Below are 60,948 nucleotides of genomic sequence, written 5' to 3'. Positions count from 1 at the left end.
GCTGTCTGTGCCTCGACGGACGGTCTCGCTCTCCGTAGGGCATAAGTGCTCCACTTGTGGCTTTTTGCTGATTGTTACAGAGTCCATAGAACTTGCCCAGGCTGGAGGTCTCAGCCTCCTGAGGATACCCGGCTTCCGAAAAGCTTTTTCATGAAACTCAGCCAGAGCAAATGCCTGAGATAGTAAGACTTGAACCACTCCACGGCCCCAGTAGCCCCAGATCTCTATAATCACCGCCCGGCCTACAGCAGGCAGAAGGTGCGCAGGCGCAAAAGCGGGCCCTTCTCGCTTCTCGTAGTTTGCTTTCCGTCTTGGCCCCACCCACCCCGGCACTTCACTTCCGGTTCAGTACGGGAACCGTCCAGGCGCTCTTCGGGTCCCCTGACCAGCCTTCCTCTCGTTAAATCGGTCACCCGGGAAAGAAGGCAGTTGTCCCTACAACGTGCTGCTCGCTAGGCCGTTCGCACCGAGCAGGGGGTCGCGCTCAGTCCCTTTGTGTGTGCCCCACAGCCCCGTTCCGCTACAGGCGACGAGACTCGGGGCGCCATGGCCCGGGGCCGCCGCGGCCTGGCGGGGGTGAGGCCGCCGTTCGCAGCCCGCGCACTCCGGTGGCCTCTGCGCCCGCCGGCGCCGCTCGCGGTCTGAACCCACCCTCCCCGCGCCCGCGGGCCGCCTCGTGCGGTCTTCATGGCCTCCGAGGACCCGTCCCCGCCGCCGCCGCCCTCGCCGTCGCCGCCCGCCTCCCCCGAGCCCGAACTGGCCCAGTTGCGGCGGAAGGTGGAGAAATTGGAACGCGAGCTACGGAGCTGCAAGCGGCAGGTGCGGGAGATCGAGAGGCTGCTGCACCACACGGAGCGGCTGTACCAGAGCGCCGAGAGCAGCAACCATGAGCTCCGCACGCAGGTGCGCCCCCTCACCTCCGAGTCTCACAGTAGTTCACGACCTTAAGATTATGTGCAGCAAAATGATGCGTTCTGGATCCTTGGGGTACACGCGTGTCTCGTGGCTGCAGTGAAGTTGCCTTCAGTAACTTGGATTACGTTATCTTCATTGTCACCTGTGTCAGCGTCCCTTTGGCTGTACAGAATTTGTAATGTATTCTACATCATGTACAATTTGTTAGAGTCAAGACCACAAACGAGAAGTGTAAATGTGTACCTCTTTGTGTGAATTAAGGAGGTGTTAGCCAAAGCACTGGTTTTATGTCGAGTATGAAGTAGATACTAAATAATCCGGTTTATAGTAATGATAGAGCCTAGAATAGGCCAAGGCAGTCCATCTCCTAGGTAAGGAACTTAAGGAGGCACCAACTCGGATAAGGATCCTGTACTTCCATGCATTTGGGAGAACCTCTTTGAAAATTTCATCTTCGGGAACTTGCTTTCCCTAGGCCTGGTAGTAGGAATAAATCTGATCATCAAGTATGTAATGAGTCTTGCCACTTTCTCAGTTTGAGCATATGTATGTACCACTAAGGAAATATTTAGAGGCTTGCTTTTTAGCTGTTTTCATGCATATAGTGCATATTGCCTGATACATAGACCCTGTCAGACTGAGGTGCCTGGATCTAGGCATTTTCTCTACTTAGGGGCATGTCCACGCTGTTGCTCTGGCCTGTGCAGCATCCGTTCAAGGACATGTCAGTGTGAGAGGAATATGGAGGACAGATACTCCTCTAGTCATTTGAATTGTTTCCTTCTGCCATAGTTACTTGCATAGAACAAAAGAAAAAGTGTTCATTAAAACCTATAGATGGCTTTAATAGGGCTGGAGATGTAGCTCACTTGGTAGAGTGCCTGCCTAGTATGCTCCAGATAAGTTCTATCCCATTACCAAAAAAAAAAAAAAAAAAGGAGGGCATTAATGTATATAGACAAATAGTTCATTCCAGAAGGAAAAACACAGATTGCCCACAGTTCCTTTACTGGGGATTGTAATATAATTTTTTTTTGTCTTCTTTTTGGTACTGAGGATAGGACCCAAAATGTTGCACTTGCTAGGCAAGCACTTTGCCACTGTGTTACATCCTAGCCCAATAATTTACTATTTTAATTTTCTTTTCTTTTCTTTTGTTGGTCATGGGCCTGAACTCTGGGCCTGGGCACTGTCCCTCAGCTCTTCAACTCAAGGCTAGCACTCTACCACTTGAGCCACAGCGCCACCGCCGGCTTTTTCTCTGTGTGTGATGCTGAGGAATTGAACCCAGGGCCTATGCATGCAAGGCAAGCACTCTACCACTGAGTCACCTTCCCAGCCCCACAATTTTAATTTTCTAAGAACTGCTGATCTTTATTAGTATAAAGCATTCTTTTTTCTTTTTCTTCTTTTGGAGGGGAGGATTATGTTAGGGGTAGAACTCAATGCCTCTTGCCTACTAGGCAGTGCTCTACCACTGACTTGTATTCCCAGTCCAAAATGCTTCTGTTCATTAGAAAAGACCATGTTCACAGAGTTTCATTACTTCAGTTCAAATTTTATTTGTTTTTGTGCCAGTCTTAGGGCTTCAACTCAGGGTCTGGGAGCTGTATCTGAGCTCTTTTGTTCAGGCTAGTGCTCTACCACTTGAGCCACAGCTCCATTTCTGGCTTCTTTTGGTGGTATTTGGAGATAATCTCATGGGCTTAGGCTGGCTTTGAAGCATGATTCCCAGATTTCAGCCTTCTGAGTTAAGTAGCTAGGTTTAGAGGCATGAGCCACTATGACCCTGTTTTAGTCCAGTTTTTTGAGGCAGTTTTTTGAGGAAATATTGGGAGTCTAGCAAGAAAGTTTTAAAACATCTCTGAGCTAGACAGACTAACCGCTAGACAGACTAATTAATCGGCAATCTGGCTTAAATAGGATGATCACAGCCTGGGCAACACAGTGAGAACCCATCTGAAAGAGATTGTTTTTCTCCTGAAAAGTAAGAATGTAAGTATTTTTAGTTCTTTTGAAAGGAAACTAGAAGCAGGAAGTGGAACTGTGGCTTAAGTGGTAGAGTACTAGCATTGAGTACAAAAGCTCAGGGCCAGAACCCAGGCCCTGATTTCAAGTCCCAGGACTGGCACAGAAAAAAGAAAGCGAGAGAGGCAGAGAAGAGAAAGAAAACGAAGCCATTTTTGGCGATTTTCTTATTTATGAGAATAATATATTGTGTATTATTAGATTTCTTTCTGATATACTTTTCCTAAAGCTTTGTTTTCTTTCAGGTGGAAGAACTCAGTAAAATACTACATTGTGGCAGAAATGAAGATAACAAAAAGCTTGATGTAGAAGTACAAACAGAGAATCACCTTCCTTGGTCAAGTTCAGGTGTGCATACTGTTCTTACACTGTACTATATTCATGTCATTCCAATGTAGCATTTTCTTTAAATTTAAAATACAGATGTATATGAGGACAGTTATTGACTTCTCTGTCTTAATTGGCATTTTCAGATTACCAGTTTGCATTCTTCTGACAGAAAACAATTGGCAGAAAAGAATTGACATTGTTGTAATTGTTACAATGTTGCTAATGTGCTTTCATTGGTATCTTCACTGTAGTGCCTGGCTTTTATTGTGACCAAGCCATGTGTTTTCTTGTTAATAAGTGCTACTTAGCCTTGTGGACAGTGCCAGTCTCTTAGGTCTTGATGTGAATGGTGAACCCCTTACTGACCTCATCAGTGCATTATTTTGTAGGGCAACATAACTGAGCTATTGCGTTTTTAATTAATAGACCATAAGAAGATGCATTCTTTACCATTTTGTCTTGTTTCATTATGGACATACTCACCCAAATTGCTAAGCATAGCAAAGTATTAACATTAAATATTTCTATAATTTAAATTTTTAAAGAAGTCTGCATCATGAGAGACCTTTGATGGCAAAATCAAATTCCAGTGGGTTGTCTTTATTTGTCAGTTGGTAAACAACAATATTAAGGTATGTGGCTAGAAGTTTTTTTTTTTTGACAAAGCACAGCCTGTCCTTTAAAATTGTTTTAGGATACTCGTGTTGGAACTCTGGACCTTGGACTTGCTGAACTGGCATTTTATTACTTGAACCACTCTATCAGTCCTTTTTATGTTGATTATTTTGATACAGTTTTGGTCTTGCTTTATGCTTCTACCCAGCTCTGTGATCCTATTTGTGCTTCCTGGAATTGCTAGGATGACAAACATTTGTCAATGTAGCCATTATGCTTGCTTCCCTATAGTCGGGATGACAGGTGTGTGCTACTATTCCTAGCTGTTGATCCAGATCCAGTCTCTTGAACTGGACAATTCAAGTCAAATGAATTGTCATCCTGGAATCTTAACCATTTAAGTAGTTAAGATCACAGGCTTCAATAACTGAATTCAGCTACTCATTTTTAAAAAAGTTTTTGCTGTGGAAAATCTAGATTTACTTCTGTTTTCTTTTAAGCTTGACAACTGGGGTACTTAAGGAGACATTAGAATCAAAGGTATACGCTTGTGCAGATTTGTCTATACTATCAGTTTTAATCGTTTAAAATGTATATAATTGTAAAAGTGGTGATTCCCATGTTTTTCAGTGACAGTTTTAGCTTAATTGCTCTTTTTAATATCTTTTTTTTTTTGCTATAGATTATTATTACCAGACCTACTATAATGATGACAATCTTCCAAATAAAGAGAATGAACTCTCTGTTCAGCAGTGTCAGTATGTTGAAGCTCCTTCTCTTAATTCTGAAGACCAGGCACAAATAGAAAATGCTTATACTAGTACTGATTTAACAGAAAATGTCAGATGTGGACAGGAGGATCATTTTACCTCCAACTCACAGGTAATAAGGAATTTGATGTCTGAGGAATTGTCCTTTGTCTTTTTTTGGCAGGGCTGGAGTTCAACACAGGGTCTTGTTTATGGTAGGCAAGCATTGTACCCCAAAGCTGCATAAACAGTTTCCCTAACAAGTAAATATTTTAATGCTTCCTGTATGTTAAGTGTCCATTATTGTTCAAATTTCTGAATGTTTTATACTTCCAGTTTTAGAATTTGTTTGACTCACTATCCAGTGTGCAACATGGATTTTTTTTTTTTTTTTTTTTGAGTCCAGTCGTGGGGCCTGAACTCGGCCTGGGCACTGTCCTTCAGCTCTTCAGCTCAAGGCTAGCGCTCTACCACTTGAGCCACAGCACCACTTCTGGCTTTTTTCTTTTTCTGCTTATTTGGTCCTGAGGAATTGAACCCAGGGCCTCTGGCATTCAAAGCAAGCGCTCTACCACTGAGCCACCTTCCCAGCCCCTGCAACATGGATTTTTATCTATCACTTTCTCCTCCCAAACAATTTCTGGGTTGGAGGCATGGCTCAAGAGGTGAAGTACCAAGCAAGCCAAGTGAGCTTGAGTTCAACTTCAGTACCACAAAAAAGTCATTGAATATATAGTTATTGAACAACTTGGTTAACTTGTCTTATTGAATATATCACATTTCATATTTTATAATGCTTCTCTATGGTATCATTTATTTGTTAATTGTTATTCCCTAACTTTATTAATTGTTATTCCCTAACTTTAGTGTCTTTAAATGTCAAAAGATTGGGGATGCATCTCAGTGATAAAACACTTGCCTAGCTTGTGCAAGGCCCTTTATTCAATCCTCATCACTGAAGAAAAAAAGCAAAATTGAATCAAAGTTGAACTAAGGCTTTTTGGACTAGTTCAAATTATAATTGATAGTTATCTTTTGCATTGTAGAAATTTAAGCCATTTAAAAATGTAACTATTGTTTCAAATGCTGCTAACATTTTGTCTTATTTGACATGCCTATCTTTTGTGTAGGAGTCAGCATCTGCATTAGCAACAGAAGGAGATGGTACATCCTTAGAAGGTTCATCACTAGCTGAAAGTTTGAGAGCTGCAGCAGAAGCTGCTGTATCACAGACTGGTTTTACTTATGATGAAACTACTGGACTATATTTTGATCACAGCACTGGTTTCTATTACGATTCTGTAAGTATCTCAGACCTTTTAAATACTGAATTATGTATTTAGCTGCCTGATAGGAAGCATTAAAATCCTATGCTGAAGTAAAAAAAAGCAAGAAAGTGCTTTTTTTTTTTAAGACATGCTGGTGCTTCATTCCTGTAATCTTAGCTACTAAGAAGGCTGAAATCTGAAGATCACAGTTCATAGCGAAATTGGGCAGGAAAATCTGTGAGAATCTTATCTCCAATTAATCACCAAAAAGTTGGAGCTGTGGTTCAAGCTAGCTGTGGCTAGCTGTAAGCTGAAAAAGCTCAGGGACAATGCCTAGCCCCTGAGTACAAGCCTAGGAATGGCAAAAAACAAACAAAAAACAGTTAATTCAAACTATTTGACCAAGCAATTGTGAAATAGTTGTATGATGCTATACTTCTAGGTTATAATTAAATAAGTTAATTCTAATTATTATAAATTTATATTTTAGAGAGATCTAATAACCTTTTGCATATACAGAAACAGACTAAAATGATAAATCTTTTAGTAAAAGATTATTAACTGTAAATGTTTAAGACCCTAAAACTAATAATTTTTAATCATAGAATTTATAAGGAAGCAAAGTTGAGGTTTTTAAAGAATTGTTTCAAGTGCTTAACTTTATGAATTTGCTGTAGGCCACAGATGAGTCTTTTCTTCCTTTTTAAAATTTCAATCCATTTATTTTAAGATAGCATGTATCTAGATTGTCTTTCAGCCTGGCCTCAAACCCCTGGGCTTAAGCTATGTTCTCACTTCAGGTTCCAAAATAGCTGAGACTGTAGGTATAAGCGCATGTCCCATGTCCAGCTGGGAAAGTTTTCTTGAGTTCTCACCTGTGTGTTCATTATTGATTAAGGTTTTATATTTTGTGGCTTTCAGGCATTTCTTTTTTTGGTCAGTCATGGGTCTTGAACTCTGGGCTTGGGCACTCTCCTTGGGCTCTTATGCTCAAGGCAAGCACTCCACCATTTGAGCCACAGCACCATTTCCCGTTTTCTGGTCATTTATTGGAAATCAGAGTCTCACAGAGTTTCCTGCCCGGGTTGGCTTTGCACTTCGATCCTCAGATCTCAATCTCCTAAGTAGCTAGGATTACAGGGGTGAGCCACCAGTGCCCAGCTCAGGCATTTCTTAAAGAATCTATTTTGGGCTAAAATAAATAAATGAAAAAAAATGTATGTAGATTGGTAGTCTTCCATACACAAGGCGTTAGGCTTCTTTTCTAGCACCACAAAATAATAGAAATTTAAAAATTAGTCTGTTAGCCCACTGCAGTTAGCTCACATCTGGTGACTCCTAGCTACTTAGGAAGCTGAGTTCTGAGGATTATGGTTCAAAGCCAGCCCCGGCAGAAAAGTCCCTTGGGAGACTTTTATTTCCATTTAACCATTCACAGTAGCTTTAAGTTAAGAGAGCTCAGGGACAGTGCCCAGGCCCTGGGTTCAAGCTCCATGATTGACAAAACACAAAGTTTACCATGCTGTAGTAACCAGTGTGGCTGGCTCACACTTGTAAAAAATACCTACTCAGTAGGCTAAGATCTGAGAATTGTGATTTAAAGCCAGCCCAGACAGGAAAGTTCATAAGACTCTTATCTCCATTAATAGTAAAGTCATTGATAAGTGATTTTTTTCTTATGGAAGTATGCTGACAGTGATAACTAATAGGAAGAAATTCATACTTAACCTCTTATCCAAAGTTATTACTTGATTTCCAGGAAAATAGTTTCCAAGTAGAGATTATTTTTTGTCATTCTTTCTTTGTCTTTCCTTCTAACATTTATAGTTATATTTCTTTTTTCTTTTTCTTTTTTGTTGATCCTCGGGCTTGAACTTGGCCTAGGAATTGTCCCTGAGCTTTTGTTCTCAAAGCTAGGGCTGTACTACTTGAGCCACAGCTCCATTTTCAGCACTCTGATTGTTAATTTGAGATAAGTCTCATGGACTTTCCTTCCTGTACTGGCTTTGAATCGTGATCCTCAGATCTCAGCCTCTTGAGTAGGATTACAGCTGTGAGTCACCAGCACTCAGCTTAAACAGTTATATATATCTAAGTGGATTCAGAATTTGATGTTTTGCCACTTTTATTATGCTGGCTGATTTTATTTACACTAAGTAGTTTTTCTTATATTTGAAAATGCTTCTATATTGAGTTGACAGACGCAGTGAATTTTAAAACTTTCGGTGGTAGAAGTCTCATGATCATTAGAAATTAGAAAGCTCCAGTCAGTTTTTTATTTACGGGAAAGATGATGAGAATTCTTAAATATTTTTATAATAAACCTAAATAATGTGAGATAGGCACCAGTAACTCAAGCCTGTAATCCTAGCTACTCAGAGGCTGAGGTCTGAGGATCATAACTGGAACCCCTCCCTCCAAAAAAATCTGCAAAATGTATACATTAGAGATGATAACTTACAATAGTATTATTATTAGAAAAATATGTTGTTCTTTTTCGGGAAGTTTAGTTGCTCAATCTCAGTACATCCTAAGCTGTTTCCAGATCTAGTCTTCATGGATTTATGATGTAATAGAATGTTCAGTTAAATCTTGGTTATGGATTATTGGCCAATATCTAATAATAACAGGTGATTACATAATTTTCTTTCCATAATCTGCTAAAATTCATTTGTGCATGGCTTCTTTATTCCTGTCATATTTCTTTTACTGTAGAATAAATTTATTAGTGGGCTGAAGTTACAGCTCAAAGATAGATGCCCTGGTTTGGCTCCCCAGCACCACAAAAAAAGAAGTCTTGGCAATAGTTAATCCCTCTTTAGCATGCTATGTCCTGCTACTTACAAGTTAACTTTATCAAATCAAAGGTTTGAGGCCATATACTACCAAACCATGACTATGCAGTCAGTAGCCTGAATGCTTTCCTATGTAGTTTTTCTGATGCATGTGTTAATATTTATTTTCATATATTTAAAAGCTTTCTTGATACTATCATTTGTTAATGTGTTAAAGTAAGCTAAACCATATGAATTGCTATTTTGACTAATGTTAAAAGTATTCAAATACTGGCATATTTAGATTTCAAACAGGGAAAAGTAGAATAGCACAATATAGAAAATAAAATTTTTTTATCTTTAATTTATAATCTGAAAATACTACTGTTAAATAAACATTTCTATGTTTGAATGCATTTGGCATTTCTAGTTTTTTTCTTTTTCTTGTTTTGAAAGGAAAATCAACTATATTATGATCCTTCTACTGGAATTTATTACTACTGTGATGTGGAAAGTGGCCGATACCAATTTCATTCTCGTGTAGATTTGCAGCCTTATCAGACTTCTAGCACAAAGCAAAATAAAGATAGAAAACTGAAGAAGAAAAGAAAGGATCCAGATTCTTCTACAACAAATGAGGAAAAGGTAATGTTTAAAATTTTCACAATTTTGATAATTTAATTGAACCAAATTTTTTTTTTATAAAACTGAAAATCATTCTATGACTCTGGGATCATTCTATGACTCTGGAATCATTGATGTCTCTGAGATTATAATTCACTAACCAAGGAGAGTTCAGTGGAACAAACATGGACTTTTTCAGAAATAATCAGACACTAAGAAATAGAAGGTATTTCTTAAAATTGAAGAAGGTAGGTTTGGAACAGATAAAATATATTGTGTTTTATAATTTGACCCTAAATGGATAAGTTTGATGTCATTTCACAATTCACAAAAGAAAAGCAGTTTGTGCTGAATTCCAGTGATTCGTGCCTATAATCCTAGCTACTCAGAAGGCTGAGATCTGAGAATCGTGGTTTGAAGCCAACCTCAGGTGGGAAAGTCCACGAGACTTTTATCACCAATTAGGCACCAAAATGCTGAGAACGGAGCTGTGGCTTAATGATAGAGTATATCCTTGACCAAAGAAACCAACCAACCAACCAACCTTGGGGGCAGTACTAGGTCTTGAATTCTGGGCCTCCTGCTTGTCAGGCAGACACTTTACCACAGCTGCAGCCTTTTTTGCTGTGGTTACCTTCCAGAGAGGGTCTTACATTTGTGGCCATGCTGTGGAATTACAGGCTTATACTATTAAAACTTTGTGTGTATGTGTGTGTGTACACATGCACGTTAGTGTACTAGTCCTGAGCTTGAACTAAAGGCCTGGGTACTATCCCTGAGCTTCTTTTGTTTAGCACTCTACCACTTCAGCCACAGCTTTTTTGGTAGTTTATTGGTGATAAGAGTCTTACAGACTTTCCTGCTTGGGCTGGCTTCAAACTGCAATTCTCATATACTCAGCCTTCTGAATAGAATTACAGGCATGAACCACTTGCACCCAGCTTACAGCACACTTGTTGTCTGGGCTTGCCTCAAAGCTCATCCTGATTTCTGTTTCCCAAGTACCTGAGATTACAGATGTGAGACACTGTTTTTGGCCTATATGGATTTTAACTTATATTTTTGGAGGGTGAATAGTTTGGTTGTACGAATGTTTATAATCCCTGGTTGAAAATTTTTATTTCTAGTTATTTATATTTTTAAAAATCCAATGAAAGAATTCTAATGTATACATAGTGATATTTCTTATTTTTTTGACATGTAAATCATTTCTGTCCTCTTCCTTACCCTCCCCACAACAGATAAAATTACATATAAGACAAAAGGAACAGAAATCAGAAACAGCAACAAAAAATAGGAAAAAAAAAGCAAAATAACAAAAACACTCTTGGAGTTCATTTTGATAAACATAATTTTATTTGTATGGCTATAGCTATTGAGCCTTTGTGATCCTCTCCTAAAAAATATCCTCCTTTGGTCTCATTGTGTGAATATTTAAAGTCCCATATAATTTATCATGTGCAAGACACATCAGTATTTCCAAGAACAGAAAAACAATAGAGTCTACATGACTTTCAAGACATGGCTAAGAAAGAACTGATAAATTTAATTGAAAAAGTATTAAGTAGCTTTTAATAGGTAGATAATGAAAATATATTATCAGGGTTCTTATTTCTGCTCACTAACAGATACAGTTAGTGTATTATAGGCAGCATAGGAGGCTTTTTTGTTATATTGGCATTTTTCTAAAATTTAGGAACTATTTGATAATATACTCTGGAAATACTATTGTGTGTGTGCATGGGCATGCATATGTGTTGATCCTGGGGCTTGAACTCGGCTTAGGTGCTGTCCCTGAGCTTTTTTTGTTTAAAGTGAGCACTCTACCACTTGAGCCACAACTCCACTTCTAATATTTTGGTGATTAATTGGAAATTAAGAGTCTTGGACTTTCTGGGTTGGCTTTGAACTGAGATCCTTACATGCCAGCCTCTTGAGTAGCTAGGATTACAGGTGTAAGCCACTGCCATCCAGCTTGTTTTTTTCTCTTTTTTTTTTTTTGTCAGTCATGGGGCCTGAACTCAGGGCCTGGGCGCTATCCCTCAGCTCTTCAGCTCAAGGCTAGTGCTCTACCACTTGAGCCACAGCACCACTTCCGGCTTTTTTCTTTTTGTTTATATGGTGCTGAGGAATCAAACCCAGGGCCTCATGCATGCAAGGCAAGCACTCTACCACTGAGCCACCTCCCCAGCCCGTTTTTTTCTCTTTTTAACCAGAGAAAATTTGCTGAAAATAATAGCAAATTCTGAAGTTCATATATAGAATTAGAATTTGGTTGGACTTTCTTCTATTCTATATATAATTTTTTTCATTTTTAAACCTTTTATTTTTTTTTGAGCTGAGACTGGGTTTTGAGCTTTTTTTGCTGAAGGCCTGTGTTCTAACAGCTCCTCTAACAGCTTTTTGTTGGTTAATTAGAGATTAAGTCTTAACAGTTTCCTGCCTGAGCTGACTGGTAACCATGATCCTTAGATCCCAGAATTGATTCAGGCGTTAGCTACTGACATACAGCCTGTTTCTCTTATTTTTTCATTCACAACTAAGCTACTAAAATTTATTTTCTGTTTGCTCAAGATCTCTGTTTGAGAATTTGTGCCTAGGACTGTTTGACAGGTTAGTCTGAGAAGCACTCTCCCTAGACATGGGAAGGATGTGGGGAGGCCTCAGGCCTTTGTTGATGTGCTAGGTAGAGAATGGAAGTAGAAATACTTTGTGATAGTGTTGGTTAGCCTAGCTCCTATAACTTTTCCAAAAATATGTGAATGTAGGAACTTAAGAAAAATCTTGATGAGATTTTGACAATTTCCTGAGGATTTTAAACGGTTGCTATGCAGCCATGAAAGACCAGTTAAAGCATCCTCATTTCTGTATGTTTAAAATGCTCTTGATCTTCGCTTTTTGCAGGTGAGGATAAGTACAGGGAAAGTAATATGGTGAGGAGATCGCGGTAAAATACTTGGGATTAAAATGAATAAGGAATATGTTGGTTGGTAGGAGATAGGAGGTAGTTTGGTAGGTAAGAAGGTAGGTAGGTAGATAAATTAGTTAGATCTTAATGTCCAGAACAAAATTTATAAAAGTAGCACCTCTGACATTTTCACTCATTTCCCCCTGTGTATATTGCTCTATAAGCAATAGTAATAACAAAATATACCAGATGGGAAACTGCTTTTTTAAAAGTGTTAACACTGGAGTTGGGGACTTGGCTGAGTGATAGAACTCTCACCTCTCAGATGCAAGGCCGACTTTGTTCCTTAGCACTGAATAACAACAACAAGAAGAAGAAACAAACAACAAAAGTATAAACAAAAATAGGGAGGTTTTTATCATTTACATGGCCTAAAGCTTCTGATTCCTTCCCCTTCCCCCCCCTCGCCCCAATTTCTTGCCCTTGTTCTTTTTACTTCTTTTCCTTGGCCAGTTTCAGTTGTTGGGAGTGGATATAGTTCATCACACTGTGAATGGTTAGCAATATCCAAATTAAATTTAGTATTTTATTATTTTTTGCTGGTCCTGGGGCTTGAACTCAGGGCCTGGGTATTGACCCTGAGCCTCCTTGTACTCAAGCCTCTTTGTACTAGTAGAGCTAGTGCTCTACTACTTGAGCTATAGCGCCACCTCTGGCTTTTTCTGAATAGTTTATTGGAGATAAGAATCTTGTATACTTTCCTGCCCAGACTGGCTTTGAACTATGATCCTTAGATCTTAGCTCATGAGTAGCTAGGATTATAGGCATGAACCACTGGCACCTTTCATACATAGTATTTTATAAAAGATGATCATATGAATTCCCTTCATCAAGTTACTCTGAGGTAGAAAGAAAATTGCCAATGTGTTACATTCCAGACAGAAAAGCAAAATAACTCTTTACTTCCAAGTAATACATTTGCTTGCTTGCTTTTCTTTTTCTTTTTCTTTCTTTCTTCTCTTTTTTTTTTTTTCTTTTGGTTTGTGTGTGTACTGCTCAGGATAGATTCTAGGGCTTTACAAATGCTCAGCAAACATTCTGCTACTGAGCTATATCTGTTCCCATTCAATGTAATGAATTATTGAAAATGACATGAAGGTGAATTTTAAGTATTCTATCCACAGCAGGTAGGGAGCACCCGTATTAAATAACTTGAGTTAGTTGCTCATTGTATATAGATTTCAAAACATGGGCTGGATAAAGTGGTGCATGCTTGTAATCCCAGCTACTCAGGATTCATAGACTGGCAGGGTCAAAAATCAGCCCAGGCAAAAGTTGATGAGAGTCCCTCTCATCAAATGAGTTTAGAGTTATTATATGTGTTTGTAATTTCAGCCAGGTGGGAAGCACAGGTTAAGATGATCATGGTCCAAGGGCAGCCAGGACAAAAACATTAGCACCTATCTGAAAAATACAGCAAAAAAGGTTAGGCATGGCTCAACTGATGGAGTGTTTGCCTTATCAGGCCTGAAATCTTAACTTCAAACCCTCTTATTGAAAGGAATAAAGCTGCACAAGATTTTCCTGCTTTGGCTGGCTTCAAGCTGCAAGTCACAAATCTCAGCCTCTTGAATAGCTAGGATTATAGGCATGAGCCACTGGTGCTCAGCTACTAATTTTAGTTTTTTTTTTAAATTTTACTTTTAAATTTAACTGTTAGTAAATTTAAAAAGAGAAATAGGGATTAACATTGTGTTTATTGGACAGCTTTGGTATAAACTGTTACAAGGTTCAAGTAATACAGGATGATGAATTCTGGACTGGGAATGGTAGGATATTGAGAACAAACTTAGATCAAAATTATCAATGGAATCTGTATTGGCAGTTGATTCCATGTGGTGGTTAAGGGAGTATCACTGATAAGGTTCTTAATTTGGAAGACAAGAGGACAATAATGTTTTTAAGAAAGGAACTTAAAGCCTGACACTGATGGCTCAGGCTACTCAGGAAGCTGAGGTCTGAGGATCAGTTTAAAACAGCCTGGACAAGAAAGCCCTTGCGACTCTTCAATTAAGCACCATGAAAGCTGAAAGTGGAGCTTTGGCTCAAGTGGTGGAGCACTAGGCTTTAGCATTAAAAACTCAAAGACAACACTCAGGACTTGAGTTCAAGCCCCAGTTTAGGCTGCAAAAAAGGAAGTTGAAGCCAGGTCCCTATTATTCATACCTATCATTCTAGCTACTTGAGAGACTGAACAGGAGGATGGGGGTTTGAAACATCCATGAGACTATCTCTGGCAGAAGTTAAATGTGGTCCCAGCTGTGATGGGAAGCCTAAAAATGAGAGGATTGCAGTCCAGGTGTGTAGGTATGCAGTACAGGTGTGTAGGTAGGAAGTGAGACTTTAATCTCAAAACTAATCAGGCACCTGTGCCTCTTACCTGTAAAAAGCCAGCCTAGACAGGAAAGTTCATGAGACTCTTATCTTAGCTATCAAAAAGCTGGAAGTAGAGGTGGGGCTTAGGTGTAGAACACTAGCCTTGTGCAAACAAGCACAGGGACAGTGCCCAGGCCTTGAATTCTAGCTCCCAAGACCAGCACACACACAAAAATGCTATAAAGGACTGGAGCTATGGCTTAGTGGTAGGAACCTAGTAAGTGTGAGATTCTATGTTCAAACCTCACTACTGCCAAACTGAGAGTTATTGCACAGTGTGTTACTTTTTCCTTGTTGATACATTATTACAATCCATTCTTTATTTTTTATTGTGAAAATACTGTTCAGAGGGGTTACAATTACATGGGCAAGATAATGAGTACATTTCTTATCAAGCATGCTTGCCTCCTCCTTGTTTCCCCTTCCCATCCCTTCCAATCTCCCCCTCCCCACCCCGTACAATTCATTCTTTACAGATATATGATAATGATATTTAAAATTACTCTTCTTGCTTTTACCTATCTACCTACTTACCTCTTTCCAGGATTTGAATTCAGATCAAAAGTCCTCTAGTGTTGAATATATGAACTACAGTGAGGCAGAAAATTGTGCAAGTGGGAAAAAGAAGGCCAAAGTAGACTGCCATTACAAAAATATTTCCCCTAAATTCACCATTGCAATTAGTGAAAACTCTTTAGAATCTCCTCTAAAAGAGAAGATTCCTAATTCAACTTCATTTAAAGATGAAAAAATCATAGAAAGTGACAGTGAGCCAGAAGAAGGTGAAATCACAGATTCCCAGACTGAGGACAGTTGTAACGAAGATGAAAGCAGTGAAGACAATGGAGCTACAGAAGAAATGGAGGAGGAAGGTAAGCACCTGATAGCTATAAATGAAAAACCCACTTGCTTAACTGTAAAAGAGAGAATTACTATAAACATTGGTGACTCACCTAGAATTCTTGTCAGGAAGGAAACTGGTTATTGTGAAGACATTAATAAAAATTATGTGAGTGACCACTTGGCAATTTTAGAAGATAGGATGTGAGTAAATGATTAATATATGAATAAAAAATAGGATATCATTATACTAAGTGAATTCCTTTTGTTCTTTTACTCTTGAAGTCTAGAATTTTTCTTATTTTTAAAAATGGACCTGATCTTAAAAATTAATTTTCTTTGTGATACTAAATATATTGCATACCTTTGGGTATTTTAGAATAGTGTTAAGCCTTATTTGTTGCTATATGTAGCATGTAGCAGAATTGAAGTTTGTTTTAGCCAGAAATAAGATTTTTTTTTTTTGTCAGTCTTGGGGCCTGAACTCTGGGCCTGGGCAAGTCCCTCAGCTCTTCAGCTCAAGGCTAATGGTCTACCACTTGAGCCTCAGCTCCACTTCTGGCTTTTTCTGTTTATGTGGTACTGAGAAATTGAATCCAGGTCCTCATGTGTGCAAGGTAAGCACTCTACCACTGAGCCACCTTCCCAGCCTGTTTTTTTCCTTTGTAGTATTGAAGATTGATCCAAGGCCTCTCCTATGCTAGGCAGGTGCTCTATAACAGCTACACCTCCAGGTTTTGCCAATACATTCTTGCTTAATGGATGTCTCCTAGTTATCCATGTGAAAATTTTTTCCATAACATTTGAATTAATATTTCCCTACTTCTTTCTTTGGCAGATGCAGAAAAAATTTGGCCTCCATGTATTAGAGTAATTGTTATTAGATCACCAGTGCTGCAGACAGGATCACTTTTTATCATTACAGCTGTAAACCCTGCTACAATTGGAAGGTAAAAATGGCTAATTTTGTTATGTCATTCTTTTACTTCTGAAGGGTTTGATGGAGGAGCATGTATTGTGTATCAAGCCCTGTTCTATGTGCTATCAGTATAAAAAGTACTAGGGCAAAATTTCCACCCAAAGAAAGCACAACTGGAAGAGAAAAAAAGATACGAGCAAATAATTGGAAATGTAGTAGAGTGGAAAGGACAGTATATCACCAGGAGACCTGTGATAGACTTGTATTTTAATATCCATCCTAAAAAATGTATTTATCATGTCGCTCTCTAACTGTCGTGTCTGTATATGTTTTGCAATTCTGAAGACTAAACTTTACTTAACTCTTCAGAGAAAAAGATATGGAGCATACTCTCCGAATCCCTGAAGTGGGTGTCAGTAAGGTAAGATCTTTGATTTCTCAAGTATTGCTCCCTATGCAAAACGGGTCATTCCATTAAGAGCAAAAATAAAATATGGGCCTGGTGGCACAAGTCTGTAATTCCAGCACCTGCAAAGTGGGGTCAGAATGATATTGAGTTGTGTATAATTTGTGCTACATAGTGAGATTGCCATTTTGTTATTACTTAATGGAGTATAAGTGAACCTAAAAAAGACTTTATGTGATTTTTGTCTATTTGGAATGAAATTTACTTTTCATTATTAGTGTGAAGGTCTAGTTTGTATCACTTTTCTGGAACTCATTTGAAGGAGGAAAACCTTATCGTCTTAACTCAAACCAAATTATCTGCCTATTTTACTTTATTATGACCTTTGATTATCTTGCCTCCAAAGGAAGCCCAATGTGTAACTTAAGTAGTAAATTCTTTAGTGCTAGCATTCTACCACTTGAATCACAGCACCACTTCCAGCTTTTTCTGTTTTTGTGGTACTGAGGAATAAAACCCAGGGCTAGGCAAGCACTCTACCACTAAGCCATATTCCCAGCCCATTTTTTGTTTTTTTAGACTAATGTCCACTGAAGGAGTAGATATTTTGTTGGAAAAAATCAGCTTAACAGCATATATAACACATATCCAGATAGGTGGTAAATGCTTTTGCAAAAAAAAAAAATTCACATTTAATCATTAGATATAAGGCTTTCTGAGTTTAAAATAAAATAAGCTATATGTTGGTGGCTTATACTTTATATAATGTTAACTACTCAGGAGGCTGAGATGTGAGGATTGTAGTTCAGAGCCAGCCTCGGCAGGAAAGTCCATGAGACTTAACCAACAGAAAGTCCATGAGACTTAACCAACAGAAAGCCAGAAGTGGCACTGTGGCACAAGTGGTAAACTGTTGTCCTTAAGAGTGTGAGGCTCTGTATTCAAGCTCCAGTACTGGCACTAGGTAGATAGAGATAAAAGGCACAACAGAACAGCAACAATTCATGTGACAAAATACATCTCCTTTATGTTTAAAAAGTTTGTTCAGATTCAGTTTCTGAATGCCTGTTGTGACACCAATAGACAAGTGAATAAAGAATGAGCAAGCAGCTCACAGTAAAGCAATACCACAAAGCCAATCTACAAAATATAATGGACCAAGATGTCAGTTTTCATTGAACATGTGTACTAAATATGACTCTTTTAGGAAGCATAATTTAGAACAGCTTGTTTGAATAGGGTTTGGCAGTGTGAAAGACTTGATATTCCAAACCTCCCAGCTAATAAAAAGTAATAGAAAAAACAAAAAAAGGGTTGGAAAAAAAAGGCATGGCTTTATTAGTAGAGTGCTGGCCAGTGAGCCAAAGCATCAAGTACCAAGTTTGAGTCCCAGTCTCAGACCTAAAAAAAAAAAAAGATCATAAAGGTTTTCAGTAGTAATAAGAAAAATACAAATTAAAAATGCAGCAGTAAGACTTTCATCTCATATCTGCTGGGATAATAAAACTTTAAAATTCTGGCTCTGTGCAACAAGAACTCAGACTGCTGGTGCAAATAAATTTGGGAAGCAATCTGGAAGTTTAAGATTTGCATAATATATGATTTATCAATTCCATTCCTAGGTGTTTACCCTAGGAAAATATTTGTATACGGTGGAAATCCATATATATATATATATACACACACACACACATACACACATATATATATGTGAAGACTCAAAGCAGTTTTTTAAAAAAATAATAAAACCTGAGAAGCCTGGATGTTCAGTTTAGAAAAATAGATGGCTTGTTTACCCATACAGTGGGCTATTGTTCAGCAAACTGAGTGAAGTACTATTGTACCCAACAAATGGGTGAATCTCATGATACACTGTTAAGGTATAGCAACAACATCTTTGGAACAATCTGTTCTGAGTATTAAAGATCTGGAAAACTCTGAGAAGTTGTCCTTGGTAATTTCAGGTCACCTTTAATATTAAGAATTTTTAATAAGCCTTGACAAAAACGTAAGACCTTACCTGAAAAATAGCAAAGCAAAAATGTTGGGAGCATAGCTCAAGTGGTACAATACCTGCCTAACATGCACCAGGCCCTAAGTTCAAGCCTTGGTACTGCCAAAAAATAAATACACATAAAGAATTGGGAAGTGTGGCTCAGATGAACAACATCCTCAGTTTAGTCCCCAGTACTATAAAACATTTTCTTGCTATGGACAATTAACTTTATAGTTGAAAAAATGTCAATTGTACTAGAGTTTAAACCATTTAAGAAATAGGAAAACACAATATGTATTAAATTATTGTCATTTGAATTATGAGACTAAAGTCCACCTCACTATCATAGAAAATGTTATCTGTGGTTTAGAAAAAATATATACTTTATATTGCTTGATTTTTCTAAGTTTCACGCAGAAGTTTATTTCGACCATGACTTACAAAGTTATGTCCTTGTGGATCAAGGCAGTCAAAATGGCACAATTGTTAATGGAAAACAGATTATTCAGGTGAGTGAATATATATTAATTTCCTGTACTTTGTTTTTAAAACTAACTGATTTTTTGTTTGTTTGTTTGGTTTCAGTCCTGGGGCTTAAACTCAGGGTCTGGGTGCTGTCCCTGAGCTTTTTTGATAAAGGGTAGTGCTCTACCACCTTGAGCCACAATTCCACTCTGGCTTTTTGGTATATTTGGAGATAAATACCTGCCTTACAAACTTTCCTGTCTAGACTGGCTTTGAACCACAATTCTTAGATCTCACTCTCATGAGTAGTTACGATTACAGGTATGAGCCATCAGTGCCTGGCTTAACTAAACTGACTTTTTTATGCCATAGTTATTATACCATTTGGTTCAGATCAGAGTTCAAGCTCAAATGTGTTATTTGGCATTTTCAGAAATGGGTAGAAAAAGCATATAATCAGAGGATACTTGGCTGTTGGCTTTTGACTTATAATTGCTTGGCAAATGCTTTACCACTTAATCCACTCCTGGCCTTTTTGCTTTATTGTTCATACAAAGTCTTAGTGCATTTTGGATTTTCCTACCTATGCCTCCCATGTATCTGCTATTATAGGCATGAGCCAATCATCATATCTGGTCCATTTGTTGAGTCTCACTATCATTTTGCCTTTGCTGAACCCTGATCCTCCCAATTTCTGCCTCTCCTGTCTCAACCAGTAGTTGGGTGTGGTTCATTTTGCTACAGTAAACATAAATACAAAGATGGCAGTGCAGGCTGGCTGAGGCAAAAATGCCAGATCCTATCCCCAAAATGAAGCAAACAGGACAGGAAATACTTGCCTAGCACATGCGAAGCTCTAAGTTGTAACCCCTAGTACCATCCAAAAAAAAAAAAAGGAATAAAATTGAATTATGAAGAGGAAAAAAGAATAATGTAATATACTTATCCCTTTCTCTTAACATTTCATCTTTTTTTGGGGCGGGGAGGTCAGTCGTGGGCCTTGAACTCGGCTTGGGCACTGTCAGCTCAAGGCGAGGGCTCTACTGCTTGAGTCACAGCGCCACTTCTGGTTTTCTAGTGGTTTATTGGAGATAAGAATCTCACGAACTTTCCTGCCTTTCCTGCCCGGGCTGGCTTTGAACTGCAATCCTCAGATCTCAGCCTCCTGAGTTAGCTAGGATTATAGGCATGAGCCACTGGCAGCCGGCTACATTTCATCTTTTGACTGATGGTTTTGTTTGGTAGTACATCAAAGTTTAGAGTTGAGTCTTCTTGGGTTGTGTGCAGAGATAAGGAGATTAATGGAGTTTGATAGAGTAAGAATTATATATATATATGTATATTTTAAATGATGGTGGGGTTTGAACCTAGGCCCTTGTACATGCTAATAAATGTGAACTGTACACCTGACAGCATCCCTTACCCCTATGTGTCATCCATCAAGTTGAAGTGTGAGCATCTGTGTCTATTTACTAAGAATCATTTCAAATGCTTATTATAATTAGATATTACTGATAGTAGACATAAAGTAGCCATGTGTGACTGTTGTGGGTTTTGAAATTTTTCTTCTCTAGCCCAAAACAAAATCTGATCCTTACGTACTTGAACATGGAGATGAAGTGAAAATCGGAGAAACTGTACTTTCCTTCCATATCCATCCTGGCAGCGAGACCTGTGACGGCTGTGAGCCAGGGCAGGTTAGAGCTCACCTTCGCCTTGATAAGAAAGATGAGTCTTTTGGTATGTGGAATATGTTGTTCAATATGGATATGACTCATACCTTTTCAGAATATTAATTTGCTAAGTGTGCTCAGAATGTGTCAGTTAATAGCTTCATATTGATAGAGATACATAAAGTTCTTAGCTTTATTCATGGTTGACATAGTAATGGATGTATTTTAGAGAATATTCTCACAAGACTAAAACATAAGCTGGGAAGGTGGCTCAGTGGTAGAGCGCTTGCCTTGAATGCCTGAGGCCTTGGGTTCGATTCCTCAGCACCACATAAGCAAAAAGAAAAAAGCCGCAAGTGGCGCTGTGGCTTAAGTGGTAGAGCACTAGCCTTGAGCTGAAGAGCTGAGGGACAGCGCCCAGCCCAGAGTTCAGGCCCCACGACCGGACCCAAAAGACTAAAACATACATTATATTTAGAATTCTACTGTAGCTTAATAGACTAGGTTTGTAGTTGACTTTTATGTGATAATTTGGCTAAGTGATAATGTGACAGAGACTGCTTTCTGACTAGAGAAAAGATACTGTTGAGCTGTTTTTGATGATTTGGTGTCTGCTAAATGACCTTTTGGTATCAAATGTACTTGAAAATTGTTAATTAGAAGTTGTGTTTGTGATGGTAGGGGTTGAGCATAGGGCTTGGGATGCACTCTGCACTAAGCTACACCCTCTGCTTTAAGAGAATAGATGTTAAATTTTCATCATGCAAAAGAATGATAAATGAGGCTCCAGTGGCTTGTAATTTAAGCTACTCTAGAGACTGAGATCTGAGGATCTTGAAATCAGCATGGGCAAGAAAGTCTATAATTAACTAGCAAAAAACTAGAAATGGAGCTGTACTCAAGAAGTAGAGTGCCTGCCTTGGGCACCAAAGCATAAGAATAACATACATGTGCTGAGTTCAAGATAAATGTGAGAGGTGTAATGTAGGTGTTAATTATCTTGATTTAACCATTCCACTGTGTTTGTGTGTGTGTGTATGTGTATACATACACTGGATGTTACAGTTATACAATTGTGTTGTAATTTTATTATAGTAATTATGAATATTGATATAAATGTTATCCAGTATATATAATTTTTGTTTGACCTACAACTAATATAATTATATATAATTATATACTATAAGCAACACTATATATATACATATATATAATTTTTAAAGAAATTACAAATAAAATTGCTTTTTTTTTTTGAGGTACCAGAGATTGAACTAGGGTTTCTTATATGCAAAATACTTGGTATACACCTGAGCTACACACCGAGTTCTTTGTCCTATAATATCAATATAGGAAACGGGTCAGGGCATTAAAGGTTATTGGTGATATATCTTCTTTGTTGGTAGTATTAGTATATTTCTGTATATTCTTTTTATTTTATTTTTTGCCAATCCTGGGGCTTAAACTCAGGCCCTGGGCACTGTTCCTGAGCTTGTTTTGCTCAAGGCAAGCACTCTGCCACTAAACCACATTCCCAGACCATATTCTAATTTTTTAATAGCACTCTAGGGTATTACCAGTGTATTTGGTTCACTCAACTGAAAATTTAAAATAAGATACTTTGAACTAGCAAGAGGCACTCTTTTTAAAATTATTCCATAGCTGGCCGCCGGTGGCTCACACCTATAATCCTAGCCACTCAAGAGGCTGAGATCTGAGGATTGCGGTTCAAAGCCAGCCAGGGCAGGAAAGTCTGTGACTGTATCTCCAACCACCAGAAAACTGGAAGTGGCACTGTGGCTCAAGTGGTAGAATGCTCACCTTGAGCTGAAGAGCTCAGCGCTCAGGGACCAGGCTCAGAGTTCAAGCCCCACGACCAAAAAAAAACATAATTCAAGTTTTTCCTATAAACATGAAGTATGCATGCTTATTTCTTTTCTGGTACTAATTTGAAAACGAATACATTGTATTATAGTATATAACAATTGTTGAGTTCTGTGATGTTTATTTTTATTTTGTGCATACCAACAATTTCTTTGGAAAATTTGCTATTTCACATTTGATATTCTATTCCAATAATCTTAATGAAAATTTAAGATGTATATTGTTCAATTGTTTCTGTGTGTTTTTTTTTTTTTTTCAGTGCTAGTCCTGTGGCTTGAACTCAGGCCGTAGGCAATGTCCTTGAGCTTTTGAGCTCAACACTAGCAGTTTACACTTGAGCTACAGCTCCACTTCCAGCTTTTTTATTTCTTGGAGCTAGAGTCTCACAGACTTTACTGTGCAGGCTGACTTAGAACTGAGATCCTTAGATGTCAGCTTCATGCATAGTTAGGATTACAGGCATGAGCCACCAGTGCCTGGCTTCTATGTCTTTTATCTTCATATTACTGATTTTTGTCTTTCCTTCAAAGTAGTGTTAGTTGTCAGATACTGTCGAAATGACAATACTTTCTACAACCTGTCAGATTCAGTGGAAGAATTTTATCTAAACCCACTTTTTCCTTTTAGTTGGCCCAGCATTAAGTAAAGAGGAAAAAGAATTAGAAAGAAGAAAAGAATTAAAAAAAATACGAGTAAAATATGGTTTGCAGGTAAGGATGTGTTAAGTATTACTTCATACATTGAATTGTATGTCTTATTTTTAATTAAAATGTCTCCAGATACGCTGGGTACATTATATATAATAAAGGACTACTTACTGTGATTTTGAGATTTATGTAATTTCTATTCTGGTATGGATGTAATATATTAACTAGGTTGATGTAGAAAATTATAATAGCTTATATTTGAGTTGACATTCTGAGCTTCAAAATACTTGCATTAAGATACTGTAGGGGCTGAGAATGTGGCTCAGTGGTAGAGTGCTTACCTAGCATACATGAAGACCTGGGTTCAATTACTCAGTACCACATACACAGAAAAAGCTGGAAGTGGTGCTGTAGCTCAAGTGGTAGAGTGCTAGCCTTGTGCAAAAGAGGATTAAGGACAGTGTCCAAGCCCTGAGTTCAAGACCCAGGACTGGCAAATAAAAAGGATATTACAGAAGATTAGTTCTGATTTCAAGACTTAAAGTAAATTATAGTGGTCAATCAATGTCATGATTAAGACAATATTGTATGTATTATGTATTGTATGAATCCGTACAATATAGTATATATGACTTAATTTTCCACAGATGTATAAGGACAGACTGATGGAGAAAGTTGTTTTGTTCTTTTTCAACAAATGATGCCAGAATAATTGGATGGCCGTATGTCAAAGAAGGAAAAGCAAAACAACAAAAAACACCTGAAAATATATCATGTGTGTACATATAAAATGTAAAGTTAGCTGGGCACTTGTGGCTTATCCCTGTAATCCTAGCTACTCAGGAGGCTGAGATCTGAGGATGGTGGTTCAAAGCCAGCCTGGGCAGGAAAAGCCATTAAATTCTTCCAAATTCTTATCTCAAAGTGGTAGAATGTTAGCCTTGAGCAAAACTTCTCAGGGACAGTGCCCAGGCCCAGAGTACAAGCCCCATAACTGACAAAAAACAAAAACAGCACACAAAATAAACTGCTCTTCCAAAGATACTGCTAAGAGATTGAAAAGACAAGCTATAAACTAGGAAAAACACTTGCCACTTATATCTCTGATAAGACTAGAATACATATTTTTTAACTCCAAACTCAGTAATAAGAAAACAGCTTAATTAAAAATAGACTGTCTTGCAAATGGTGAGTACTTGTAGCCCCTCATAGTTTGAGGCTGAGGCAGGAGGATTGTTTGAGCAACAACATTAGATGTAGTCTCCAAAAACAGTAACAAAACAAGGCAAGAGATCTGAACCAACACTTTCCCAAAGAAGATGGCAAGTAAAATACCTGAAAGGATGTTTGATATTACTAGTCTTTAAAGAAATGTGAATTAAACCAAGTGAATCTGGTGCTAGTGGTTTATACCTTTAATCCTAGCTGCTCAGGAGATTGAGGCTCTTGGTTCAAAACCAGCAGGAAAGCCCATGAGGCTTTTATCTCCAGTTAAGTAACCAAAAAAGCCCTAAGTGGAGCTGTGGCTCTAGTGCTAGAGTGCTAGCCTTTAGCATAAAAGCTCAGGAACTGTGTCCAGGTCTTGAGTACTTACATGTACACACATATGTATACACACACATGTACACACATACACACATACACACACACACACACACACACACACACACTGAGATAGCCTGTTAGAATGGCCTATAAACTGAATATATCAAATGTTGAAAAAGATGTATAGGTATTGGAACTCATACACTGCTAGTGTTAATATAAAATGGTGTAGTTGCTTTGGAAAAACTTGATAGTTTTTCAAAAATGAAAGGTCACAATATTAAAAAAAAAAGGTTAGAGAGAGTTAATGGTATATTTTGACACAAAGACTAGCAAACAAATCATCACACCACTTTTGTTTGTAATAACCCCAAAGTGGAAAGCTAATGTCCAAATTAGGTAAACAAACCATATTATCTGTGGTATAATGGTGAAATATTATTTAGCAATAAAAGCAAGAGCTTTTGATACAGGCTCCAACCCAGATGAATCTCAAAATTAATTATGAGTGACTAAAAGTGAAAGACAACAGACAAAATGAATATACCTAACAGTATGCCACCACCTGTGAACTGTGCTGGTTTTCACCCTGAGTGCATTGAGACAGAACACTCCCACAAATTGGGTATTGCATTAATCTTACATATGAAATTGTATTTAAGTAAAAAGCTTCTATTGTCACAAGGTGAACCATTGCCTTATTTTTATTTTTTATTTTTTTATTTGCCAGTTGTAGGGCTTGAACTGTGGGCCTGGGTGCTGTCCCTCAGCTCTTCAGCTCAAGGCTAGCACTCTACCACTTGAGCCACAGCACCACTTCTGGCTTTTTTCTGCTTATGTGGTGCTGAGGAATTGAACTCAGGGCCTCATGCATGCAAGGCAAGCACTCTACCATTGAGCACCTTCCCAGCCCCTGCTTTCAATAAACTTCAATAAACTATTGAACTAAATGTTTCCCTTCCATGAAATAATATCAAACTTGTGCTTCATTTGACAATAAAACACATAACATTGTTAAAATGCAGTGTTTCATTCTGTCATCTTACCATTTATGTATATGTATAGTACAACTTAATATAAAATTTCAAAAAGGATAGAATGTAAATTACATATTTAATAGCATAGTTGTCATTGTGTCATAGCTTGTTTTAATTTCATGTTTGTAGAGTTCACATGGAACCATATTTACTAAGTAAGGCAAATGCACAGCAGTTACCTTTATTCATTTCCTTTTCATCTTTTTTATTTGTGTTTATTAAGAACATAGACTATGAAGATGAAAAGGCCTTGAAGAATCCAAAATATAAAGACAGGGCTGGAAAACGCCGGGAGCAGGTGGGAAGTGAAGGGACTTTCCATAGAGATGATGCACCAGCATCTGTTCATTCGTGAGTATGGAGTGGTATTGGCTTGGGACATTCTTTGTTCTGTAGTTCCATGCATAGTATAGTCTGACTTACCAGTCAGTGCGAGGATATTTTCAAACAAGATGGAAGCACTAAATGTATTCTAATATGAGCATCCCATTATACATGTGCACCCATTATATGCATGACTGTCTTTCCTGATATTTGTATGGGCTATACTCTCATGTATCTAGAAGCCTGGATTAGTAAGAAATTGGTATTTTGTAATTATTTAACACTCAAACACTTGTTTTTATTTACTCTGAAATTCTATTTTACTTATTTTCTTTGACTTTTCTCAGTAAAATAAGCTTTGATAAACATGAAAAAATGGTGTTGAAGCTTGTAATGAAAACATTTATGCATTAAATCATATTAGCTCTTATTATTTTCATCCTAGAGTTCTTTTTTAAGTTAAACATTTTTTAATTTATTCATTAAATCATATTAGCTCTTATTATTTTCATCCTAGAGTTCTTTTTTAAGTTAAACATTTTTTAATTTAAATCAGTCAGAAATGGTAGTTAAACATTTTGATTGTTTTTTCAAATCTGTAAGGTGTGTTACTTAGGAAAGTTTTATAATTACATAGTGTGTGTGTGTATGTGTGTGTGTGTAAGTTTTATAATTACATAGAGTGTGTGTGTGTGTTTTATAATTACATTGTGTGTGTGTGTGTGCGTGCGTGCGTGCGTGTGTGCGTGCGTGCGTGCGTGCGTGCGTGTGTGCGTGTGCGTGTGTGTGTGTGTGTGTGTGTGTGTGTGTGTCCTGGGGCTTGAACTCAAGGCCTGGGTGCTATTCCTGAGTGTTTTTGCACTCTACCACTTGAACCCAGCTCTACTTCTGGGTTTTTACTGGTTAATTGGAGATCAGAGTTTAACAGACTTTCTTGCCCCAGCTGGCTTTGAACTGATTTTCAGATCTCATCTTCCTGAGTAGCTAGGATTATAAGATTGAACCACCAAAAGAATGGTTATATTGATTATTTTGGAGAGAGGCTCTTTTTTATTCCCAGACCAACCTGGGCTTCAGTCCTTCTTGTGCTTCCCTGTGTTAATGGAGAAGATAGGTACACCCTGCTGTGTTCAGCCATTATGCTTTCTCTTAACCAGGATAGCAGATGAAGGGCACCAAGCCCAGTTATTGGATGAGACAGACTTTTAAAGCGAGATCTCAGACCTCAAACTATCTACTTACACAGTATTCCACGTGCTAGGACGTAGGCACGTGACTCCATTCTCTGCTTATTGATTGTGATGGTATCTTGCCAACTCTGCCTGGGCTGCCCTTGAACCTAATACTCATAGTCTCTGCTTCACAGAGTATCTGGGATTACAGTCATGAGCCATAATAGCTGGCTCATTTTTTTTTTTTTTGCCGTGCAAGTTATTTTCCCTCAAGGCCTTATAGTTATGCACTTCAGCCCTTTAAATATTTTTTATTGCTGGTGAGCATGAAGAGTAACCACAGCTCCACTTCTTCTTCTTTTTTTTTTTTGGTGGTGGTGGTGGTGATCATTTTTTGAATAGTTTATTGGAAATAAGAGTCACAGATTCCTGCCTTGGCTGGCTTCAAACTGCTATCCTGTGATCTCAGCCTCCTGAGTAGCTAGGATTACAGGCATGATTTGAAGCCAGCCTGGGCAGGAAAGTCTGTGAGACTTTCTTTTTTGGTCCAGTCATGGGGCCTGAACTCTGGGCCTGGGCGCTATCCCTCAGCTCTTCAGCTCAAAGTTCTACCACTTGAGCCACAGTGCCACTTCTGGCTTTTTTCTTTTTGCTTAGTGGTGCTGAGGAATCAAACCCAGGGCCTCCGGCATGCAAGGCAAGTGCTCTACCACTGAGCTACCTTTCCAGCCCCCTGTGAGACTCTTTATCTCCAATAAACCTCCCCTGCCCCCCCCCCCCAAATAAACAAACAGCTCTGTGGCCCAAGTGGTAGTGCCACCCATGAAAAAGCTAAGGGACAGCACCCAGGTTCCTGAGTGAAAAACCTAGTATGGCAGGCATCGCATACACACATAATTGCTAGTAGATTTACTGCAAGAATGGTCTTGTGCATGTCATTTGCCATACATACTTTCTGCTAAGAAAAGAATATATGTTTAGGAGTAGACTGTGTATTCAACTTTATTAACGCTATATACTTTTTCTATAGTAGTTGTAGCAATTATTTTTACTCATGAAGTATGTGGCCTAAATGTCTTGTTATAAATCAGTTATTTTAATTTTTCTTAAAGAGAAATTACTGATAGTAACAAAGGTCGGAAGATGTTGGAGAAGATGGGTTGGAAGAAAGGAGAGGGCCTTGGAAAGGATGGTGGAGGAATGAAAACTCCGGTATGACTTGTATTTTTTTCAATTCATTTTTTTCTTACTATGTATGATAATGTACCAGGCAAGCATTGTGAAAGTAGTAGGGGTATATTCTCAAGCAAGAGCAGACACAGTTACTGTCTATATAGCTTTTGAAGTTAATAAGTGTGCTTTTTTGTTTTAGGAAACCTTCTTAAACTTTTTTTTCCTACAACAAGTTTGGGTTCTTAAATGTTATTTCCTGAGCCAGTGGTTCTGTATTGTGTTATCTTTTAGGTGTGTAGGGTTTTTGTCTTGGGGTGCTGGGAATTTTGCCCAGTGCCTTGATCACCTAGGCATGTGTTGACTACTGAGCTCCATCCAATCCCTTACAGGTATTTTTATTAGCATCCTTTTTGAACATTGCAGGAACAGTTAGGTTCAAGGAACAGTTAGGTTCAAGAATCAGAGCTGGAAACCCAGGCACTGGTGGCTCACCCCTATAATCCTAGCTACTCAGGAGGCTGAGATCTGAGGATTGTCAATCTGAGGATTGCTAGCCCAGGCAGGACAGTCCGTGAGACTCTTATCTCCAATTAACCACCAGAAAACCGAAAGTGGCGCTGTGCCTCAAGTGGTAAAGTGCTAGCTTTGAGCTGAAACGCTCAGGGATAGCGCTCAGGCCCAGAGTTCAAGCCCCACGACCAACATTAAAAAAAAAAAAAAAAAATCAGAGCGTGCAGCTTGCAATATAGAGAATAGTTTCTGGAAACCAATACAATGATTTAGGTCTATACTCCACAGCTCATAGGATGTTCCGTTATATTCCATGAGAAACCTAATAGAGCATTCCAACCCAAGAAATTTCATTGCAGTGACTTCGTACCTAAAGAAATAGATCAGTGTCAGTATAATACCAGTTTTGTTATTCTCATTGAGGCAAGATGGAAGGAACCCATGTTTTCTATAGGTTAGAATATATATGTGGTCTTTTGTGTCTTTAGGACAAGTTTAAACTTCTGTTTTTAATATATGAAAATAGGATTGATAAGGACTGTTTTCAACAGTGTGCCAAAGATAAAGTCCATGAACATGGTGCCTTTCATAAAACACTCTCAGTAAGATTCTCTCCTTGTTGTATAAAGAGTTAGTTGTGTTTAGTGACTGGAAAGACAACGTAGAGAATTGTGTTTAAACTTCATGGAAAATGAGATGCATATCTTTAGTTCATTTGATGGGGTTTTTGCTGTACATCACTATTTAAGAAGTTGAAGAAATAATAGTACTAAATAAATAGTACTAAATAAAAGTACTAATTTGGACACGACAAACTTCATTGTGCTAAAATTCTAAAGTAACTTCTCTGCTCCATATTTGGTAACAGATCCAGCTTCAGCTTCGGCGAACACATGCGGGCTTGGGGATAGGCAAACCATCTTCAATTGATGATGTTCATCCTCTCCAAAACAAGAACAAAAAAAACTGGGACAAAGCTCGAGAACGGTTTGCTGAAAATTTCCCAGAAACTAAACCATCAAAAGATGCAACAGGGACCATGCCTTGGGTAAAAGGAACTGTGGAATGAAGGTTTATCATGGAGTATAGTTCACACCTTTAAAAAGTTTGGAAATTTCTATTGCAAAAACTTTTCTCCCCAGGAGTCAGAGAGATGAGGAAATGTATTACAATTAACCTCTCATGATTCAGAAATTTATAATAAAGTATGGTTTGCAGCTTTTAGAAACTTTTTTATTTTGTTTTAAATTTTACTTTCTTTTTTTGTGCTAGTGTGGAGCTTGAGCTCAGGGCCTCATGCTATCACTTTGGTTTTCATTTAAGGCTGGTGCTTTTCCACTTGAGTCACACCTCCATTTCTTTTTTCTCCAGAAAAGAGTCTCTTGGGCATTTCTTCCCAAGGCTGGCTTCAACTATAATTCTCAGATCTCAGCCTTCTGAGAACCTAGGAAGTGAGTAGCTCACAGGGGTGCCCAGAAAAAACTTTTTAAAAGTAATAAATATGAACTGAAGAAGTTATTCACTGAGTAGACTGAAGTTCACAGGGCATGGTCAAACAGTATTTTACCTTGATATTTACAACACTCTAGAAGAATTAGCTATTCAGCAAACTTCCTATAACCACTAAAGACTTAAATGTATGTTTGTCTTTGTCTCCATGCAGTCATTGTTATAAGATGCACAGCAGAAGAAACATCAAAAGTGTATAAAAACTGATTATATGTATCTTTGTTTATGCTCAATAGAACTTAGATAAAAATGTGGAGAAAACATGGGTCCTGGTACATAAATTTTATTATCCTTGAAGTAGCTGAAATAATATTGAAGAACTAATGAACAGATGACATGTAGAAAATTAGTCTTTTATTATTTTCTTCTGTGAAGAATGTTTATTTGTATCACATACTCAGCATTTACATTTGGTCTGTTTCCTAGCTGATGAAATATTTAGACATGAACAACTGAGTACAGTATTTACTTATTTGATGTACTGGCATTTATAGTTTTGATAAAATACCATTGCGGGCAATGGGCTTGTGCCAGATAGGATTTCTAATGCTAAGGATTTCCTAGCCAAAGTCTCAAAGATATTTATTGAAAAATGTCCTCAATTGCAATAAAAATTTTTTTACCATTTAAAAGACTGAGTTTGTTGAACCATGACTTAAATACGTTGTTCTAGTTTGTATTTGCATCCAGGTAGAAGTGTCCTTTTGATTTGGCAGCGTGATAGAGAAGAGTGGCTTTCCAGTCCTGGAGAACAGCATGGTGAATACAGGTGTTGCTGTCTGGCCAGTTACCACTGCGCTTTCATTTCTGCCCAACTGTTTGCTGGGAAATTATTATTGAAGTTGACTCTGTTCTGCCTCCTTCATCTACTGGTATTTAGAAATGAGAAAAAGAAAATTCTGAAAATGAAAACTGTATAGTAAGGAAGATAACTCAGAAACAAAAGCTACTGGTTAGAATTTCCAGACTACACTGTGTATGAAGTAAGAGAGGTGGAGTGGAGAACAAGTGAGTTATGGCTGGAGATGAGATGATGACTTTGCTGTCAGGACCCTGAGGGCTTAAGGTAGGGTAATTAGGTCTATAACTCCTGTTTTGGATAATGCATTTCTCTTCCTGGCCATCTACATAGATGTAAGACTTGGAGGCGGGAGAAATGTCTGTATCATTTCCTCTGAAAAAGCGAACAAAATCATTGATATATGATTTCTAGTGCCCTAAATAGGAACCATATAAGAACTTCAAAGTAGATTTTACTTCGGGCTAGTGTATGACTGTCTACTCATCTAATTTTTATCATTACATTATGGAAAATGGAAAACTTGCTGGGTACTAGTGGCTCATGCCTGTAATACTAGCTACTCAGGAGGCTGAGATTTGAGAATCATAGCTAAAAGCCAGTCTGGACAGGAAAGTCTGTGAGACTCTTATCTCCACTTAATCCCCTGAAAACAGAAGTGGTACTCTGGCTCAAAGTGGTAGAATACTAGCCTTGAGTGAAAAAGCTCAGGGATAGTGCAGCCCTGAGTTTAGGTAGGCCCCATGAGCAACCAAAAAAAAAAGAAAATGGAAAGCTTGAAAATGATGATTAAAAAAATTTGAAACCTGTATAGTATTTATATTAGTAAACCCTTTATAGATCCAAAGTTTCAGGACTACAGATATAGCACCTAATGTACTGAATAGTGTCTGTAAAATAATGTTTATCTGACATGTCCCTATTGAACATCAAATGAGATATGTAACCAGTTTATAACTTGTAAAAGTAGTATAAATGTAAGCTTCTGTTAAGAAGCATAAATGTTTTATACAGTTTGGATTATGCATTAAATGTTTTATCTGTAATATTTTAAACAGCAATTATTCAGTGTAAATTTGCTCATTTAATAAGAGTTTTAAGTGCTTATTTTAAATAGAGTGAAAAGTTGCTGAATTTTAAGAACACTGGCATCTTATATTTTTGCCAATATTAGAGATTGGCAAAATTGAAAAAAACCATCTTCATTAAAGCAATAGAAATTCTTTTCTGATATTAAGTAACTAGGAAAAGTACTCTTAACCTCACAGAAAGGAACTATTTTACTGCTTTTGAAAACAGCCCTGTAATATTTTATTTTTATTCTGTTTCCTTGCTTTGGGAAAATGTAATGGTTTATCTAAATCAAAATCTTCCAGTTTTTCATGCAGATTACTTAGGAACCTGGAGTATTTTCAGAGTAGGTTAAAGAAAACAGACATCTCAAGGGAAAGCAGAAGTGTCACAGATTGTATACAACTTACCAGACAAGCATGTGTGGCATGGCACCAGAACATTTTTGGACCCAGCCCCTAAAGGTGCTTTGAGGAACATCTGAAAACAGTTTTCTTTACATCTAGTTCTACTATGTTTTTTGTTCTGTAGGATATCACTTACAAGTTCTACTATGTTTTTTGTTCTGTAGGATATCACTTACAAGTCTGCACTGAACTTTTAATGTAAAGCATTTCCTTTCCCCTCCCCCCCCCACTTTTTTTTTAAAGACATTCAGGCCAAAATGCACTTGGATTCTTGAAAGTGAGACGATGCCTCTGTATGTGGGTGGGTACAGACATACAAGCGCTTTCTTCTCTACTGCCTACCTGCTTGTCTTAGTGTTGCCTTGTGACCTTGTTAAAATGACTTTCAGTATTAGCTATCATAGTCATCTCAGGAAGAATGGAGTTAGAGCATTGTTTGGTGCCACTTCCTATATCCTGAGAAATGTCACCATCTATCAGTTAGGTTTCTTAGCCAGAACCACCCAGCATGGCTTTATGAGTAAGGGACTCCACAAAAGCATGCAATAGGATAAGCATGTTGTCATTGGAACACAGTCAGGGTTCAATGGACAAAGCAGAATGAGGACAGCAAATATTTGAATGGGTAACCAAATACCCTAACCTACCAACTGTTGATCCATCCATAGAGGTGGTTGCTTTGATTGTGATACATCCTTACTGCATTCATACTGTGAATCAATTCTGATGATCAATATAGAACACCTATAGCCTCATGTAGAATATTCTATTACAACTTTTTGTTGATTTGTTTTTGCAATGCTGCTGATGGAACCCAGAGCCTTGTACATGTTAGGCAGGCTCTCTACCACTGATCTATATATATCTCTATCCCCTAGTTTTTTGAGACAAGATCTTACAAAGTAGGCCAGGCAGGCCTGGAATTTGTAGTCTTCTTTCTCTGCTTCCATAGTGCAGGAATTACTAGTGTGTGACACCACACCTGGCCCGCACTGCTTTCTGATTTTAAAAAAGATTGTAGTATATACAGCAAAATCTTTTTTACTGATTTTTTTTTTTTTAGTTTTTTAAAATTGTTTTAAAGGTGATGTATAGAGTAGTTACAGTTACATAACTCAGATAATGAGTCATTTCTTTGGCATTGTGTCACCCCTTCCCTCTCATTTTCATTTTAAAAATAAATGCATATCAATTTTTTAGTAACTCAAGAAATAAGCAGAATTTTACTTCTCATTTTATTATTTTTATATTTGAACATTTTGTTTTGTTTTTGAGATTGGAGGTCCTTAATGTCACTAGATTGACCTTAATTAAACTCTGGCCTCAAGCCATTTTCTTGAGTAGCTATGACTACTGCATACCACTGTGCCCAGCTCTGCATTTTAACTTTTAAAAAGTAAACTGGTATAATTGGTTAACCCCATTTGTAATGAGTAGGAATTCACCTTTAAATGGGGAAGACATCAGCCTTAACCCCAGACTATTTTGCATGTCTTTTTAAAAAATCAATAGCAATAAGAAATCATCGGAAACACACACCACTTTTTAATTTTATTATTATATTTTTTGGTGATCAGTCATGGGGCTTGAACTCAGAGCCTAGGCCTGTCCCTGAGCTTTTTCACGCAAGGCTAGTGGTCTACCACTTTGAGCCATAATGCTACTTCTGGTTTTCTGATGGTTAATTGGAAATAAGAATCTCACAGACCTTACTGCCCAGGCTGGCTTTGAACTATGATCCTCAGATCTCAGCCTCTTAAGTAGCTAGGATTACAGGTGTGAACCACCAGCACATAACTTTGTTTTTTCTTTTTTTAATAATGATGCTAGGAATTGAACTCAGAACCTGGCTCATGTTGGGTAGCACTCTGCCACCAAGCTACACCTGGCCCATAGCACTTCCTGAAAGATACTTGGCAGAATGGCTCGGCATTATTGGAGGATACCTAATTGAAGAGAGACAAGGGAGACTAGAGAGAACTCAAGGGTTTGAACTCTGTAGGAATATTTATTGAGCAGCTGTGCTGTGCAGGTCATGGGAAGCAGTAAACCTTTTGTGTTTTTCATAGCAGGCTCTTTATTCATAGAACAAGATTAATTACTTAGGGTTCTTACTAAACACTTGCTGTTGAAGTAGAATGGGCAATGTTTGTTAGGCACAGTGCAAACACGAAACATATATTCTTGCCTATTAAATAGAAAACTGAAGGTTATGATGTTTATATTTGGTCTGAGGTCTAGCTAGAGGCCTGGCTTATATGAAGCCCTAGGTTCCATTCCTAAGACTGGAAAAAACAAAAAACAAAAACAAGATGGTGAAATGAGAGAGAAGAAAAGGTTTCTTTTTCACTCAAGGTCAAATCACCTATTATCAGAAATCTTAGTTCTCTTTCCCTTGGGATGATTAAGAGCACAAACCAGAGTCTGACTTGGGTTCAAGTTTCAGCTCTACCACTTCTGAGCTGAAGGACCTTCAAACATTTTTCCTTAGGAATTTATTATTGGCATATATTGTACAAAAGAACTAACATCACAAACAAATAATGCACCTAAACTATATATCACTCTTACTCTCTTTCCCTCCCTTAAAAATAATTTTAATCGATTTTATTATTCTATTTTCACACATTCATATAGTGTACTTTGATCAGATTCAGCCCTCCATCACCCTCTCCTTTCATCTTCCCTCATTCGTCCAGTCTCCTCTTGCCCTCACCATTCCAGTCCCTTTTGCATTCATGCCACTTTTTAAAGGTCTAGATTTCACATAATGAACATTTATTTGAATGGAACTGCGGGGAAGAAACTGTGGTGCTGTATACAGTGTCATGCATAATAAACACTTATTTGTGTCTAGTAACATTATTACTACTACTAATACTCTGGATGGAGATGTAGGAAGGGAATCCATGGAGTGGAGGTGGTGGTTACAGATGTGACAGGATTAGAAGTGGGCTAGCAAACCTGTCAGTTTTCATTTCCTAAAGTGATTGAATGTGTGTTCAAATAGACCCAACTGAGAGCTAGATTTTTCTTAAATACTAAGGAATAAGCAGGAATAAAGAGATTAGTAGGTGGGATGGTGAGAAAGAAGATACTGATGGTAATACTCTTCAAATAGGCATGGATTTTACAGGATTTAGAAAAGGAGCTGTTACGAGGTGAGATCTTGCAGGCCAGTCCTAGCTCTCAGGAGTAGGGGATCTATTGAAATTTATATGTAAAAGCATCATCATTAGCAGACAGCCATGAAATATTTAGTATGGGATTGGCAATGTTGTAAACACAAAGAGTGAACAAAACAGAAGACTGCCTTCACAGAACTTACATTTCATTATAGACAGAATTTAATAGAATGCAGGGGCCAGGCAATAACAAAGGCCCCCAAAGTTCCATAGTATAATAATTCCAAATAATTTCTATTCATCTCTGTTTTAACGTTTAAATACTTGGGGTTTAGCTGGGCGCTGGTGGCTCACGCCTGTAATCCTAGCTACTCAGGAGGCTGAGATCTGAGGATCTCGGTTCAAAGCCAGCTCGGGCAGGAGAGACCGTGAGACTCCTATCTCCAATAAACCACCAGAAAACCGGAAGTGGCGCTGTAGCTCAAGTGGTAGAGCGCTCGCCTTGAGCTGAAGAGCTGAGGGACAGCGCCCAGGCCCAGAGTTCAAGCCCCACGACCGACAAAAAAAAAAAAAAAAAAAATACTTGGGGTTTGTGGAAGGAGAACAGATTTTTTTTTCTGGGATTTGTTATTAATAGTTCTAATCTATCTGTCTTCCAGACCCATTCAATGGAATCTTATAAAGACTGCCTTCAAAAATTTTTAGTCGGGCTGGGAAGGTGGCTCAGTGGTAGAGCGCTTGCCTTGCATGCCTGAGGCCCTGGGTTCGATTCCTTAGCACCACATAAAGAAAAAAGCCGGAAGTGGCGCTGTTGCTCAAGTGGTAGAGCGCTAGCCTTGAGCTAAAGAGCTGAAGGACAGTGCCCAGGCCCAGAGTTCAGGCCCCATGACCAGACCCAAAAAAAAAATTTTTTTTTAGTCATTCTTTATGAGAGTTTGGGACATGTAGAAGATGATATAGTCTTAGTGGAGCTACAGTCCCCAGTTTAATGACATCTTGAATTACTTGAGAATTGCAGTAACTGTTAGCTGAGATACTTGGGTTTTAGAATTCCAAGTCAGTACTAATAGAAAATGTGAATGTGAGGGAGGAGGAGTATGAAGAGCATATCCATTTGTGTATGTGTGGGGGCATGTGTGTGTGCAGGCATGCGCACATTGCGCATGTGCATGGGCTTTGAACTCGGCCTGGGTGCTGTCCCTGAACTTTTGTGATCAAGGTTAGCATTCATCACTTGAGCCACAGTTCCACTTTTGGCTTTTGGTGGTTAATTGGAGGTAAGAGTCTTGTAAGACCTTCATGCCCAGATTGGTCTTGAGCTAGAACCTCAGATCTCACCCTCTTGAGTAGCCAGGATCACAGGCAAACCCATTTTTGAATGTTGGTGCGCATGGAGACAAACAACATCCAACATCTCTGCCTACTCAGGAGAGGATTTCTCAGAGGTTCTGTCATAACAGAGATACTTTTCTTCAGTGTTAAAATTCATGGTATTTGGTTGCCTAGCAAGCTGAGGACAAGAAGTTGCTGAAATATTATTAAATGTATTTAAACATGTGACAGTGTATTACTTAGCTTCCCATTACTGGCAGACCTGAGGGGGCAGGAAGGTTGCCAGCTCATTCATCTGATCATTACTTATCTTGACCAAAAGCCCATGAGAATATATGCTGAAGGAATGAAGCTCTCATTACCATTTAATGTTTTTCCTTATAGCCTTACTTTTAATAGTATGAAATCAGACTTCAGAGAATAGCATAATTAAGATTTTCATAAAAAGAAACATTTAATACTATTTAAATATATAATGACTCCCAGGGCTACCTGAATCCATTTTCATCTAAACCAACTAAAATGGATTTTAATTTCTATCATGACCATGCTGCCTTTATTTAACCTCAAGGTACAACATTATCAAGACCAATTTACTCGCTGCACAAGAGTAATTATCTTGACTTTATTGTAATCTCACCTTATTAACCAGCAATATTAATCTGGTTAATCATCTGCTTTATTCCCTAGACTGCTCTGAAGAGTTGGAAGCTATTTTTTAAAAATAAAACTTCTGGGCTGGGAAGGTGGCTCAGTGGTAGAGTGCTTGCCTTGCATGCATGAGGCCCTGGGTTTGATTCCTCAGCACTACATAAGCAGAAAAAGCCGGAAGTGGCGCTATGGCTCAAGTAGTAGATAGAGCACTAACCTTGAGCTGAAGAGCTGAGGGACAGTGCGCAGGCCCACCACTGACAAAAAAATAAATAAAAAAAAACTTTTCCTAGAAAGATGAATATTTACTAAGGTAAGGATGTTTTAAAGTTGGCTAGAAAGTTCCAGAAAGGTTTTAAGCATAGAACTTTAGCGATACCTGTGTAATCTTCCAGAGTGACTACATTGAAAGAAAAGTTACCTCACATAAGAAAATGGTTGTAGATTAGATTTGTCTGACTTTGTAAAGGTGAGACTTTAGGAGTATAGGAATAAAAAAGAATATTCTGTGTCAGAAAAAGAAAAACTTTAAAAAGAAATCCCCAGTGGTTGAGTCTCTTCTGAGATTTTAAGTATGGATACAGTTATTTAACATGGCAATTCAGTCCAAACCAAACCCTTCTACAGACAAGGCCAACAATTTAGGCATTAGAAAGGTCCTCTGGTTCATGTCTATCATTACCTGCTTTTTCCCACTTGCCTTTTCCCTGCTTGATTCATGCTAAAAGAATAAGCAGACATTTTACACCACCCCAGGAACTAAGGAGTTGAGTTCTAGTGCCTACATCCCTCCCAAATGTAGCACCAGTCACAGGAAGCAGGAGCTCTGCTGATACATTCAAGGTGCGTCTCCATCACTAGTAATGACAACTGCCTGGTAGCACCGGTCACAGAAAGCAGGAGCTCTCTGATATATTCGAGGTATGTTTCCATCACTAGTAGTGACAACTGCCTGTGAGCAATCTGCTACAGCCAGGGAGGTCATCTCAAATCTCCCATCCCACCTCTGCATTCTCAAATCCCACCTCTCATCTGGACACCAAGGAGGCCAGCTCAACTGCTGGGCCCTATCGACATTGTTGCTTTGCTAAGTGAGCAAAATCAGGAGTCTCCTAGGCTAGTGCCTTCACCACTATCTCTTGAGAATGGACGAATCACTCTAGGCCTAATTTTCCTCATCTGTCAAATGGTGGAGTGGACAAGGGCTACATTTCTTCCTCTTTTTCTGCAAGTACTGGTTATCCCCAATTTGTGCTTGATATAAAAACTTCAGTGCAGCATGTGTAAGGGAAAGAGTCAAACCAGAATTTCCACAGCCAGCATCCAGGCAGTACTCAGGCCCACTTTTCTCACCCATCCCTGAACAGGCTGTCCAGCACCTGCAAGCACTTTTTTTTGGGGGGGAGGGCTGGTTGTGGAGCTTGAACTCTGGGCCTGGGCGCTGTCCCTCAGCTCTTCAGCTCAAGGCGAGCGCTCTACCACTTGAGCTACAGCTCCACTTCCAGTTTTCTGGTGGTTAATTGGAGATAAGTGTTTCATGGACTGCCTGAGTTGGCTTTGAAACGTGATCCACAGATCTCAGCCTCCTGAGTAGCTAGGATTACAGGCATGAGCCTCCTGTGCCCAGCTTGTAAGCACTTTTTATTGGGAAGTGAATAAAACCTAAATTAAATCTTCACTTCTTTAATGGTTCTGATATAGTAGGTGGAATGGAAGAGTAACATGAGTCTGGATGGTTCTTAAAAGCAGCCAGGCACTGGTGGATCACACCTGTAATTATAGCTACTGAGGAAGATGAGATCTGAGAGTCATGGTTTGAAGCCAGCCTGAGCTGGAAAGTCTGTGAGACTCTTAACTCCAATTATGCACCAAAAAGCCACACATGGAACTATGTCTTATGGGGTAGAGTGCTAACCTTGAGCAAAAAGATGTCCAGGCCCTGAGTTCAAGCCCTAGGATTCTATCTCTCCCTTTCTCACACACAAGAAAAACACCCAAATTCAGATCTTAAAGCCCAAATCTACATAAAGAAGTTTAATTCCAATACTTCCAGTGACAATAAAAATTACAAGAGACACAAGGAAACAGTCTTAAGTAACAGTGGTTAGGGAGGCTGACTTCGTGGCTACTCTGCTTAAATTGCAGCATTACCTTTGCATTTCTTGTACAATGACAAAACTGTCTTTACAAAGAAATATTTCTTTCAAGGATAGAGTAAAAGAGATACATATCAAACAGCCTAATAACCATCTCTTTAGTCAACATCACTGTTGATAAAACTGTATATTTATCTTTGTTGGGATGTCTGGCCTTGTTTTAATGAGTAAAGCAATCAGATTTGGGGGCCTTAAAACATTTGTGTGTGAGTTCAGTGTCTCAGGTATTTAGCAGTCATTTACAATGTGCAAGGCACTAACTAGCGAGTTAAAAGATGAGTAAAACACCCCAAGGGCTCGGGGTCTGTGGGGGAGCCATGTGCAAGATGCACGGCCTGGCCTGGTCTGAGGGCTGTAAAATACAATATGATAAGAGTCCAGAGAAGTAAGGAAATGCCTGTAAACATGGGGCCATCAAGGAAAGTTTCATGGTCTTCCAATATATTTATTGTGATTCTGAAGACCAAGGCATTATACATGACAGGTGGATGCTGTACCACTGAGTTGTACCCCTAGCCTTGGGTGGAATTTTTCCATACTTAAGAGATTAGAATCTGGACTGTTTTTGGGGTTGTGGGGGTTGTTTGGTATTTTTTGGCGCCAGTTCCAGAGCTTGAACTCAGGGCCTGGGCACCTGAGCTTCTTCGCGCTAGGCTAGCACTCTACCACTAGAGCCACAACTCCACCTCTGGCTTTTTGGTGATGAATAGGAGATAAGAATCTTCATGAACTTTCATGTTGGGGTTGGCTTTAAAGCTTGCTCCACAGATTGCTGCCTTCCGAGTAGCAAGGATTACAGGTGTGAGCCACCAGCACCCAGGTAAGGGCCTTTTTAAAATGCAGGAATGGAAAATTGAAGCATATAGGGGCTTCAGAACATGAAAGGAAGAGAATACAGTTTGGATGGAGCATAAGATAGGTATAGGAGAGAAGATCAGCATGGGTGGCGAAGGGACTTCAGGGCTTCTAAGTTAAAGCTTGGCTTTAAGTAGGTGGTGAATAATAAGGAAAGCTTTACAGCAGGAAAAGTGATGTAATCAATTTTGGCTGAGGGAAATTCCTTGGCCTGGTCAAGTTGTTAAATGCTGGTCATAGTTGAGGAAGACAGGATGGGAAGATGAATCCCAGGAGAAGAATAAATGAGTCCTGAGCCATGGCATCAGAAATAAGGCATAAATTTGGTAGAGCAGGTGTTTAGAATTCAGTGAAAATAGTATCAGATCCTACTCTCCTTGTATGATTGTGACCAGAACTCTGGTCATATCTCAAAATGTCCATATGAGTTTTCTGTGAGACTGTGAATTATCTTTGTGAATCATTTGTTATAGCTATAACAGAAGGTAAATGCTATTGTCACAAACACTCATAATCCACTAAGTGAAAATGGAGGAAGGAAATATGTTGGCCCCATTGACTCATGGGAGTTCTCAAAGGCAGTATTGGTAGCTAGGAACATGGCATCTGGAAGCTGACTGGCTGTGTTTGGATCATCCTCTTGCCACCACTCATCAGTTGTGATTGTGTACAAGCATCTAACCCCTTGCCACCATAACCTGTTTCATAGCCCTCCATGGAGTGGCGATGAGAATAAAGTGAGGTCACGTGAGTGCGTGCTATGTGTGCTGGTTACTTTTCAGGTGCCTAGAGAAATACTAGCTGTTAGGATAAGGGTGAGGATGCAGAGTGGGATAGCTTTGTCCTGTACATTGCAGAAGGATATGCAAGCAGTGGGGAAGGGTGAAAGGGACAGAGCAGGGACAGGATGGGGCATAAGGACCAAGATCCAGGGAGAACTATCAGGGCTGGAGATGGGCATACAATAATCCTGGCAAATTACCGTAACTCATCAGGAAGATGTACTGGGAATGCAATGTAGAAACCAGCCCAGGTAAGTCATCAGACAGACTTAAAAAATCATCGGGGGGGGGGGGGGGCCTGGGAAGGTGGCTCAGTGGTAGAGCGCTTGCCTTGCATCCATGAGGCCCTGGGTTCGATTCCTCAGCACCACATAAGCAAAAAGAAAAAAGCCGGAAGTGGCGCTGTGGCTCAAGTGGTAGAGCGCTAGCCCTGAGCTGAAGAGCTGAGGGACAGCGCCCAGGCCCAGAGTTCAGGCCCCACAACCGGACCCAAAAAAAAAAAAAAAAAATCATCCGGGGGAGGAAGTGGCACTGTGGCTCAAGTGGTAGAACGCTCACCTTGATCTGAAGAGCTGAGGGACAGTGCCCAGGCCCAGAGTTCAAGCCCCACAACCGACCAAAATAAAAAAAGAAAAGCCTAAAGTTATGGCCAAATCTCAACAGGACTTCATTTTTTAAAAAGATAATTTATTCTTGAAACAGGGAATTTTGGTCAAGAGCTCTGTATTAGAGACTAAGGAAGTTATTGTTTGTATTCATATTGTAACCACTCAGAAGTGTCTTCATTCTTACCAGATACATTCTACCACACATATGAAGAGGCAAGAAGACACACAAATAGGGCAAAATATTAACCATGATTGAGTCTAGGTGGTGGCCACAATTATGGATCTTGATTGTACTGCCTTTCAACTTTTTCTGGTTGCTAAGGTTTTATTATTGTGTTGGTCCTGGGGCTTGAATTCAGGGTCTGGGTGCTGTCCCACAGTTTTTGTGCTCAAGGCTAACACTCTACCACTTGATCCGCAGCACCACTTCCAGCTTTTTTTTTTGGGGGGGGGGGAGTAGTTTAGTGGAGATGAATCAGACTTTTCCTGCTTGGTCTGGCTTCAAACTGCAGTCCTCAGATCTCAACCTCCTGAGTTTCTATGATTACAGGTGTGAGCCACTGGTGACCAGTAGATTTTTTTGTTTACTGAGACTGACAAGCCTGAGGGGAAAAGTGAACCAATATACACCAGGAAATGGAATTCTCTGGAGGAAAGACACATTCTACCTCCCAAAAGAGGGATTCCAATAAGAGAATAAGGGGAAAGTTCATATTTTCTCTTTGAGAGGCTGTGGTGGTCTGGAAAGTCCAATGCTGCTTAGGAAGGTGATCTGCAGTGAAGGAGTAAAACATGGAATATTGGCAGTAAGGAAAACCTGATCCTTCTGGGCTGAAAACCCAGTATAAGGAGACAGTATTGCTGAGGAAAGAAAGGGAGAATAAGAGTAAAGGAGGAATGGAACAGGAAGAGGAACGGTATGAAATTAACTAAGACAGGAAGACATGGCTTTAGAAGGAATGTTTTCTCCTTTGATCCAGAGTGAGATCTGAAGATAGGGAAGGAACTCCTCCTCTTAGTGATAAGAATGAAGCTAATATTTTGCTTGAAAGGGCAGAAGTGCGCAGCAGGAAAGAGAGAATAAATGCAGTACACCTGTCCTTGGGTCTGAACCAGCGAAAGAAGAGAACTGAGGGAAGCTGGGTGAGCAACCCTGGGAGAGGGAAGGGAATTATCCTGGTGGGGTTCTGGAGAGGGTGATGTTAAAGAACAGTCCTAGAAATGTAAAGTCCCCTTTTCCAGACCTCGTGAGGAGTTGAATGGGGTTCTTCTTTCAGATGCTTGAAGGTTGAACTTGGAGACCTTAACCTACACCTCCAGTGGTAGGAATTGAGTGAATCTGGGCAAAATCTTCATTTCCACCGTCCCGTCCCCTCAGGCACACGGTATGATGAGTCTTTGGTGTATGAAGAAGTTTTGGTCACCAGGCCTATGAGCCCCAACAAGGGTGACTGGAGCCGTGGATTTCCCCGCGGTGCCGTCCGTTCTGCATTCGGGCGCTCCGAAGGGCCGCAGCACTCATGTTAGGCCAGTGGGGCTTCTGTGCCCAGCGAGGCGGTTTGGGCTCTGCGCTGGGGCGGGCATCCCATGGAAGGTCCCACCAGTGGCAGCAGCGGGCACCAGCGGGTGGACGCGGCCACGCCCTTATATCAGGATCTTTGTGATGACGCCTCGGTCTACGTTCCCGTCTTCTTCAGGTTCGTCTTTGAGCGGCAGGGGAGGCCCAGTGGCACAAGCCAGGGCGCTCTCGTGGCGACTTAGCTCCAGCAGCCGCGCCTGCAGCAACTCGCGCTCCGCCTGCAGCGCGCGCCCTCGCTGCTCCAGGGCGCGCTCCTCTTCCTGCAGGGCGCGCCGCCGCTGCTCCAGCGCGCGCTCGCCCTGCTCCACGGCCGCCTCGCGCCGCTCCAGCTCGCGCTCGCGCCGGCTGCCGCGCACCGCCAGCGCGCCCATCTGCTCCAGCAGGCGCGCCCACTCGCCCTCGGCGGCCCGGGGCGGCGAGCTCCGGGCTCCGCTCTTCTCCAGCTCCCACCGGTGCGCGCTCCTCAGGTGCCTCCACAACGCAGGCGTCCCCGCCTGCAGGCCCACCTGCTCCCCGCACAGCCGGCAGGTGGCCCAGATGCCCGAGGGCTGCCCGGGACGTGCGGGGGCCAGGTGGAAATAGCCCCAGGCCTCGGAGTACGGAGCCCCGAGGTGGCCTGGAGGAACCGGCACCAGCCCGGGACACGGGCCGCCCAGCGCTGCCTCGTCCTGCCCACCGCTCTCCTCCATGTTCACGGCAGGCTCTTCACTCCTCATTCCTTCCTCTGGATCGACATGGGAAAGAGGTGGGGCGAGGGGTGGGGATGGAGGAGGAATAATTACAAATTTCCGTTAGATACATACAACTCCAGTAACCAACCAGTCACCAGACCACAGACATCCCAGTAAAGCAAGCAGCGGGTGTGTGTGTGTGTGTGTGTGTGTGTGTGTGTGTGTGCCTCCTTCAGGCTAGGCGTGTGTGTGTGTGTGTGTGTGTGTGTGTGTGTGTGTGTGTGCGCCTCCTTCAGGCTAGGCCCCGTTAGGGCCTGTCCACTGCCCCTTAGCTTTTTTACTGAAGCTTGAACTCTACCCACAGCTTCACTCACGGCTTTTTGCTGGTTAACTGTGGGTAAGAGTTTCTTGGATTTCCCTGGGATCCTTAGATTTCAACCACCTGATTAGGTGGGATTACAGGCATGAGCCATCATTGCTTGACTTCTGCTCCTCTCACAGGCACCTGAGACATAAAGCAACAATGGTTTTTATTGCTTTCTCTAATTAAACAGCTCATCTACTATATCTGGAAGGCAGAAAGCTTGCTGAATGCTTCCAACAAAAGAAGGAAAAGAAAACTAATAGTGTATTGCTTAGTCTAACAAATATTTGTGTTAAAGGAACTCTAATGTGAAAAGGGTCACTGCCACACTTTTCCACTAAAAAGATAACTCACCACTGCAATAATTTATTCACAGAAAGGGTAACAAGTCACAAGAAACCTAATGTATGATTCTAGACAAACACCTCAAAAATGAACAACAACAACAACATAAGACAAACTGAGAGAACCAGGCCTAGACAGCTAGGGATGCCAGCTTATCCAGTCAGTTCTGAGCCAGCAGCAGAGGCTGTGATAAAGTTCTAGAACCTCTCTGGTTAAACACCACTGGGAATGACTGAGGACAAAGATGAGTCCAGGAAAAATGAGCTGCAGGACTCATAGTATTGAGTGTAAGCTTTAAATTCACTCGCTAATAGTCTTGTTACAAATGCATCATAATTTTCTCAGCCTAATACGTTTTTCCCACACAGCAAGTTCACTTTATCAGGCATGCCATTTATCAGACATCCTACATTTAAAAAGAAGATAATGAATCAGCAGGGAAAAAAAAGAAGATAATGTATCACTAGGAAAAAAAAAAAAGCCTTGCCATGTACAGGTTGCTCATGCCTCTAATCCTAGGTACTAAGGAGGCTGAGGAGATCTAAGGATCTCTATTTGAAGTCAGTTGGGAAGGGAAAGTCCAATTAAGCACCCCAAAAACCTGGAGTGGAGTTTTGGCTCAAGTGGTAGAGAGCCAGCCTTGAGCAAAAAATCTCAGAGTTCAAGCCCAGGACTGGCACCAAAAAAGAAAAAAAAAGTAGAGGGGGTTCTTCTGACATAAGAATGCTATTTACTTATCTTTTGATATACAAAAATTGACAAATATGTTTAGTCACGGTAAGTGAAAAGTCTCTAGAAATTAAGATCTACATTTTTTCAGAGATTTGTTACATCGCTGAAGTGCCAAACATAAGATTGGATTGACCTCCTTCTAGAAAGATTTTTTTTGGGGGCTGGGAGCTAGTAGCTCACCCCTGTCACTTTAGGCTAAGATCTGGAGGTTTACAGTTTGAAGTTAGCTTGGGCAATAGTCTGTGACACTTCATCTCCAAAACAACTACCAAAAAAAAAAAGTCTGGCTGGAGGCATGGCTCAAGTGGTAGACTGCCAGCTAGGACTTAAAAAGCACAGGACAGCTCTGTCCTGTGCCTAAGTCTGAGAGTCATTACTAATGTAAACCCTCCCAGGACCAGGGTGACAGTAACTGTTTTATTTTTCTTTTTAAATATCTCTGCAAGATGTCTCTGGGTTTCTTTTAAATCCCAGATTTCCAAGGTGGTGTCACCAGTGGGGAATGCCATCTGTTACCGTGTCAAGATGGACACAGTGAGAAGCACTGAATTTGATGTCTTAATCCTTTGGTCTTGAGGGCTAGATCATCTGAGGTAGAGACAAGCAGCACCATGACTGTAGGCCAGTGCAGTGCTGCCCCTCCGAGTGTGCAGAGGGCCATCCCCTGCCTGGCCATCCTTCACTGTTGGAGGGCTAACCGATGGAAGGCAGCACGGTACACATCTGCCTCATCTTCTCAGTCCTCCACAGCACTTAGTACAATCTTCAAATTCCCTATCCACAGTCCATGGCCACAGTACTCACAGCTTGCCAGGCTCTACAAGCCCCTGAGCTCTTAGAACTGCAAGGTGCTGACCTTGGAGAAACCAGATTCACCCATCTGGCTTGGGAATTCTTCAGCCACACAGAACACAAACTGATAGGAAAAAGATAAGCTGCTCACCAGAACAATGGGCAAGATAACCCAGGAACAAACTCCAATGACCAGGAAATGGATGAAAAGACACATATGCAACACTTTTGTTCCAGAGATATGCTATAACCAAAAAGTCATTTTGTTCATCCCACTAACCAAAGCCACGCAGAAGCTAAAAGGGAGAGCAAGAAGGCACACTCCCACATTACTAGTGAAAAAATGAGATCAAGCCATCTAGTAGTTGCCGAGACATCTATGCTGAAGAAGATTGTAGACCTCAGACTGCAACCTTCCTTCGTTTACCTGCCAAGAAGCTGGATTACAGGCATGCACCGTCATACCCACTCACTTCCTTAATTTTTCCTGAACATTTTTTAAAACTACCACATGTGACTATTTTGCTTTCATCCATTTATTCCACCCACTGCATACCAACTTAAGAGTCCCATAGGTACCTGTGGCCAAGCAGCCCAACAAGATCACCTCAGTGTCTGCTTCAAGACGCTCACCACCTGGTAGGGAAAAGAGATGTTTCCAACAGTAATTTTGATACACTTGGTTGAGGTCAGATCAGTATTCCTTCATTGGGGTGAACTCCATTATACCAAGTCCACTCTGGAGGAGAGGGAATAGCATACCTTCCTGGCACTCAGACCTGAAGGGCCCAGCTTTTTGCTGGTTAATTGAAGAGTCTCATGGGTTGGTTTGTCTGGCTTCCAACCAAGATCCTTAGATCTCAGCCCACTGAGTAGCTAGAATTACAGGGTAAGCTACCAGCACCTGTTATTAAACTAAACTCTTTTACTATTAGCTAAATGGCAGAGGAACATGTACCTTTGATTTATGTATTTGTTGTAATGTTGGGGACTGACCCTAGTTCCCATGTATGCTAGGCAAGTGCTCTACCATTGGCTATACTGACAGCCCTATCAATACATTAAAAAAAAATGAAAATTATAAAGTGTTCTGCTCTAAAGTAGACTTTTATTTCAGACCCAGATTAATTTTATATATATATATATATATATACATCCTATAAACAACCCATAGAAATTTATTTTATTGTTTAATAGCTAGGCTTATACACATAAAACATACCAGGCAAGGTAACTTCCAAAGAACCAGGCAATGTTCTAAAAAAGGAAAAAGTAAATCACAGTTGTTTCACTTTAGTTGGATTAACTAGGCAGAATACTAAATAAGCATGTGTTGACTGAGATTGAATTTTTCATGAGAAATTCACACTAATATGAAATTTACAGAGATTACATAGAAACACTCAAAATACATTTTCACTGACATCATCAATGAATGGCTTAAAGAATAATTGAAACATGTTGACATCTGAAGTTCTGAGTAGACCACAATTCAGTTACCTAGTACCTGTCTCTGTTAACCTATTAGTTCACTGTATAAATTTGTCTGTTTATAAACAGATCCCAGACAAGAAAAATGAGTCTGGAACTATGGGCCTGAAGTTTACATGAGGTTCGAAAGTAAAAATATCCAGGTTGGGAACTAAAGGGTTAATTATGAAAACATTTTAAAAAGAGTTATATAAGGCTGTAAAAACCTTACTGGGCCAAAAGCTATCTGGTCAATCAGAGATATTCCCTAATTGTTATAAGCCAAATTCTTGCCTATCCCTACCATTAGCTAAAAGGCAGCAAAATTCTCTCTTAATGCATTTTAAAAATAAAAATTGTGGAGTACATTGCCTTAGAGTGGATCTTTATTTCAAATATACCTGGTCCCTAAAAAGTAAACGTGAAATCCATTTTTTGCATTTGTAGAAATGCTTAATTTAATATAAATTAGAGGTATTTAAAGTTGCCCTATTTTAAAGGTCTTTGTAACTCAATTTTATTTTTATTTTTTGCTGGTACTGGGACTTGACCTCTGGTCCTCAAGCACTGGCTAAGTTCCTTCCCCTCCCCCTAAGTTGGTACTGTATCACTTAAGCCTTACATGCCTCCAAGTTCCTGAGTTTTGCTTGTTAATTGTACAAAACAGTTTCAGGTATTAGTCAGCCCTGGCTGGCTGAAAGGCTTTGAACTCTGAATATCTAGGATTATAGGTGCCTCACTTCAAAACATTTTAATATTGAGAATTAACTAGTCTGGGCTCTTAAACTTTTTTTTTTTTAACACAACTTCTTGTACTTTCTATTGTCGGTTGCTTCAAGTGATTTTGCCCCCTCCCCGATGTTTCCCAGTAATAAATAATTAACATATAAAATTCAGAAGGTATTCTAAGAAGCAACCTAGGAGATGCATTCTCTAGGCCTGATGAAAGCTGGCACCGCTCTCCTCTCACTTCTCACCTGTGCTTTTTGATCAAAGGCATTTAGGGCTGCAATCACTTTACAATCACCTTTAAAACTAGGAACCCAAACTGCCCCACCCACTCGGCAGTGACCAGTGCTGCCACAATTCCTTTTCCCAAACCCCTCCAAAAACAAGGACTCAGACAGTGGTCAACCAGGCCCAACCTGCGCCGGGGATTCCCTATCTATGGAAACGTTTACCTCTTGTCTGGACCCCAAGACAGCCGAAGCTATATTGAGGTGCTGTCTTTGCACGGTTGCCACGTAATACAAATCATTTTCTGTCCTTCACCAAGCCTTTCTACTTGGCATATGAGGGAGAAGAGCTAAATCTAACGTAGGATTCCTGGACTCTGGAGCTGGGGTCTAGACTCACATAAGGACCCTAGCTGAGGTCGATGTATGTATTAGGCGATTTCTACCACAGCTGCTCTCCAAGGCCTTGGGAGTCTGCGTGAGTTCGCCAGTGCCGAGTACTCACGTTCCTTCCAGGGAGCGGGAAAACCTCCCGCTGCAGGTTCGGTGGCGACGGATGGAAGCTCGTTCGGGGAGGGTCCCGGGATCCTTTTGTTTGAGCACCGCGGGGGAGGGGAGGAGAGGGCGGGGATCTGAGCCTCAGTCTGGACTCGGGCTGGGAAAAACGCCTAGAAAGTTCCAACTGGAGAAGAAGCCCGCTGCAGAGCGCGGGGCCCGGCCGCAGGGAGAGGACTTCGTTCTAGGCGATCGAGCTGGGCGAGGGCTTGGAGACGGCCGGGGAGTCGGGAGAGGGGGCCCGGGCAGGGCAGGGCAGGGGCGGAGGCGGGGTGGCCGGGGGCGGCCAGGGGCCTCTGCGCCTCGCCCGACCAACGCCTCTGCGCACCAACGAGGCGGCGCGGGGCTCCCGACCGTCCGGGCACCGCGCAGCCCAGGGGGCCGCCGCGTCCCCGCCGGGGCGCCCCGCGCCGGTGCCCGCCCCGCCCCGCCTCCCCCCCCCCCCCCCCCCCCCCGCCGCTCCAGCGGAGTCGCCGGCGCTGCGCTCCGGGTCTCACTCACCGCTACGCCCGCCATCGCCGCAGGCGGCCCGCGGGGCTCCGTTTCCGCAGCCCCTGCAGGCCCCTCGCAGACATCTTGGCGCGGTCGGAAACCTTGGCTTCCCGCTTAAAGACACAGCGCTCAATCCCGCGTCCCGGCTGCGGAGAGGGGCGGTGACGCGCGGCCTCGGAGCGCGCGCGCGCGGCGGGGGCGCCGCTCTTCAGCCCGGCCGGCCAGGGAGAGACTTGTGTTTAACTCTTTTTTTCCCCTAAATGACGCAATAGTTTAGGGATGTTTAAAATGCAACTGCTGTTTCATAGCTTTGCGTGAACCTTCCAAGACCTGGATTCTCCAACCCCGAGCTCAGAGCGCGGTGCGCATCCTTTCAGGTCCGAGGTCGGTGGCGTCACAAGATGAGGGCCGAACCCCGCTTTCCCTCCAGCCGAGGTCCGGACAGGTAAAGGGATCGTGCGTCGAGGTGTAAGGCGGACTGCTTTTACTTAGATTATGCGCGGGGACAACTCCCGCACCTCAGTGATTTACACTACAAATGTTTGCTTCCCAAAGAAACTGCCCGCGGCCAGCCGCTCTGGTCCCACTCTTAATTTCACTTCTAGGCCGAAAGCGCCGTGCTCACTGAGTGCTGAGGGATGAAGACGAGTCCTGTTTGCTATTACAGTGCTGTAAACACTCCCACCACCGCCGGTTCCAGTCTGTGAATACTTGTTAGCCAAGTCCCTGGATCTAACATACAGCTGGCAGATGATGCTCTTAAGACGTCCTGCCGACAACTTTGCTCATATTTTACTGGTCAAACAAATCACGTGACCAATGGGCTGGAATAGTGTACCCAGAAGGTCTCTTGCTAGTCCCTTGACGACAAGCAGAGAAGTATAATTATTGTAGAACAATAAATTACTGGATACTGTACATGCAAGCCACTCTACCTGCTTTGATTTGTATATATTCTAGTAATCAAACCCAGGACTTTGAACATACGAAGCATATGCTTAATGGATGAGTTATACTTCTGGAACACTAGACCCTTACTTTTTAGCCTGATTTTTTTCCCCCTATAAAGTTGCAGACCCCACTTAATGGACTTTCCCTTTCCCATTCCATGAATGATTAAAGAATTAAAAACTCCAAAAGGGATAATTTGGCAATGTGAAAGTTATTAGCTTTACCACTTTTCTTCTGGCCCAAAGGATGTTTATGGTTTAAACATCTGATTAAAAGTAACTAATATAAATAATGTGGGTAAAATAATCTCTAATTCATGTTTAGGTTGATTATAATTGGGTACCCTTTTAACAAGAGGTTTCATTTATTTACTTATTTTCAGTGCTGGTGATTGAATCTGTATGGCCTTTTATATATACGTGCTCTATCACTAAACACTAAACTACATCCTGGGCTGGTCTATACTCTAACTGAAGATCTAATTGTTTTGTATGCCTTGGAAATCCATTTGGACACTGGTGGTGGTGGTGTCCTTGTAATCGGGTTACTCAGGAGATGAGGGAGGAGGATCATAAATTCTAGGCTAGCCTGGGAAATGTGTGTGTGTGTGTGTGTGTGTGTGCGTGTGTGTGTGGTTGGGTGGGTGGGTGGGTGGGTGAGGCTATAGGTACAGCACTTGCTTAGCAAGATCTGGGCTAAATCATTTGGCTTTAAATTGACCATGTAATGAGATACATGATGATTCCACAGCTTTCAGTAAGTTCTGGCTATGGGCAAAAGCAGTTCCTTTGTTTTGCTTGTTTATTTTGTGATGGGGTTTGGCTGTTTAAATCCCTGACTGAGACTGTGAAGTACCTGGAATTACAGGTTGCGTCATGGTGCCCAGCTGTATTTTAGATGTGAGTAGAAGTTCAGACTTTAGAAGCACCATTCCTCAATGCCCAGTAAGACAGTGAGACAAATACACCTCAGGAAGAAAGAGACCAATGATACACACACACACACACACACACACACACATATACATATATATATATATATATATATATATATATATATATAGGGAAAGAGAGCAAGTGTCATATTAAATTGATTTGAATGTGAAAACATTTAATCAAGACCTGATAAGACAGTGGGATTTGAATTCCTGGTATTATGTATTTATTATCCTAACAAGATGTGTTTTGGATTTCTTTTTTGAGTCCAGAGAAAAGAAGCCTATGGCTCTCCCATGCTAGATTCAATTATTACATTTTTCTATAATCAGAAATATTTTCCTTGTAGTTATAAATTAAACATTAAGTCAAATTATAAAATGTGTCTGAAATATCTAAATAACTCCTTTTTACTTAACATTCTGTGTTCAAGTTTCAGAAGGAAACACATTTTCCAAGGCTGGTGCTGGTGGTTCATGCCTGTAATCCTAGTTACTTAGGAGGCTGAGACCTGAGGATCATGGTTTGAAGCCAGCCCAGGCTGTAAAGTCCATGAGACTCTTATCTCTAATAAATTACTCAGAAAAGGCCAGAAGTAGCAGTGTGGCTCAAGTGGTGGAGTACTAACTTTGAGTCAAAGAAGCTCAGGGATAGTGTCCAGGCCTTCAGTTCAAGCCCAGGACTGGCACACACGAAGAAAACAAAACGTTTTCTAGTTCTTATCATGATAGTGACAATCTAGGGGAACCTGAGAGACATGTGCTAACTGTATCCAAACCCTGGCAGGAGGAGGAACATAAGGGAGAGAGAGAAGCAAAGGCAAAGCAATGAGTGGCAGGTCTTCCAGGAAGTCACTTGGATGGAGAGAGCAGAGCTGGCAGGACTCAGGGAGGTAATCCTGCACAGAGAGCCTGGTCCTAGGACTGCTATCATTGGCTAGAGTAGCTGTCTGCTGGCTCATTTCACTGCAGCTCTAGGAGTCCATCTCTTCAACTAAAGTCAGGGTCGACATGACCTGACCCTAGTAGGTGGGACATTCCACAGATATTTCCAGAGTCTGTACAAAATTGCCTTTTGCCAAAGGAAAGGGACAAACTTGCACGATAACATGTATTTTCTAAGATAATTATAAAGAGCAACATCACTTTTTTTTCTTTTGTGTCTTTTGGCTGTGGGAGAAAAACAATTATGTATGTGAATGGGGCTTGGGGGGAGGCGAGGACAAGCCGAAATTCCAGGTTTCAGTGTTGTCTCCAAACCAGTTTGCAGAATACCATTGCCTTTTGTGGCTTTAGTTGGGTCCAGTTGGAACGATCCAGTAAAATCTTCCTCTCTGACCAACCAGATCTACTCATTCTTTACAAAAACTCCACACAGCACACAGTTTTCTAAGGATCTCTCCTTCACCTGAATTTCTCTGGTCAGGCTCCTAACAATTGCTTAGTAGAAGCTGGCCCTGACTTCACAGTCCAGTGGTGGGAATCAGATCTCATATTTTACATATCCTCCCTCTCGGCATCTATGAAGCCAGTCACAAGGTATGGGTCTCAGTAAATACTTGGAGTCATTGAAAACTCTATTTAAAACATGACTGGAGGAGTAGAGCATGGATGAGCATAGCTTGGCTTCAATCTCCAGTAGTTTCCTCCCCTCCCACCCCCCAAAAAAAAGCATTGTATGAGGTCCCAAGAGTAGTCACATTTACGGCAACAGAAGACAGGATAGTGGTTGCCAGAGGATGGACTACAAGAAGGAGGAGTCTTGTAACAGGTACAGTTTCAGTTTGGAACACTGGGAGAATTCTGGAGCTGGATGGGATGCGGGCTGACCAGCAGCATGGAAGTCCCAGTGAGATGGCAGGTGGCACAGGCTTCAGGCATTGGGCTCAGCTTCTCGTAAGCCAGTTCTGTTTGTGAAATGGGAGTATTTGTAACAGGATTTTAGCTTAGACTGAGTTTTGTAGCTTTTGTCTATAGAACATTGGTGAGCTGGATCAAATCTAGCATGCTAGGTTTCCTGAGTAGTGGGGAAAGTTTAGTTGTGATGAGATCTTAGGCAAGTTATTAATCACCCCAGAGCTTCATACGTTATTTGGCTTTTTTTCTGTAGACTGTGTCTGTAGAATGGAGGTAATAATGGTTTGTAGGTCTATAGGGTGGTTATGAGGATTAAGCCAAATGAATTGCATAAAATGCCTGCTGAGTATCTGAGACAGAGGAGCTGGAAGGTATGATGAATTATTTATCAACAGCAGCTGAGAATTCTTCCATCTTGCAATTGCAGTGTAGATTGGAGTAGGCCAGATATAGACCGCAGGTCCCTTGAAACAGTGCCTTGTCTGGGATGTGTGTTCTCAAAAATACCAAAACTCTGGAAGGCGTGAGGCTGATGACTAGGAGGATAGCCTGACCCAGAGTATCTGGGCCTTATTCTTGCAGACTGTTTGTCTCTAAGATATATCAGGGGACCCAGCTCTCCATGGGGCACTGGAACCAGAGTTAAATGTTAGAGTACTGTTAAGGACTGTGGAAGCACTGTTAGCATTGGCAGTAGGCCTTGGTTGTTGATTTTTCCTTTAAATGAGTGAAGACGTTTGAAGCCTATCATGTGATTCCCTAAGTGACACCTGATAGACCCTTGACTACATGCTTGAAAGGCACCCCATTTCCCAAGTAGAGAACTTAGCTGTCCTCACTTCCAAAAGGGTGGAACTAGAAAGAAAAGAAGGGTGCAGGGAATAGAAGACACTTTTGCCCCACTTTTTAACTCTCTCAGGAACACAAAGAATCACTTATTGATGACTTTATATCAAAAGCCATGGTGGTGGGAGTTTACATGTGTTGGTTTAATCAATACTCTCTTTTGTTGTTGTTATTATTATTTTGTGCTGGTGTTTGGCTTGAACTCTGGGCCAGGAAACTGACCCTTAGCTTTTTAGTTCAAGGTTGATACTCTGTCATTTGAACCACAGCTCCACTTGCAACTTTTTGTTGGTTAATTAGGGTTAAGAGTCTTATAGACTTTACTGCCTAGGGTAGCTTCAAACCACGATCCTCAGATCTCAGCCTCCTATAGAGCTACCAGCATCTGGCAATCAGTGCTTATAACAATTTCGTATTATTCTGGTTCACAGAAAAGAGCAAAAGAAGCGGAAAGGGGGGAGAGTTTGAGCCAAGCTTTTAGAACTAGGTCATTCATGCTGTCAAAGCCTGTTTTTTTCAATTACCTTCTCCGCATAGGTCCCTTTAACGCCTTACCACCCAGTACACAGAGACAATAGTGGGCTCCTGTTCAAGTAGCCAGAACCAGGGTCTGAGGTCTAGAACAAGAGTTCTGGTGGCCTAGTCTGTGCTACCTACATCATCAGGGTCATTTTCTCTATGATTTAAACATAGCAGTACAACTATTTATTTGTCTCTTTCTGTGTTATTAATGGGGCTTGAACTTAGGGCCTAGGTGCTGTCCCTGAGCTTTTTCACTCAAGGCTAGTGCTTTACAACTTGAGCCATAGCTCTGCTTGTAGATCTTTGGTGATAAGAGTCTTGAGCTGGCTTTGAACTGGGATCCTCAGATCATAACTTCCTAAGTAGCTAGGATTATAGGTGTGATCCCTGGGCCTGACCCAAAGCAGTACGTTTAGAGACAGTATTCTGCAATTCCTGTGTGCTATAAATATGTAATTTATAGGGGAAATGGAAACTCTGGGTCACATTCAAATGGAGAACTATTTGTAACAAGAGGAAAAATGTCCCATGCCTCTGAGTTCTAGAGAAGAATAACTACAGTAAATCATATTAGTAAATAGAAATATAAAGAAAAAGCTTCTATTTGGGAGTATAAATCAAATGTTAATGCAGTTTTGAATTTATTTCAAATATTTTTCATTAAGTACTTCCACTTTCACAACCTGATAGATGGCCTGACATTGAACCATAGGAAAATAATTTAGAGGCCAACTTGAAAGAACTTAAGATCAATGTACTCAGCACTCCTTGAAAAGAAGAAATATAGGGCATTTGTTCTTTGAAAACATATTTCAGGGCATATAGGTCATTGTCAGTTAAAAAAAAAAAACAAAACAAAAAAACCCCAAGACCTTTGTGGTGGAGCCCTGGGCTGCTAGTTCTTTGGCTTGCCTGGAGCACACAGTTCAGAGGGTGAAGGACAGCTTGTTTTTCTTTGCTTTCACTCCTGATTTGCAGCAACCATCTTTGCTGGGAAAACCCCTTTTTCCATTTGGGCCATGTGGTCCCATGAGTGCTGGCTCTTTGAGCACCAGGAGAGAAAGCCAGATGCTTTAGACTCTTCAAGCCCTTTTCAAGATTTTTCAGATTGAACTAAAGAAGGCATTATTAGCCAGAGACATGTGCATGCAAAACCTACTGGCTACCAGTGGTAGCTGTAGCCAGACAGAAATCATGAGTTTGCAAGGAGAAACTTCTTATAGCGATATTCCAATATAAACATGCAAAAAATAATGGCTGTAGCTGGGCACTGGTGGCTTACACCTGTAATCCTAACTACTCAAGAGGCTAAGATCTAAGGATTGCAGTGTAAAGCCAGCCAAGGCAGAAGAGTCCATGAGACTCTTATCTCCAATGAACCACCCAAATAATCCAAAAGTGGAGCTGTGGCTCAAGTGGTAGAGCACCAGACTAGAGCACAAAAGTTCAGGGACAAAGCCTAGGTCCCAGGATTGGGGGGAAAAGACTGTTTGCTGTTGTTGTTGTTTTATTTTTAATTCCAATACTTAAAAAAAAGACAGTGCTGGGATGGAATCCAGAGCTTCCTGTATTAGCTAATGCTCTCCAATTACTGGCAGAGCCAGGAAATAGTATTAGAGGTTAGCAATCAGAGCTGATCAAAGGTGTTCATGAGCCATTTGGATCCGAATCACTTTGAGAACTTCTGGAACTATGGAATCAAATCTAAGGTCTTAGGAACTCTCCCCAAAACATTTGCAGTTGATACAGTGCATTCTGAAGTTTGAGCATAAGATGTCCAAGAAGGTGGCTCTGTGGTACATTGGAAAGATGGCCAAGAGAGTGAGGGTTTGAAAATTGTCCAAACCCAATACAATGGAATTTTATTGCCTTTTAAAAATTCACAGTGTCTTTAATTTTAAATAACAAATACTTTGCTCTCTAAGTGATTTCTGTAAAATCAAAAAGTGTTTTAAAGTAATGCCAAATTCTGTGTGATTAAAATAAAGGGACATGACTGATACAACAAATTACAAGGTGACATTCATCACAGGGAATCTATGGCCTGAATGAAAGGTTAGGGAAACTGTGAGTTTCTAATGAGAAAGTCAAGTTTAATTAATTGTTCTCCAAATAGATTTGCAATCAGGTTTGGTACCTGAAGCTTAATAGCTAATTACAAAGACTGTGGGTGGACAATGCGTAATCTGCCTCCCAGTCTCATGTTGAATATGTCTTAATTGCAGTTTGTCACAAGGACAGCAAAGCAGGTGGGGGTCGGGGGAGGGAAGGGAAATAAGCTATGACTTTCTAGGAAGCTCCAAGATGTGCTCTGTGAATTGGAGAATGGGTGCCAGTTGTCAGCTATGGGTAGAGATTGAATCAATGCCTTCAAAGGCTGCAGATGTACCAGGTTGCTTTTAAATAATGGAGTCAACAGAGACAGCCAATGGCCTCCAGCTGACCTCCTTCGCTGGGCCACAATATAGCATTTCAGACAATACTATCTTCCTTGGTCCTTCTGACTCTATTTCCCATTCAGCTAGTTCCCTTCAGTAGCAAGATGTGAGGCAGAGTTCCTGTAAATTCTTATATCAATAGCATTGGACAGAATTCAACATCCTTTCAAGATACACATGCTCAGCAATCTCAGAATAGAAAGGACTGCCTTAACTGAGTAAAAAGAGCATCAGAAAAACTACAGGTGACATCATATTTAATGGTGCAAGACTGAGTGCTTTCCCCCTAATTGAGAAAAATCACTGGCTACAGAATGAAATATGGATTGTGGAGAGATGAGCAAGAAGTCAATAGCATGACATCTAGGAAGTTATGGCAGTTCAGGCAAACATGAGAGTTTAGACAGGGGAGGCATCAGAAGAAATGAGAGATGTTTGGAAGGCAAAATATACAGGGCTTATTCAGAGATTGGATACTGCCACTGAGGGAAGGTCGGAAGGCTCACTCCCAGGTGTTAGCCTGCTCCACTAATGAATGGTATCATCCATTGAACAGGAAAGTAGGATGGTGGGAAATGTCCATTCTCTTCTAGAGAACCCCATCATGGGCCCCAAAAATCTATTACAGGAGTCCAATATGTGTGGATGAAAAGGTTTTTAGAACAGGTGAGAAATAATTTCAAGCATGTGAAAATATATTTAAATTTTCAGGTTTTGCTGACTATAGGCTGCCACTCAGTAAATTAACTGCACTAACATCTCTCACCATGGAATTTCAGAAGTGCATGTAGTTTGTTTAGAAAACCCCTTTGTGCTTTCTCTTTCCCTGTACTACAAACCCTTATTGCCCAATAACATTCACTGTGACTGTGTCTTCATATGGAGTTGCAATGTATTTCAAAATTGAGAATGATATATTTCAAGATGCTTTACAATAAAGCTTTTAAACATGTTCTTGAATTTAGGTTTGTCCAGCCAAGTGACTGGGACTTTACTTTTTTTTCTTTTTGTCTTCCCCAAACCTAAATGAATGCCTTAGGACATCCTTGAGGAAATCTTTGAAGTTCAATAGGAAACATTTTGCTCTCCTTATGGAACATAGGAAACATTGTAAGGCAGGAGTTACATGGGCCAGGCCTGGAAGGACTTCGCACAAATGAGGAAGGTTGGGAAGGGCAGCTTCCAGCAACAGTAGGAACAAGAGTTTAAAAAGTGAAAGTGTGGAACTAGAAATGCATCCCTATCCTTTTCAATCGGTACTGTCACAACAGCATTTATTAGATGCACAAATGGATAAAAGGAAAAATCTTGAAGATACAATTTGTGGCAATGCAAATGGAGGATTTGAGGAAGCGGAGGGAGAAAAATATGCTTATGAATTAGCAGTTGCCATGGTTGATGTCTTAAAGCAACAATGACCTTCCTGACCTTGGAACAATATTGTGCCTTATTTTCCTGCCTTTGGGATAATGTCTACTGTATCCATCCGAGAGCTTTAATGATCCCATATTATCTCATCAATTTGCACAATTTCCATCAAGAGTGCTTATGAGTAGAATGAAAAATAAGAAACCTGTGCTTTTATTTTTGCCATCATGCATATAAGGGAAGACAAATATGCCCATAATACACTTCCAGTTTGATAGAACAATCTCATGAGTACTTAGGGAAAAAGACACATCAATTACTCTTGCCCTCAGCCAGTTACTTGGCAGATCTGGATAGCCTTCCTGATGGATGACCAGACTTTCATTTCCTGGGGGACTGAGCCTTTAGTGCCTTTGTAAGACTGTGATCGTTGCCCTTGCTCATGCACTATCACCGTCACAGAGTCACCAATCAATGTGTGAATGAAATCCTTGCATTCCAGACAGAGTCACCCTGCACACTGCACGAGTGTGTACAACAGCCTTAACTCTCCATGGTAATCAGACTCAATTACTCTTTGCAGTATAGTTAACACCTTTCTTTGCTGGTTGATCTACAGCAATGGTCATTATAGTTTTAAGTGGGGGTGGAAGTTCTGCCATTTTCCCCAGTGGAAAGGTAATTTTCTACTTGAAAAGTAGAACTATTAATTCAATAGAAAAATAAGCGAATAGGGTTAGAAAATACTAAACTTTAAGTGGATCATGGAAAATAATAATGAGATGGGCCAATCCTCCTACCTCATGTTTCCTGAACCATTGCTGGATGCTGCAGATGCAACTCTATCCATCACCTGTGATTTCAGCGTGCACTTTCAGTATTCTGTATGACAGTGTCAAAGCTAACAGGATCAAAAAGGTACTAATGGCTCAGACTTGTAATCCTAGCTACTTAGGAGACAAAGATCTGAGGGTTTCAGTTAAGAGCCAGCCCAAGCAGCAAAAAGCTGAAAATAGAGGTGTGGCTTAGGTGGTAGAGTGCCAACCTGGGGTAAGAGAAGGAAAAGCGAGTGCAAGGCCTGGAGCTCAAGTCCCAGTACTAGCACGCACACACACACACACACATACACACACACACACACACACACACACACACACACACACACACACACACACACCAAACCCTGGATGTTTCCTCTAAGATGACAGAAAAGTCTTTGAAGAGGCCATACTAAAGCTACTAGCACAACTATGTTCATTGCAGCTTTATTTACCATAGCTAAGATGTTGAACCAACCCAGATGCCCTTTAGTAGATGAATGAATCAAGAAAATGATATATATATATATATATATACACATATTTATATAGTGGAATATATATATGTGTATATATATATATATATATATATATATATATATAATGGAATTCTATGCTTCCATCAGAGAGAATGACACTGCCCCATTTAAAAGGAAATGGAAGGATTTGGAAAAAAATCATATTAACTAAAGAGCCAGGGCCAAAGAAATATAGGGACTATGGTTTCC

The 60,948-nt window shown here is 40.5% G+C and overlaps 2 protein-coding genes and 1 non-coding gene across 3 annotated transcripts; 1 reads left to right on the top strand and 2 right to left on the bottom strand.

Moving 5' to 3' along the window:
* The first annotated feature begins 360 nt into the window (after positions 1-360).
* On the top strand, positions 361-30,996 carry Aggf1 (angiogenic factor with G-patch and FHA domains 1). The gene is made up of 14 exons (XM_042690893.1): positions 361-903; positions 3,189-3,291; positions 4,571-4,770; positions 5,768-5,938; positions 9,136-9,324; positions 15,192-15,519; positions 16,326-16,437; positions 16,776-16,827; positions 19,216-19,317; positions 20,848-21,013; positions 23,455-23,537; positions 26,280-26,407; positions 28,665-28,764; positions 30,104-30,996. The coding sequence occupies exons 1-14, from the start codon at positions 688-690 to the stop codon at positions 30,302-30,304; spliced, it is 2,151 nt and encodes a 716-aa protein (XP_042546827.1). The 5' UTR covers positions 361-687; the 3' UTR covers positions 30,305-30,996.
* A 13,108-nt stretch (positions 30,997-44,104) lies between these two features.
* On the bottom strand, positions 44,105-44,837 carry Zbed3 (zinc finger BED-type containing 3). The gene has a single exon (XM_042690958.1). The coding sequence runs from the start codon at positions 44,823-44,825 to the stop codon at positions 44,175-44,177; it is 651 nt and encodes a 216-aa protein (XP_042546892.1). The 5' UTR covers positions 44,826-44,837; the 3' UTR covers positions 44,105-44,174.
* Positions 44,838-46,833: 1,996 nt separating this feature from the next.
* Positions 46,834-46,968, bottom strand: LOC122117421. The gene has a single exon (XR_006149161.1). It is a non-coding gene; the product is annotated as a small nucleolar RNA SNORA47 (small nucleolar RNA).
* Between the last annotated feature and the right edge of the window lie 13,980 nt (positions 46,969-60,948).

This window comes from Dipodomys spectabilis, unplaced genomic scaffold, assembly GCF_019054845.1.
Source record: "Dipodomys spectabilis isolate Male_0828 unplaced genomic scaffold, ASM1905484v1 ptg000140l, whole genome shotgun sequence".
NCBI lineage: Eukaryota > Metazoa > Chordata > Mammalia > Rodentia > Heteromyidae > Dipodomys > Dipodomys spectabilis.
This window is presented reverse-complemented; position numbering and strand designations above follow the sequence as displayed.

What these genes read in the sequence shown, in the direction of transcription:
- Aggf1 (XM_042690893.1), top strand. Translation starts at nt 688, where the DNA reads ATGGCCTCCGAGGACCCGTCCCCGCCGCCGCCGCCCTCGCCGTCGCCG. An exon ending in CCTTCCTTGGTCAAGTTCAG is followed by an intron (nt 3,292 to 4,570) that starts GTGTGCATACTG and finishes TTTTTGCTATAG; the next exon opens with ATTATTATTACCAGACCTAC. An exon ending in CTGAAGTGGGTGTCAGTAAG is followed by an intron (nt 16,828 to 19,215) that starts GTAAGATCTTTG and finishes GATTTTTCTAAG; the next exon opens with TTTCACGCAGAAGTTTATTT.
- Zbed3 (XM_042690958.1), bottom strand. Translation starts at nt 44,825, where the DNA reads ATGAGGAGTGAAGAGCCTGCCGTGAACATGGAGGAGAGCGGTGGGCAG.